This window comes from Solenopsis invicta, chromosome 8, assembly GCF_016802725.1.
Source record: "Solenopsis invicta isolate M01_SB chromosome 8, UNIL_Sinv_3.0, whole genome shotgun sequence".
In the NCBI taxonomy this organism is placed as follows: Eukaryota; Metazoa; Arthropoda; class Insecta; order Hymenoptera; family Formicidae; genus Solenopsis; species Solenopsis invicta.
Genome location: NC_052671.1, coordinates 10,846,256 through 10,918,344, shown reverse-complemented (window position 1 = coordinate 10,918,344; position 72,089 = coordinate 10,846,256). Strand labels below are relative to the sequence as shown.

General features: G+C 33.0%; 2 protein-coding genes across 9 annotated transcripts; both read right to left on the bottom strand.

Moving 5' to 3' along the window:
• Positions 1-21,266: 21,266 nt before the first annotated feature.
• Positions 21,267-58,576, bottom strand: LOC105195500 (prolactin-releasing peptide receptor-like). Of its 6 annotated transcripts, NM_001304611.1 has the most exon segments (6): positions 21,270-21,527; positions 22,719-22,860; positions 37,815-38,060; positions 42,928-44,023; positions 54,441-54,597; positions 54,674-54,947. In NM_001304611.1, coding segments are annotated over 2 exon segments (1,164 nt in total). In that variant the 5' UTR covers positions 43,861-44,023; positions 54,441-54,597; positions 54,674-54,947; the 3' UTR covers positions 21,270-21,527; positions 22,719-22,860; positions 37,815-37,829.
• Positions 58,577-61,436: 2,860 nt separating this feature from the next.
• Positions 61,437-66,791, bottom strand: LOC113004023 (autophagy-related protein 101). 3 transcript variants are annotated; one of them, XM_026135960.2, is made up of 2 exons: positions 66,558-66,791; positions 61,437-64,782 (listed from the first exon to the last, which is right to left on the bottom strand). In XM_026135960.2, exon 2 carries the CDS (start codon positions 64,772-64,774, stop codon positions 64,118-64,120), a length of 657 nt encoding a protein of 218 aa, XP_025991745.1. In that variant the 5' UTR covers positions 64,775-64,782; positions 66,558-66,791; the 3' UTR covers positions 61,437-64,117. The 3 variants fall into 3 exon arrangements, with proteins under 3 accessions (XP_025991745.1, XP_025991746.1, XP_039308425.1); XM_026135961.2 differs by lacking the exon at positions 66,558-66,791 and adding an exon at positions 66,045-66,478; XM_039452491.1 differs by lacking the exon at positions 66,558-66,791 and adding an exon at positions 66,051-66,243.
• Positions 66,792-72,089: the final 5,298 nt, after the last annotated feature.

The window sequence follows — 72,089 nt, the reverse complement described above, 5'->3', positions numbered from 1 at the left end:
TAAACGCCGATAGTCGCTCACGTCAATCACGTTGCTGACTGCAAATTTGGACGTCAATCTCGCGAGTTTTCTTGCGTGAAATATGTATATCGGCGAGTATATATGCAAATCGCGGACTTCATTCGTATGTCAGCCTCGCAAGTTTTTTTCTCACGAAAATACATACAAAGCGCTTCACGTGGGAGCAATCAGTACACGTATCTATGTAGTTAGTAACTGCAGCTGCCCTTTCGCGTGACAAAATCCTTCGGTAAAAGTTTCATTTAAAATTTCGCTCAAATTTGAGAAGAGCGCGTTTTCATTTGATATCTACCGTGGAACAATCACGTGATCGTAAATTAACAAATGACGAATGAAAATCATATCAATTCGAGATACAAATTCAATCGATTCGCGCGATACACGGCGGGATTGCGAGGAAAACACGGAACATATCCGTGTTTTATGCTGCGCAAACGAGTAACGGGCGCATGTAAAAAAAAAAAAAAATGAAAAATAGAGGCAAAGGAAAAAATTGTTAGACGAGCATCCGGCTTAAAATGGATACGGCTGTTGCATACAAAAGTGAAAGAGCATTTTAGATTTGCGAGTGCGCTTTTATCGCAACCAAAGCACCCCCCTCCGACCGCTTGTGTTACCCGTTGAACTCCTGACGCCCACCATGCACATGCGAAAATTACGTTTCGCTACAACGGCGTATCGGAAAATCGTAATAGTAAACGCCTTTTGATCTTCTGTCAACCCGTTTGACGTCGTCATATGTATCCGATCGAACGATGCACGAGATCTCATATCATTTACCAGAGGCGCCAAAAAGTTTTGTCTAATGTTATATATTGTTTTTATATCCTAAAAACAAGATTTGTCATTTTTCAAAGAAACGAAGAGACAAAAGATATAAAATATTTTTATACAATTTTATAAGAAAATCCAAGTAATATAATATAATTTTAAAAATGACAGATGTAAATCTTTTTCTAATCTAGACAATTATACATCTTCTTTATGTTTTGTGTGTATTTTTTTAAATAAAGTAGATTGTTATGTAATACGCGTATTAAACGTATAAATATGTGTATACAAAAATTATATAACGTAAGGATTGAAATTCGCAACATTATGATAATAATATTATGAAAATATGTAATTTTTAGATAACTTTAGGTATAGGGTAAACATGAAAGAGAGAGAGAGAGATCAACAGCATTATTTTAATCCCAACAGCCTTGGACAAGGGCAGCATTTTGATGAGGCATCGAGAATCATTCAATTGACATACTCTTTACACATGTGACTATGACACTTGTTTTCTGAACGGTGACATATATCCAAATGAAACGCAATGTCAAGACCCGCGTGCTATGTCGATCATCAGTGGAACGATGGACGTTGGGACATGGATAAAATCAGATATAGGTGATCTATAAACCAATTTGCATTATTACGCATGCATATACGTTTGTGGGAAACAAACATGATTTCTCTGCAGGCAGTGAGATTGCGGGTTTGTATTATCGCGACCGATAATGCGATGGCAAATCAAGAACAAATGCCAGAACATGCTGTAGTCTGACGCGAACAGCATGTTCGCCACTAATTAAAGACGATCGTGTGAACTGCTTCGCTTGCGATACGGTCGCGGCAAGGAAATAGCTCACATTTATTATAATTCTTAATGCAACCCGCGATCTGCATCAAAACGTATTCATCTAATACGATTATGTTAATCAAAATATTTTTTAAAAGCATTCTTTAGAGATCGATATGTTATTCTGGGGAAGCGATAAATCGCGGAAATTAATAAAGTACGGTACTCTGAAGATATGGAAAATATTTTTGCATTTCTAAATTACTTCTAAATTATTTTAAAAAGTTTGATAGAATCCGCGGCGGCGCACGGATTTAGAATCGAGCTTTTTTTAGTCAAAAATATCATCATTTAGAAAAAGTTTTTTCATTACGATGCTTGTATTGTAACATTGTACTATAATAAATCTTAAATGAAATTTTTGTTAAAGTAAACTTGCTTTAACTTAATTTTAAGCTGAAGCTTAACCTTTTCGTGTCTGACTTTTTTTAGGCATAATTCACTTTACGTTTCATTAAAAGTTTTTAGGCTCGCTGATAATGAATCTGTAAACAAAATTTTAAAATTCAAAATGGCGGATTTAACAGGTCGGACCAAAATCCAACAAAATTTAGCATTTTTTATTTACTACATGAAATTTGCCATTTTAAAATTAATTAGCGATTTTATTTTATATAGCTCTCACAATTATCTTTGAAATGAGTACAAAAGCACTCATTATCTTTTATAATTTAATTTTTTTTGTAAGTTACATGCATTTTTCACTTTCATTAGATTTGACAAGATATGCAAATCAAAAGATGAAACTCAAGGTTGTTAGATTTTTTAATGCAGAATCCTATCTTTTATCTTTAAAATGAACCCAAAAAGAAGTTGCTATACTTATTTTTGTACAAAATATGAATTTTTGAAGGATCAGGACCTACATACATATTCTATCAGACACGAAAGTCCTGGCGTCGAATTTAAATCCTTGCATTTCCAATATCGATGTAATTTAACTTTCCTGGAAGAGTACGTGCTGACTGGCAAAAAGTCAGTCATCGATTTGCAAATTGGGTATGTAATTTTGCTCATGTTTCATCGAGGTAATCAGTCGCTAATCCACCGGAAATTTAAAACTCTCCTAGAGTAATTACGGCTACCCGTATCAACGCGAGGTAATTCCGGCGCGTGCTTGAAATTCAAATATTCTCGTCACGATAAAACATTCATCAGGCGAGCTCACAGGGGCATGTACGTTCGCCAGGCATAATGATATCGACAGTATCGTCCCATCATAGATTACGGTCCCTCCCTCGGAAGCGCACTCGACACATAGTAGCTTTAACGTCAGTCGTCGCGCCACCCACATGATACATTATTCAAAAGAGACACAGCTCGCTTGCAAGACGAGACGTCGAAGAAAATTTGTAAGGAGGCCGGAAACTGCATCGGTGGAAGCTGGGAGCTGTGTCGTGGAAGAGGTCGGTCTCGTCTTCTCGTAAACGTCAATCGATTCCCATCTGCCGTGAGCAACAGTTTCTCGGAAGACGCGCGAAGAGCTAGTTTGACGCAAAGCTCTTCTCGATTTTATCCTCGTTGTCGCTTTAAACCAATATAACGCATATCCCCCGACACTTCCATGCTCGCTTTTGAATTTTACGAGCGCCGATAAAATTTTCTTTCTTAATCTTCTCCATATATCATGATCAGATTTTAATATAGCGACTATAAGGGCAAAGTTAATGAGCGACTGAGTTGGACTGAGACGGGACGAGGAAGATCTCTATCGATGTATTATCGTCGAGCTTAAAGCGCGATGTTCTGTTATACCGAAGCTTGATGAAGCTTGTTAAGATCGCATTACACATAAGTATTATAACGTAACTACGATATTCTAGCTTAATTCTCGTTATAATATTATGCATAATTCCTTCTGTGTTTTATTATATTATTTTAATTTAACTTTGCAGGAAAAAATTTTTTATATATAATTATATTATATAAAATATACCTATATATAAATATATCTAATTATATATATAATTACATATAAATGGATATATAATTATATATGAATATAATTATAAATATATAATTATATATAAAACATTTTTTTCGGGTTATATGTGTTAATATATAATTATATATAATTACGTAATTATATACATTTAAATATATATGGACATATGTGATATATAATTATTATATAATTATATATAAAGAATGTTTTCCCAAGTCGTAAGTTTATAACTTGTAGTTGTATTAGTTTTAATCTCCTTATATATAAAGAGATTAAAACTCCGTATTTTTTTACAGAGATTGTATCGCATTTTTTTCGTATCTGTCACTACAATGTCATTTTAAGTTCGCGTCTCTACCAAGTCTAAAGTTAATCAAACGGATTATTAAATGGCGAGAAAGTTGCGACGATAAACAGAGGCAACGTGGGCGAAAACTTTAACCAAGAAATTCAGTTCCGTTTTCGAGAACGTTATCTTTCTTGGTAAACGTTTGAGAAACGTTCTCCTTTCAACGGTACTGTGCATATCGATCATCGTGTAATCCGTCCTCGCCACTTTTCTTCGCCACCAGGTCAGATAGTAGACTCGTGAATACCGTCATCAATTCCGTAACTAACGTCCAACATTTCTACATCATCCATTTGGCAACTGGAATCGCACTCGTGGCAACCAAAGTCGTAAATAAATCGCCACCGTCGCTTATAGAAAATTGCAACGGTCGTGTGGCAATTCTCAGCACGGGAACATAAATCGTATCCGGAACGAAGCAACTGCCGATCGCGCACTCCATTACGAAAGAGATGTGAAAAGAGCCCGATAGATCGCGAATAAAAGAAGAGGACGATACCGCAGCGGTGATCTATTCACTGCCGTATGTTAAATGCCGCGTTGAATCTTATTCCAGTCCTGCTAAGAGAATCACCGAGATAAGGCCAAGCACGTGAATACACTCGATATAAATCAGATTAAGATGTTTGCGTGTTTTTCTTAAATTAAACGCTTTAACGATGGGGCTGTGAAAAAGGTCACAAAATGGTGTTTATAATGTATAACATCTACAATGTTCTTAATTGATTTAGAAACAATTCAATCGACGCGCAATATAATCTACAGAAAGTAATGTTTTTCTAGATTTGATAAATTTATTAATGCTTGAATTAAAAAATCCAATTGTGTGTTTGACTTTGTAAATAATATATATTTTTGTCTTAAAAAAAACATATTTTTGAAATAATTAAATATCTATTTAACATATACACAAAGTTAATAATATAAATTTATAAACTCTATTATTTCAGTGTAAATATTATATCACTTTGCCTAAATTGTAATTTTGTTGCATTAAACAAGTTTATTATTTCAGTAGTGAAACTATTATTTCGCTTATAATTTATATTCATGTTATATTTAAAACAATTTTTAACTCCCGTATAAAATTTGATGTATTACTTAGGAAATTAGTAATATACTCTGTTGCGGAGAAGGAATGGGATTGAGTTGTAAGTAGTAGAAACTCGCATTGCACGGCCTTACATTCGTCATTTGCTGAACGAGTTATTAACGGTTCCGCTAGCTACCTGGCGGTAGTGGGCCGCATGAGTGCAATGGTGACCTCGCGAGACAATCGCGGGATTGTTATTAAATATAATATAATCAAAGAAATTGTTATTTCATCGAAAAATTGTTTCAAACGAGCGTATATTTTCTGCCAAACAATATGGTTTAATGCAATAAAACTAAAAAATGTATATTCAATGAAATGTTTTATTTAAAATTATATTGTTATCTGCGAAACGAATGTAAGCCAAACAAATACAAATACTGAATGTAAAGAAACATTTTTCCCTTGGAGTAATATAAGAGACATCAGTTTGCAAATTTAAACTTTATTAAAAATTGATATCGGTACAGGATATTGTTATAGAATATCTAATTTCACAATATACAAATTTCACATACTTTTGGAATAAAAATTTAACAAAAAAATAACAAGAAAAAATATTGAGAGAAACTTGATTGTGACAGAATTGTCAACGATAGATTTAATCGGTCTTGACTGACGGATTTTCAGGAACGGTTGTCTCTCTCTCTTACGTTTCGTTAAATATTAGTCCCTCCTCGCGATTATTTTAAGCCAAGTGCAATCGATGTTACCTTTGTATGTGGACGGGGGTGGGGGCGGAGGATGGGAGGGATGCGTTCTAAAATCTATTAATAATACTTCACTGTTTGGATAATGTATGGCTTTATATGAAAGAAAATCGCGCGTAATCAAGGAAGGGAAAATTCTACAAACAAAAAAAATCTTGTATGATCAAGAGGATCAAGAGTTTTAACTAGAATCTTTATTGAAGCGTGCAACAAAACTGGCAGCGGATTATTATTATTATTTATGATTAACTCTTTTGCTTTTAGCTACGGATACTTGTCTCATTTATAACACACACACACACACACACACACACACACACACACACACACACACACACACACACACACACACCTACGCGCGCGCATACGTGTGAATTTCGTCAATACTGCTTTTTGTTAACACAGATTTTTTATAATAAATAAAGAGTAAATAAATCGTGTAATTCAAAATTGAAAAAAAACTATATAAGTTTGCAAATTAGTTTTTTTTTATTTATTTTTCTACCATTACTTCAGACATTGAAACTGAAAATAAAAATTTGCCGATGATCATCAAAATCGTTTTTAAACATCTGAAAATATCTGATAAAAATATCAAAATTCTTTCTTGGAACAAATACTCGCTCCTGAAATCACTAATGGAGATTTTGCTCGAATGGCACTCAATTCATTAACGTTAATAAAGTGACTTTAATGGATACTACGAAAGTAGCCTTAGTGAAGGCTGCAATCGCGCAGATTGATGATTCGTTATGCATGTGTGAATTATAATTAAATGCGATGTAATAATGTCTTTTGCAATCACGATGGATTTGATAGTTGACGTAAATTCGCGCAACTTGTGCAGTCTCTCCATCCCCGTATCATTATTATCGTCACTGTTTTATTAATGCTGTATTAATACACAGTAAATTATGGATCGTGGATATGCGCATCTATGTCGCATGTAATATCGCCTGCTGGGAAGTTGCTTTATTAACGTACAACACATATGTCAGAGAGAGAGAGGGGGGGGAGTGCGTGCTGTCATCAGCTTTTGGAATGCCACGTGGATACACGCGACCTTTAATAATAAAATAGCAACCGGGACAAGGTATGAAATTAACGGAGACGATCCGGTTAACCGCGAATTCGATGATCTATAATTTGCCGAGTGATCAAAATTGCGCGCATTAGTGAAATAACGCAAAGACCCGACTATTTACAGTGTAATTTCTTAAAAAAAAAAATTAAAAATAATTTAATGTAATTTCTTTCAAAAAAATTTAAATTTTTTGAATAAAAAGATTTGCAAAAAACTTATTACATATCTTGCTATAAATGTCTTTTATCAAACATATCAAAAGTTAATTACAAATTAATACGATAATTTGATTTCTGATTGAAACTTTCGAAAAAGACAGCTTTAAGATTAGCTTTTGGCAGTTCGGTTACAGCACAAATTGATGCAAAACAGGAAAGTACATACGTATATACATATTTTATTTTAAGAGAAAACGTAATCTTCGATAATAGAGTTGCAAGGCGGCTCTTTTGATGACGCTATTTTCGCGATCTTTGACCAGATACGCCGAGAGACGTGTAATACTCGATCACGCTATTTGCGATTTCCATCACGGCGCTTGATACTAAAATCCATTTGCAATTTCCATCTAAATATGAATATAATACAAATCTCTCTTTCTCTTTCATCAAGCATGGCGTCCGTTCAAGCGGAAAGAACGCGGCAAACACACCTGTCAATAGAGCGCGGAAAATTGAAATCGAAATACCGCCGAGGAGGCAAACCTACCAGATCGGAATTCCTACCGCTTGCTGAGCGCTCGATTTCAAATCGAAACAACCAGATATCGCGAGAGTCGTAAAACGCTAGTGCGTTTCCCCGTAGCTCGTTCAGCGGCGCGTTCCACGTATTCCGGGCACGTGCGATAGTCATACATCCGCTCAACTTAATCTCGCCAGTGCACTCCATATAAAACATTTTCTTTCTCAAAATCAGTTTAGAATCGCAGTTTCCTGTAACAAACGTACGTTTCTAAGTTCGTGGAATTTCGTTAATTTGCACTTGCCTGGAAAATTGAATATTTTGTGGAATATTAATGGCAGGGTCGCGCTGTGATTCAAGCAAACACAGATTAATAACCATTCTATCGTAAATTCAATCTCGGCAAAACCTTTAAGCCAGCGCATGCAAGGACCTGCATAAGTACAGCTTTCTATACGGTCAGCTATCCATGTAATATCGTTACTTATGTCCACTGAAAGTTACATGTAACTCCGTTAGTCTTTAACGTACGTTGTATTTTTTTATCAGAATGCAACGTTCCACGTGTCTTTTATTACGACATAAAAAGATGTGTAACAATGCGTTACACTTCTACTAATATGTAAAACTTAAATTATATCAGATATCACACATGACACGATTTAAAAAAATGGATTGATACGAACTGTAGAATCATAAAAGCCAAGATATAATTAGATTTAAATTAATGTTAATGTACAGCTGACAAAAGTCAAGTTAGACCTAAACGTGCCGTATTAATTTTGCTAGATTTTAATAAATTATTTAAATAACAACCGTTTTTTTTGCTCGTTCATAGTCTTTAATTATTCTGTGATTTATAACACAAGCGTGAAACTATTGTTGTGATAAAAAGATGTATTATCCGACATATTGCAATTTTAACATTTTTAACAGATGTTTGTTATAGCATCGTGATTATTAAATTACTTGTACTGATTTATATTAAATTGATAATTGATTTAATTAATTCAATTTAATATCGTGATATTATTATTCTTGTTTAACTTGTAAATACGTTTCGAAACCAAAAATTTATTCAGCGCAGTTTGATGAAGTTGAAAAGATATATAAAATCACAAGAAAAGATATATAAAATCATAAGAAATATTAAGACAAAAATCGAACTATGACGACTCATCTTTAATTAATTATGTTTATTTTTGATCAGAAATTATGACGATGTATTGACCTAAAATATTCTGTACTTTTTCTGTTTAATTTTTATAGCTTTTTAAAGTTTTTCGTAAACTTCTATATCAATTTAGATGATTTCCAAGCTATAACTTTATTCGGGATTTTGTTAGAAAAAGAAACATTTTATTAATTTAAATTTAATCATAAATAATAATAATAATAATTTGCTGCCAATTTTATTTTAAATAAAATGTACGCTTTTCATAATTGAGGAAAATTATTAATAAAATAATATTGTATCACGTAATAGCGAATGTATTAAACAGTACGAACAATTTTGAAGGTATTTACGTTAAGCCGTGTTTATAGCTTAATAGCAGATAAGCTTTGAAACCTTGTAATATCACGATTACAGGCTTTGTTATCCTCTTTTAATGTCATGTGCCGTATTACGGCTGATCGAACAGGATCACGACTTTATATCATATCGTGAAAAATGTACGTATCGATGAAGTGTCCGCTATGGGCGCATTTACCTGATGGAGCATTAGCATTAATCTAACTTGTCCGCTCGAGCATTCGCCAGCCGGTCCCATGAATTTATCACGCATCATTGAACACAGCTGGATGTTCGATCTCACTGACGAGATTAATTAGTAAACCAATAGCTAAAAAGCCGAAGGGATCGCTACATGAAAAAGTCTTGAGAGTCGAGAAATTAAATTTCTGTTCTTCATCAGAATAACTCATGGCAAACTCGACAATTTAACTAAGCCTTGTCAAAGCAATCTAATTTTTTAATCTTATCTAAAAATAATGGGCGGGTAATGGAATAATTATTTATTACCTTGGTCGAGGTAATAATTTTCAAAAGAATTTCTTTACTTAATTTTCAAAAGAATGTCGTAGTCTTCAGGATGAAAAAGGAGGGAAGATGCTCGTAAACATAAAAAATTATTAAATTGATTAGTAAAATTTAATTTGATGATACTTTATTTTTAGTTTTATTTATTAGCTGCGTTTTAAATGATCCGACAATCATGCGGCGAGCAGTTTGGGGAAAGTAAATTAGAGTTGCGACGATTATTCGATAACTATTCGATATCCTGCTCATAGGCAATATTAAAAAAAAAAAAAAATAACAACAATAATAATTTTAAAAGTAAAAATAGGTGGTAGAGATGCAACAAATAGTAATATTCGGCACTTAACAAATATCGAATATTCGACAGTCATGAACCAAATAGAATATTCGGCAAATATTTGACACAGATAAAAAACATGTAAATATCAAACAATATCGAGAAATAAAAAGAATATTGAAAAAAAAAGGATTATTGAAAAGAAGAAAAAGAATATTAAATATTGCCAAATATTCGGTGCAACTCGCTGAATATTCGTCGCAATTCTAATATAAATTTGTTTAAGAAATTATTATTGAACATTAAGATCCGTTTTTGACAGGTTAGCCACTTTCTTAATTTAAATGTGTTATGCACTTCCTAGCCATAATAGATTAATTATTTATTATTTAATTATTATTTAACTTTTAAAATCCTATAATTCAAATGTATATTCAATACACACAATATTATACCAAAATTATTCAAGTATATTTTAGATGAATCTCTTTTATTTCATGATTTTATTTCCTCAAAAACATCAAATAAGTGTAAAATTACATTTTTCAATGCTTTATGAAGCATTACATACAGCGCTTTTAATTTTGCACAATAATATAAAAAAATTTAATTTCTTCTAACGAAATGTCAAATATCATTGAAACCTTACAAATTTTTGAAATTTTTACAAATATTCTGTAATTATAATAATATTTAGTTTTATTATAAAAAAAGTACAGAATCTTATTAAAAATTCTCTGTGTAAAAAAGGAAAATAATACGCATTGAAAATTTTAAATAAATAAGTATATCGCAAAATTAGGAATTATAAATCGCAATTGAAACTAATACCCATGTTTGCTCTTTTGATTTGCAAAACAAATTCTGAACAAATGAAATGATTGTTCCAGTTGTACCAAATCCTGGAGGAAAGGAATGCTAGTCACGAACTCGCGATTGATCGGATAAAGCTTAATTAATGCAACCGTATCGTCGAAGCAAAGCTAGACTGCCGTCACGAACATCCTTCCATGTCGCCGGCGGCAGGAAGGCGCAGAAATGCGCACGGCCGATAAATTTACCCCGAGTAGTTGAGAGAATGCACTAATTTGCCGAGCTACTGCCGCGAAGGGAGGTCTATACGTAATTCTGTTAACTTGATAGCGCGTTCGCTACCCATTCGTGCAGTCGCTGAATGGAGTCCACTCTCCGAAGGGAGGTTTCGTGGATTACACAGAGATTGATAAAGCTAGTATCATGAATTAACAATGTGAACTTTTTTCGAATAGGCGAAACACCTGAGCAAAATTGCTCGAAGTTACTCCTATCGATTCTCCTACTCTACTAAATTTTTAATCTTAAAGTATTGCAGGTGCAGCGTGGTTTTTCTCTGTAGAATCTACATGTTTACACTTTCCGGATAACATAAATATTTTAAGCGACATTGAAGAAAAGATATGATTAAAAAATTTGTTACTATTTCCCTAAAAAGAATTTAGACAAGAAATCATTATGCAATAAATGCGTTAGAAATATGAAAGATTATCCATGTTGAATAATTGGCAGCGGTATAGATAAGCTTACTAGGAGCACTGCAAGCTTATGTTTACAAATATGTTTGATAAAAAAATGCAAACAGGAAAATATTTACGCGTCATAACGTGGTAACGTCAACAAAAGCAAACAGTCCGACAGAAAAACGGAGGTTTTTGCTCCAAGAAATAAATTCACGGTGAAATATTATATTATTTATGCAACCGTTTACACAAATATATATTTAATATTATAAAATTATCCACAATTGTATATTTAATAACAAATTTAAGAATTTTTCTTTAATCTGTAACAATTTAAGAAAACGCGATTGTAAGTAATTGCATTTGATCGTAAGCTCGTACAATCTATCGTAATCAAATTCGTCGAATTCCCAAGACTCTAAATCCTAAGCGGATAATCACCGGCGAGTTGTCCCGGAAACGTCGTCGTTAATCTAAGTAATGTCCTATTTCACATGCAACTGTTGACATACACGTTGTTGCGATCTGAGATATGTGAAACAGCAAGTAATCAAGAGAAACAAATCTAGTGGTTACCGTGTGCAAATTAGATATGATCGGAACATATACTTCATTGTAAGAAATACCACATGACAAAGTAAGAAACACCGCATGTTTGTAAAGTTCGACGTATTCTGTTTAAACGAATGCTGTTTTAGAACACTAGATATTTCTGGTATTCATGTTCGTTCGATACGATTGAAATCCTCCACACGCGAAGCGGCAATCAAGTTTTTGACTGTGATAAACTTTACGTGATTGCAGTGAGTGATATTATATCACGATCGATAGATGAAGCTTAATAAACTTAATTGTGATAATTGATATTTATTCTGCATTTTAGAGACTTAATTAAGTCTCTAATGAAAGATCTAATGAAGATCCAATAAAATATTTTAGTCACAAGACAGTACTCTCACGCATTTTATTTATCAGTTTATATAATTATTGATTATTGTTTTGAATTGCTTCTAAAATTAATTTTGTACGATAAAAAAAACGTACACTCAAAAAGAAGTGTTTAATTTTAAGATATCCAAATGTTTTATTTCTGTCTCCGTCTTTTAAATACTTAAAACCGTTTTAGGTTCAAACGATGTTTAGACCTAAATTTAAAATATTTAAAGCCTGTTAAAGATTTTAGTTTTAAATCTATACATCGTTTAAAACAAAATCATTTTTAAGCGTTTAAAAAACGGAGACAGACATACATTTTAATATCTAAAAATGTATTGATATAAATTTAATTAATATCTTAAAAAACATTTTAGTATCTTAAAATTGAACACTTCTTTTTTTGTCTGTATATATTATAATATAATTAAAAATGGTTGTTTGCATATCTATGAAATATATTTGTTGACAACGGCAAAGATATAAGCGGATCAGTTTACATTTTTAAAATAAACTTATTCATTATTAAAATAATTGAAGGAGGAGATACACGTTCACAAAATCCTAAAGAATCCGATTCGAGCTAAGTATATTTAATAAGGGAACGATGCTAAAAATAAAGTTACATTCCAGACGAGAACGTTCTCGAATAGATGTAACTAAGTAAAAAATTCATTTGAATACTTGAAATATTTATTTACGGTACGTAAATATTTATTTAAAAAAAAATGGTAGTTAAATTACGTTAGTGATTCTTGTACTGAACAAATATTTCTTTACATTTAGTAAGTATATTCATCGCAGGGATTTAAAACAAACGTTTATTAAAATTTAGTAATTTTTTCTCTCCGTGTGTTAACAAAATGCTTCCGCGCGGTAATACTTTTTATCCGACATTTAAATCACAGTTTCCAATTTTCACGCGTTTGTTTTCGGCAGTTTCCGCATCGATGTCACGTGCATTAATGCGATCCTGTTAATCCGATGAGCAGCACCGTCGAGAGTTCTTGAAACATTTTCGCTCTGTAAATATCAATGAACGCTAAAATGTTAACGAACAATTTCAAACGGAACATTAATTCGATATGAGCGCGAGAATTAATAATGAAAAGCACACTGAGTTTTCTTAGTCTCTGTTTAACGCATTACTCAAGCTGGGGATTAAGCTAATGACCATGTTATATGAACATGGAGATTATGCGCGATTTATAGGTACGCGGCTTACGGAAATTAAGCGAACACGCTTGTTGAGTAACCATGCCCGATATAATCTGAGACAGACCATTGCTCTGCAAATAGATAAATGATTATTCATGAAGAGAATAGTATAGTTGGCGTACTCGAGAAAACAGCTGTTTTCCAGAATAACAACGAAGTACCTCTTGTTTGTATTACATTTAGATTATGCTTGGGATTGATGTCGAGAAAATATGCTCTGAGAAACGCATATACAAATTGTCTTCAAATTCTGTAGCAAACTCCGCGATGCGTATCTCGGAAAAAGACTTTTTACCATTCTTTTACATTAGAAACTAAATTTAGCGATACGAGATGAAAATGTTTATGTACAGAGGAATCATAGGGAATCGATAAAAAGAAAAGAGGAGGAAAGACGAGAGGGAAGAGCACAGCTGACTTAATAGCGAACTACAGTTGGAATGAGAAGATAAAAAATTGCACGCGAAGGATTGATCATCGACACAAACGAAAATTTTCGGCGAAAATTTTCAATCCAATTCGAGCCCTTGATCCAAGCTAGGTCAAACCGGCTTTGAGAGATGACATAACGCGTTTGCGAGCGCTGACAGACGTCGCGCTTTGTAGCGCTCGCGAGAAGTGCGATAGATACGGGCGCCGAACGACAGATATGGTAGCGACGCCGGGAGTGAAAGACGAGAAAACAAGCACACATAAAGGGCAAAGCCTGTTGATAACGACAGCTCCTGTTTGCGCCCCAGCAAAGCAGTACAAAAGACCTATTCTGTAATTTATTTTAACGACTGTTCGATATCGTTACAATATCGTTGCGCAGATATTATGTATAATAAAAAAGTTATTATACGTGGTAAGCTTCACGAAAGTTCGATAACGATACCGAATTTTCGAGTTAAGAGTTATAGAATAGGTTTAAGATAGTTTTAATTAATGCCGCTCACGCGCTTTCCTTCAACCCCGGTCGAGGGGCACAGCTGTGTGGAATGTGCTCCAAATAAAAAAAGAAAATTCCAGAATACAAGTATAAAGTATTTTCTCCGTCTACACATACTTTATTTTTCCGTTATAATTTCCTACAATTATTGGAAATGTTTGAATAGATGAGTAGTGCATTAAAATGACGAATATTCGAATAAATTTTAATGTTTCAATTATATGACAAAATTAATAGTATAGTTAGTATATATATATATACTTGTGCAACAAGTTCAATTACACACGAAAAAGTTTCGCAACATACGGGACTCTATTTCTAAATAAATGTTTGGTGCGTTAAAATACATCACAATGTGTGAGGAGCGTTTGCCTGAAAAAAATAAAGGCAGGTTTGGACAGATAGTTGAAATAGAAGCACGCGTGAAAGCAACTGGGCCAATTTCTGCAGACACTCTAAATGCAAATCAGTTCTGTTATCTTCGCTGAACACGGGTTTTCGAGACCTCGAACTTCTTTTATAAAAGTCGTGACAGGAAAAAATAGTAATCCGTTTGTACACGCAACAGTGTGCACAGACAGCTCGCAATATAAATACCTAATAACTTGAAGGCGCTAATATTATTTCGCATTTAAAAAAATTGCAATTAATATTGCAATTAACATTTATTTGCAATGTCTGTATGCCGCGGCGATTCTGCCGCTTGCAGAAAATTTTATTGTCATTGATTGAAAACAAAGAAAAACGTTTAAAATTTTGGGTACAGATGACTAATAATTTTCGGAAACACTGAGAGAAAAAAGTTATTAAATTTTAATAAAAACATTCGTTTGAATACTCGCAATAAGAATACTTCTGAACTGTAAATAAAATATTTTTTTAATACAAGAATCACTAATTTTCATACTAATTTAACTATCATTAATTTAACTATCAGTAAATTTACTATCATTTTTTTATTGAATAAATATTTGGCGTAAATAAATATTTTATTGCAAGTATTTAAATAATTTTTTTCTCAGTGTACTTGTAACTAATCTGTTATGTCAAGTCCATAAAATAAACCTTCTGTTTCTTTATAGAATTCTTGTAAGGACGCTATTCTCGATAAACCGATCGTGCCTCTTTAATACTGTTTGAGCTGCAACGCTCTTGGCTCCGTAACCGTTGTACGCCATATTGATCGGCAAATATTTTGCATTGCTGATCAATTACAATATTCGTGTTGTGCATTATTTGTAAAATAAAATTATAGCCTTTATTTAAAAAAAAATCAACAATAAAAGTAGCGATTTCGATTGTTTTGTAGCTGCTATTCAGATGTTCAGGGATCAAACGTCGTACTATCGAATTGAAATCTTCATTTGCATTCTAAGTTTGCCAAATAGAGTATAACATTTCCACAGGATACATATGAAATATTTCAGCTGTATTCAGAGTCTAAAAGATCAACAGAGGAGACGCACCGCGCGTTTTATCTGCTTGATGGTTGGCAATGAAACTATGTTAATTCTTTTAATTTCGTTCTAAAACTCAAGGGACTCGATCTTAACAAGTTAAAATATTAAGTTTCGCAAAAAATTCAATTTTTTAACCCATTATATGATCTTCTCCCCTTAAACGGGAAGGTGTTAAAACCACGTGATCCTAAGCCTTGCAAGACTAAATCGGCCACTGTTGGTGACAAAGGGAAACCTGAATACCGAAAGTCTGTTTGTAATTCCTATTGTTGAACGAGAAAAACGTGGAAGATTTCGTGCATGAATTCTTGTAATACCTATTGTTGAACGAGAAAAACGTGGAAGCTCTCGTGTGTAAATTCTTGTGTTTGAAAAGTATCATATTTTTCTGAATGAAATCAGAACGCTTATCTAGGCCTTCAACAACTAACTCTAATGGTGCGTTTGCAAATAAAGAAACAACATCAAAGGAAGTGAGAATGAATTTGTTAAGAATTTTTAAATCTAATAACTTTTTGACTAAATGAAAGCTGTTCTTTATATAACTGTCAGGATGCGATAAACTATAATTTTATGTAAAAAAACGTTGCCTAATTATAAAGAGGACTTACAATAAAGGAAATTATGATGCGAAGCGGATTGTCCTTCTTATGTTTTAAGCAAACCATATGCATATGGAAGTATCGTATTAGAGACATTCAGTTTGTTATAGTTATACGTGACAGTGGAAACTGAGCTCACTTGTTTTCATCTCTTTACTAGATTACTAGTATTTTAAAATGAAAAATTATTTTGTTAACCGGATTTTGTTAGGCTCGTATAAGTGTTAATTGACCGAGCGCTTTTTTAATGTAATATTCATTCAAACTTGTAATTATTTTACTGAAGATGATCTAAATATAGAACCGAAACGTTTGCATTATCGACTTTATCGAATAATGACATATTTATACACACGACGAACAACCCGCGTCAGTTATTAATTGGTGTTACATTGGTTTATTTAATTTATAATGTTATGACTGAGTACGTACGAGTATAGCGTTTGTAATGAAGTAATTGTGCAGCGGTGTTATTGATTTTTATTGCACCAAACAACATCCACGTAATTAATCTGAATTGGTTTGTGTTTTACAATCGCACGCAGGGCTTGCGCGCGGAAGATAATCTTATCAACGACAAGCGATAATTCGTTAATTCGCGGCGAGATCTGACAAAGACACCGCGTAATAAAAGAAAAATTGTTACTGATTTTGTAAAATCTATAAATTTTTTATTGTATTCATTAATGTTTAGTCATTTGCATTGAATTATGCCTTTCATTTAACTACGCACAACTAGATTTTTTTCGAGCAATTGGTGAAATCGTTAAACGTTGTCGCAACATAGGACCATATTAAAATACGTTTAATTGCAATGTACATTTAAGCCAATAGTTCTTTGAATAACTAATAAAGTTATATCATTTGTATGCAAGGGATAAGGCACTTATCCCTTAGGAGAGTTCGCGCAAAGGAAATGTTAGGGAATTTATATTTTTTAATACTATTTCATTTATTTGCACGTCTATTTTACATTTTATCACACGAAGATGAAGTAGAAAATTGTGTGTGAACGTAAAATTATTCTTGCGCGAAACTCCATTTTTCCACGTCATTGCATTCGTACTGAACGGAGGTGTTCCCGAAGGATGTCATGTTCGATAAAACTTGAGAAAAGTCAGCCGGTAACGCCGGTGATAGATAGAAACTCTATTTGATACGTTTCTACTTTTTACGTAATAATAAGCGATAGTTGAATGTATCTATCGCAAGAGATCTTTCGATTCAGTACATTTTATGTAAAGTTTGCTAGGAAAAGTCGATTAGAAAAATTAATCAGAGTGACTTTATTCAATTTCGTGATATCTCATTATCAATTATGATGCAATCATGATAATTGTGATAGGAAATTAAATGCAACTTTGCGATGTCTTTGAGATTTTTAGTCGTTACAAAAGCAGCGTTTATTTTACAATTATTATAAAATGATATTTACAAAGTTTATAATTCAAAGGAAGGTAAATTGTAGTCTCGCATTAATCTCACAATTATTTTAAGTGATGAGAGAAACAATTATTTTTAATATACAGGACATGTATAACCCAAATACGCATAATTCAAATATATATGAGTTAAATGCAGCTTTGACTAAAAATAAATAGAATAGACACTTATATTTTTTTTAATTATTTGGAATTCTTTTACGTGTGTTATTTCTTATTGATTTATTGATATTATACGTAAATTTAAAAATTTCTTAAAATAAAGAGTCTTTGATAATTATCAATATAAAATAAAACAAGTAAAAGAATTCCAAAAAATTAAAATAAATCAAAATCTAAATAAATAAATAAAATACTTTTAGCCAAAACTGTATATGTATAAATCATATAATATATTAAACAGATAACTCCAATTTCTTGATATTAATTTGACATAAAATAATACTCATCTAATTATGATACATCCTTGACGATGAGCGTTATCTTTATTTTTAGTTCAGTACCAAGAAAAAAGGTTGATATCTTTTGCGAAATTGTTGAGTTATATTTCGCTGTGTTGATAAATTATTTGCGATTCTTGAAAGGCGCTAGTGCTCGTAATAACGTAATGACGAACGATCTCGCGAGATAGTTTCGCCAATTATAGCAAATTGAAGACTCGTGTAGATTTTCTTTGAAGAATTACAGTTATTTCTGAGTTTGATTTATTGCGCAAGATTGTCTTGCCGTACTGCAAAACAAATTATCGGAAATTTTGACGCACAACATGATGAGAAATGAAAGTTATAGAAAAAAATTGCTTGCAACAAGACAAACGACAGTTATAATTTTTTTATTATTACACAGAGCGCAAAACGTTTCTTTAGATTCAATATTTCTATTTATCCTGCTAACATTTGTTTCACAAAAGCAATATAACTTTTAAATAATAAAACATTCTTTTGTTATTAGTTATCGTTTATACTGAAAACATTTTTTGTTGAACACAATTTTTTTAATTCTGTTTCAAAACGTAGTTGATAATCATAGACTCATACTTGCAGTCTCGTTCGCGCATGTTATTTTACACAAACGCACGGTAGATGGACAATGAAAAGAAAGTGTGTCCACAAAAAGACCTTTCTATTTTACAAAAGACTTTTGCGTTGTATCGCTCGGTGCACACGGCGATACGCGACAAATGATGCTGCTAGTGTCATGTGTTTGCCAGCTTGTAGACAAATAAACAAACAAAAATTCCGAGCGTACCTGTAACGCCATTTGCAACGCCTGTATCACAGCATCAATTTACTATCGTTTTTCCGTTGAGCAAAAATCCCGTTCGCCTGCGAAGTGTTTGAGTTTGCTGCTAGACTAATTGCGAGAATACGAGCGTAACACTATATTATTCCGTATAACTGCTTTGAAACTGCAATAACGCAAATTATCTAATCTACTCTAATTATTCGAACGAATTATTGCTACGTACGTGTATTATTACTATTTTTTTTTTTTTTTTTAAATATTGACGAAGTTGCGATGCTATTCAAAATTTTAAAATTGAATGCGACAGCTTGTGAATAAAAATGTAGTTCTCATTTGTAAATATCAAACGTTACCGAATAAAATCTTTAATAATAGTTCCATTCATAAAATGAAATGAATATCTGCTGAAATAAAATACGAGAGATGATATTAAGTAAAATTCTAATATGATCCGAAAGCAGGAAATGCTCGTATAAGGAATTTAAATTACTATCACTTTAACAATTAAAATGTATAAGATAATTTATCGTGCACAAATCTCATCATCTTGGGATTATTTATAGATTCAGAATTGAAATATAATACAATAATAAATTGAATATTGGATTGATATTTATATAACAGATAAAGAAAAAAGTAGTACCATGTTTTGATCGAAACAGATCTTGATACTAATAATATTGTTATTTTCATCACATATTTTTATCTTAATTATTAAATACATTTTTCTGTTCTATTAATTGCATGCCGATTATGATTGTCGGATTTAAAACGGATTAATATCTTTTTTTGTATGTAATGTGAAAACACAAATCATCCGGAACTTTGTCAATTAATTTTCTAAAAATAAAAGCTAATACATATCTATCAAGTAATTAATATTGATATTAATGAATTAAGGAACGATTAGGAAACAAATTAAGGGACAATTGCTCCTGATTTTCATTAGTGTCTTATGTTAGATTACTATCTTGACCACGCTGTTACGAAAGTACGTGGCAACTAGTTAATAACTCACTCAGTTTACTTGAAACCCACAGAATCTTGTGAGACTCTAGATCTCTACTTAAAAGTTCCAGTGCCTGGAAGCGATAGACTTTATAACGAGAGCATAATATAGCGTATAATATAGGGCATAAAATATTTCTTCCTTTTTTTATTGGAAAGTAATAAATCGGGAACAACACAATACGCAATAATATTAACAAGATCATTTAAGTTATATACGACATTCGTTACTGCGCCGTTATTTTCTCGCTTATTAACCGGCGGTCGCGAGATCGCAGGAGTTTCAGAGCACGTCCCGTTGAAACGTTGCCAATCACGCAGTTCCATCGTCACTCTTCCTTCGACTAACGTACTGCTACTGATTGCATTCTTGTGGTCTCGCGATCTGCTCCGATCTATGCGGTTATCCTGACTCACCGAAATTCCTGTGCGCGGACTAGAGATCGAATCGTCACGCAGTGAAGTCACGGAGCAAGTTTAATAACTTTCGCGTTTCAATTGTAGTCGATTTTTATGAAAGGACAATAAACGTTGTTATAAAAGTTCACAAAAGCTCACGAGTCAGTGAGTTGTCGCTTGAATCCACCCGAGCTTATTCGTAACACTTATCAGTGTTCTCTGCGACAGTATCGAAGACGTGCACAAATATAAGTATTAACTTTTTTTTCAATTTTAATATGCAAGTTTCTAATTATATTGTAAATATTTCAACTACATACTTTAAATACGGTTACATGCTGAATAATTTAAAAATGATGTAAATTAATTTAGTCTGTTAAATACATCCAGAACCTAGAGTTCTTTATTTCAATAATAGGATTAGGACGAAGGTGCAGAAAGACATCTCATATGTCGTGGTAAGCGGATAAATGCTCGGTAGTGCCCACCATTAGTCGACGCATCTAGTGTATGACCCAGAATGTGACTCAAAGTCTGAGATGGATGTCATAATGCCTTCTGAGTTACTGACATCATCCTTTATTTTAGGTCAGGAAACGAAATCTGGAAACGAGGTCCATTTCCTTTGACCAGGGAACGAACTTCGTGCGAGATTAAAGAAACTGAAAAAGAATGACGAGGATTCGCTGAATAAAAAGAAACTGTTATTATTGAACATTTCCGTTTAATTTATTGTAATCAATGAGCCTTATAACACAAAGCTTATTGATAAAGTCAGGGAAGTAACGCATTACAAGTAACGACCCATGTAGAAATGTCAAAACGACTCAATATTGGAACAGAATTGTTTGCCATCGTGACGGTGCTGGCTGTTAGTCTTGTGTAAGTACAAATTCGACGCAGAAGTAATATTATGCCATGTTTGCCAATGATGATCCAGCACTGGAAACATGAACGGATCAGTACTGGAATCATATATTAAAATAGTATGAGGTATAACTTGACCAATATTAAATAAAATGAAAAAAATTTATATATATATATATATATTTTTTTTTTTTATTATTGATAGATTTTGAATCAGGGACTTCAAGATAATGAGCGCCGTACTTTATCCACTTTACGTCATTTTGACTTGATGCATATACTTTTTATTGTCTACACGTTGTATAATTAACGCAATTATATAGTAATTATAACTATACCTCGCTTGTAAAACTTAAAATACAATAAGTTATACGTAGCAATATTTATTGATATACTTTATTAATATCCAATATGAATTTATTATAAAAAAAGACGAATTTAACTTTGCGATTTAATTGTGTTGTTACGATACTGTCGGCATTATATGTAGTTCAATGCCTCTGCGTCGTAGCCAGAGCCAGCTTGACTTGTCGCGCATGTGCTAGCTCACATCTATGTTTTATAACGACCTGTCAATGGCCCAATTATTAATTAGTATTGAAACACACGAGATTGTTTGCTAACTCTTGGCTGCCAATACTAGATCAATGTTGGGCCAGTAAAACAATCTCGGCAAATTCTGAATGTATGTACGAAAGAAAAGAATAATAAAAGACGTAACAGCTCTCTAGATTACATTTTTTTACACCGGATGAGAAAATGGAAATCAATGTTTCATATTTCCGTAGGAAAAATCTTCGTTCATTGATAAATTTTATTTTCTAATCATGTTTCTTTCTTGAAAGAATTTCTCTTAAATATAGCAAAGAATTCATATAAATAATACTTCGCAAAACCCAGCCACGCTGCTGAGTAATTAAAAGATGATTTGGCAGAGAGAATTACGTCCCTAATTTATCGAAAAGTCAAGTCGGTCCATGACAAGTTAGAATTTCGAGCAAAAAAAATTTTAATTTTTACTAAATTCAGCAACGTCTTTATAGAAATTTAATACTGACAGTAATAAATATCCGAGCAATTTAAGTAATATATTATTCATTTTGAATAATATAAAAGTAGTGTTTTTTATACTTTTAACATTTGAAATAAGTAATTTATTACTTAAATTATTCGCCAATTTAATGCTGTCGCCCTTACATTTCTGTAAGGGCGAACACGTTGACGGGAGTTATCTGACGCGAGGGAGTGCGTAACGGGATGGTAGATATTTTTATACAAAAATCATATACGTCGTAGAACCTCCCGAGAGATCGCCTGGAGTCGGGATGTTGATCCTTGAGATGAGCACTCTCCTCGACTTTATTCGACAACGGCTCTCGTAGTGACAAGAATGGACGACGATGACAATGACAACAGGTCGCTAAATCTTTACTGAAAACAGACAGACGTAATGCAAGAGTTACTGCGAAAGATACTCCATAACGGTACTTTCAATAGATTCTATAAAGAATTTGTGTGTGGAATCGATTTCTGGATAGAAAAAATATTGAAACGCACCAGCGGTTTTCGCGTTCTAAACTGAGCAATTGAGAAAGAAGCGTGAACTATATAAACTTCGGAAGAAAAAAATAACAAATTAATATTCCTTATTTTTTTAAGATTTACAGATAGATATTTTAATCAAATTTACATATATAAATAATTTTTTCTTGAACTTCGTTATAGGGTCGCTGCACCAGTCGCTGAACAGTCGCCAATAAATGACTGTTTAGAAAAACTGTTAAAATAATGAGACTTTAAAATAATAAATTGCAAAAGTAATTAATATTGTTGAAATCTAATTTTCATGTAGATTTTATTAAAAGTAATTTTTTATTTGTGTTTTTTTTATTACATATTAAATGTAATTGTATTAAATTATTTTGTGTTTGTTCATTGACTGGTCCAATTTCTTATTTGTTCATTGACTGGTGCAGTGACCCTACATATGCAAAGATATTGAAATTCACATGACGTTGAAACTTGCTATAAATAATTTTATAAATGTAATTGAGATACATGATATGTAAATGCGCATACAAATATATTTGTACCAGTATTATATAATACTTATAAAAAGAAGATAAACATAAAGAATACTCAAGAATGAGTGACTTCTTTTCTTGTCAATATCTGGAAGTGTAATTTGAGTTTCTACGATTTACATTTCCTCGATGCAACGTGATTCCTATAGAGAGAAACTAATGCATATCGAAAAGCCAGATATTGCAATCTGTAATTCTGTTATAATATATTATATACAAGAATATGTTTCATTTTTCCCTTTTACGATATTATTATATTCTTTCTTTAATATAGTTCACGTAATTTGTTATTTTTCCAATTTTTAAAAATTGCATATATTATTTTAACTGTAACAATTCAAGTAACAATCCAACTTGTTAATTTTCCAGAGGATACCCAATTGCTGGGTATCTTCCAAAACGTAAAATTGAATCAAGTGTTTGCACACAAAACAGTAGTTCTAATGTGATTTCAACAAGTCCGTGTATAGTTGCAGTAGCAGAAGCCTTTTTTAGATAAGTTAATTTATGTCGGAATTCTCACAGGATAGCATTCTATTTATAATGTCATATGTCGTGTAATACGAAAAACTTGAAGAAAAAAATATATACACAATGTACATATACAACAAAATACCCGACCAATAAAATTACAAGTATTTCCATCATAAAATTTGAGATAAGTTATAGATCGTCAAAATGAGTTTTTAAGCGAGTTTAAATAATTCAGGAATCTTACTTCCAAAGTTTAATATTGCTAAAACATAAAAGATTTTCTAGTAAGGTATGCAGGAAATTCGTAAATTGTTCCAATTCTCTGAAATCAGATAGGAGTGAAACAGAACAAGAAATGAAATTTTAGTGACGGCGATATATGATTTTCATATATTATATCTTTGGTGAAGGTATATATTCAAACGTAAACTGCGCGTTGCGTGCGAAATATCAGGTATTATAAAATCAAATGGTGAACACGACAAGCGATGACAAGGGTCGATATCGTCGTCTCTAATTGAAAGAGGATCCATATGGTGCCATAATCCGCCCTCTGACATTTTATAAAATCGTGTCCGGTATCAGTGATCCGACACTACTTTACTGATAACTAAAAAGATTTCCGATGTCGTTATCTCTGTTTGCAAATTTTAATCTATCATTCCAGGGAACGCGATAAATTCTTAAAGAAAAGGACAATTTTAAAAATTGTTGGATATCATTCTGTTCCCATATTTAATGATTAATTTAGTCCCCGCGCCAGAGTAATTCGAATAAGAACGGCAATTCAGCCGTAAAGATGAATTAAGTTATCATATTCGGAAAATGATCGAATCTATTATTCTCTAATTTGCACAGTTTAGACTAACGTTTTAACTCTTGTTACGATCTCGTTAACATTATCGCTCATGCACATGTTACGCTACGTATTACAGCGAGATTTGCTCTGGCCCGAGATAAGAGATCAATCGATAGGTATCTGTGCGAGTGCAACTTTTACGATTTCAAATACAGCTCACGTACTTTAATTCAAGAGCGTTCAAACCACTGGACATCATTAATCCTTTCCGAAAGATTGGCGTATAGATAACAGTGTTGCACGATGCGGTGCAAACGTCGGGATTGTATTTGCTATAATTCCACAAGTGGCAAACGCAGCGCAAACATTTGATCTTGTATTTAATTCTATAATACTGTTTAATCCCACAATGAATTGTTGAGAGATCTAGATATCGTTATTGCTTCTAGAAGTTTCAAGTTTCTCAGATTAATGGAATCTTTTACGATACAGGTATAATAATGTACGGTTTAACGCTCAATATGTCGTAACAGAAAATTTCACATGATAAAATATAATATTATTGAGGTGAAAAAAAATAAAATTTATTACAGAAAGATAAATTGTCATCTGCAGTTCGCGAAAAATTAATGCAGTAATGCTTTCATTAATAATGAAAAGAGCATTCTTTAATACCATGTAAAAATTTCCAGCGGAAAATGAGAACCATCGATTGAAAAAACTTTATTATATTAACTTTGTACGAAAAACACGCAATTTTTTCTAAACTGTTCAAAATTTTTCATTTTAAAGATAAATTGTCATCTACAGTCCGCGAAGAATTAATACAGTAATGCTTTCATTAATAATGAAAAGAGTATTTTTTTTCATTACCATGTATAAATTTCCATCGGAAAATGAAAACTATCGGTTGAAGAAATTTTATTATATTAACTTTGTACAAAAAAGACAGTTTTTTTCCAACCTGTTCAAAATTTTTCATTTTAAAGCCAAATTGTCATCTACAATCCCCGAAGAATTAATACGGTAATGCTTCCATTAATAATGAAAGAAGCATTCTTTAATATCATGTAAAAATTTCCATCGAAAAATGAAAACTACGATTAAAGAAATTCTATTATATTAACTTTGCAACACGAAACACACACAATTTTTTTCCAACCTGTTCAAAATTTTTCGTTTTAAAGATAAATTGTTATTCACAGTCCGCAAAGAATTACTATATATAGTAATGCTTTCATTTATAATGAAAAGAGCATTCTTTAATAGCATGTAAAAATTTCCATCGAAAAATGGAAACTACGATTGAAGAAATTCTATTGTATTAACTTTGCACGAAACACACACAGTTTTTTCCAACCTCTTCCAAATTTTTTGTTTTAATGATTCCAACATAATTTTCTACATAATGAACAAGTCTAAACTTTATTAAAGCTAAGTATGTAAAATACATGAAACTTCAAATTTTACTTTGAAAATTTGTATGCTAAAGTTACACAACTTTACTGCATAATGTAAAATCTAAAAGTAAGAACTTGTAGAAGAGAGAAAAGAAGATAAAAACGTACCGACAGATATATATATAATTTATTTAATAATAATAATTTTTCAAACTGTTAACTCTCTTTTGTATTGAGCATCATCTTGTATCTAGTAGTAACACAGTTGATATAATCCGACGTTGCGTGAAATGAATTGTATCAGAAAAGAGCCAGCCGTCCCAACTTACTTATTTTTATTACGAAAAAGCTTTTGTTCTTAGCGAAGTTTTCTCCGGAGGTTTCAACCAATCAGTCCACATGATGACCGTGAAACTCCTCGCAAAACTCGATTCAACTTAAAGACTTCATCGACCAATTTTTCGATCCGAAGTGACTTTCCCTCACTGGAAACCGCGTCGACCTAATTTCGTCGCTAAAAGAAATCTCCGGCAGGACGGAATGGCTTTATATCCTCCTCGAGTTACTACCGACTCATAAGGAAATTAATAGTGGCACTCTCTTAGAAATTGATGCATTCCGGGTTTCAGCACGCATTTGGAAGTACGACCTTCGCAAGAAGAATAGTCTATCTAATGGCCGACTCGCTCTGTTTCTATGTCCGGGCACGTAAACGCAATTCACGGCCGCATCATTGTCCCAGAATGCGGTACACGTGGCTCGTTAAGCTTAATTCTTACTCGAAGACGTGCCGATGTTCCTATCAAAGTGATGAAAGCAGCGTGATGGAGAACTCGGTGACTGCAGTCTTCCTGAATCATTTTCTTTTTATTCGAAGAGTTTTCTCCGTTGCCTCTTCAAAGCGGAAAAAAAAATGCGAAAGAAAAAGTTGTGATTCGTGTTACGAATATTAAATTTATCATATTCGTCAAAATTCTCTGAATTTCTTCAGTTCTTTTTTTAAATTCGTAAGAGCACTTGTAGTGATGGAGCACATTCGCGTGCATATTAAATGGATTGTCACGATTTGCGATGCGGATCGTGCCGTTCACAAATGAGATAATTCATCGCGCAATGGCGATGTACACATATACCAACGTAGACGATGAATTTCCGTAAAAGCGGTTTTCGCGTTACGGTGTTAACAGACTCTCAGTCGCCAACTGCTGTTGATCACTTAACCGATGAATATCCGTACGTTTCTGCAAATGCCTCGTACCTACCGTTTCTATCCATAAATATATGACACAGTTGTTTGCAACTACAAATTTGCGGCAAATTCTCGTCTACGCCGTCGAAAATAGGGAACAGTTTGAGATTTCGACACGAGCGTTTTCGGAAACAATTTCGTCGTCGCGCGTAGAAATTAGAAATAATCTGCTATCGTCTATCCGCGTATCTCTAGCGAAACAACGTGAGACAAGAAGCAAGTACGGGCGGTGCTCCTCGCGACGCGACAGTTTGTATAAATTTGCCACGCGCAACGACGTAATGGCGCAATTCCAGTATCGACGGCACGTGGAATGGCATCGAGAATTCTCCGACCCTACCCGCGAACGCGATATACATCAATGCGACAATACATCCATAAAGTGTAATGTGCCGAAACAGTGATAAATTTTACACGCCTAAAATGTGACTTGTACAAGAGTATAGCTGCGCGTAGCCGTACAATGCAGCGGTCCAAGCGCAAAAACGGAATACTCGCGAATAAGCTTAAGATTTAGATGTAGGTTAAAAAAAACCATTGAGGAGAAAAATTTTTTACGGTGCAGAATAAATTCGCCTTGTCAGTTGCAAGGAATGAAAATGTATTCCGTCATATATATAATACATATAACTATATATATATACCTTCTCTTTCCATTTAAGAAAAATTGCACGGAATCTGAGACGTCTTGTACATACATTATATAACATCTTTAACAACGCAAAATATCGTATGAATGTTCTAAAATATTCATAGTATCATACGTATATTCGTACAATAACGTGATATTTGTATGACATTACATAATGTTAGGGATAGAAGTTCCGTCAAAATTTTGAAACGCTATTTTTGATTAAATTTAGCATATTGACTGTTGCACGGTGGGAAAACTGGGTCGCGGCGTTTCGTTGGGAAACTCCGCGTCGAAGAGAGTATTAATTCTAGTGCCTCTTGTCTCACCAGGCGTTTATTACTTTCGTCATTTCTGCGTCGCTGTAAAACGCGGGGAAGTCGTTACATTTTTGTTACGCTGAATTAAAACGACCAGCTGCATTCGCGCCGGTAGTTTTCAATCGGTAAAACGATGAGAACGACACTACTCATTGTACTGGAGACCTTTAGCTTTAACATTGCAGAATGGTCGTAAGTTTACTGTATTCTCGGGTCCGATTAATTTTCGCAAATAGCGTTTGTGAAATATTGCAAAGCAGCGCAGCATACCCGCGAGACACAATTTGTACTTAGCTAAGAGGAGAATAGAAATATTTGCAAGAAAATAAGAAACAACAGCAAATAGTTAAAACTAATTTTTAATAATAAGCTTAATTATTTTTAACTGTAATTGTTTATTCCGGTGCAAAGGCGGAGTTTCTTCAGAGGAAGTGTACCAATTAATCAAGAAGCAAATACATATAATAAAAAAATATAAAACAAAATTTATTTCATTAAGAAAATTAGGAAAATTTTATGTAACTAAGGTTGTTCTCATTTTAACAAGCAGAGCATTAATAAAATTGTAAAGCGATGTAAATTCTAACGAGAATATTATTTATATAAACCTGTGCCCTTTGACCTGAAAGATTTTCTTCTCAAAGAGATAATTATCTCTTATTAATGACAAATAACTTAATACTAATGGAAAACGCTATAATTAAGAAACATCAATCATCAAAGTTTAAAGAACTGCCATTCATTATTTGAAATGGTTGCGAGAAAGTAATTTACGTGTCACCGAAGACTTTTTAAAATAACTGAGATGCGTTAAATCCATAATTCGATTAATTAAACATTAAACTTTCTATAGGCAACGTGCAAAAAATGTTATAACGAGCTTACTGAAATCCATATCGAATAAAGTTTCAAACGTATTTCACTTTTCAGCATATTCCACTTAAGAACTGAAACAGTAAGAGACCAAAAAGTTTACTCGTGCTATAATTTTGTAAAAATAATCTCAGAAAAATTTGTAAAATTTCTTATAACTTTTCCCATTGTATATTTCTCGTGCAACTGATTCGCAATGAGTTGTACGTTTCTTCGTTCGCTTAATCACAGTATACCTCGTATCGCATAAAGGAAAAAGCACGAATTGCCTTTCAATTGCCTCGAATTGCTTCTCACGCGCTAGTTAAAATGAAATCATGTAATGACGCTTGGAGTTTCGTCCATCAGTTTAAAAGCGAGAGTTGGAAAAACACGTGTTCGAAATAGTTAAGAGGGAATGAGAACATTAAATCTGTGCATGAAGCAAACGTTATGGAGCATTTGCAATACGAGTATCTACAATTTTACATCCTGTTACTGACGTGTATGTACATGTAAACTACATATAGATATATAAAGCGAGAAACGTAAATGTGCAACATATCATGTTGTAATATCGTCTGCAAAATTAACTATACTAATTGCGATGCCGTATACGTAGGAAAGACAAAAAAAAGCACAAAACTAGAACCCACAAATATATTTCGAACATCAATAAAGAAAGTCCCTTTCAACCGTTTCAAGTCATCTCTTATGAAAGATTTATAAATTTGATAGAAAGACGTGCAAATCTTGAGTAATGAAACGTTTTTTGTAAGTAAGAAAACTTCAGAGATGATTTGAAAACATTTAAGTTTAAATAACAAAGTAATACGGAGCTTTTTTCCAGTACATATCTCTTCCTATCGTATCAATTTACTCTTAAATAATTCTTGATAAAATAAGTTTTCGATAGACGTATATATCGGAGTCACCCTAAACGTAATTTACTTAGGTATTTATTGTACACAATTTCATTAATGCCGACAGAATTTATGAAATGCGTCATCTCGAGGCAGGCATCCACATAAAATACGTCACATTTCAATAAACCAGAAAATTTAGATCGCTTGTAATTTAACGGCTGTAGGGAGAGATTGGCCACGCTTGCGCTATTTTTAATCTTTAATTTCTTAATCTGTTATCTAACAAAATTGCTTTTTCGTTCTATCTTTTTTTTTCGATATCTGCTCATTTCTGCTTATGAAATAAAAATTGTTTTGCTTCATTGTTACTCTTTTTAGCTCTGTCCGCCTTTGTTTAACCGCACGCGGTTTGGCAAATTAATTTTTCAGTATTATAATTCAATCGAAATAGGTAGAAATGGTTGGTAAAAAAGGAACGGGAGAATATCATGTTGATTTAAAATTTGTCAGAACAGTTTTCATAAATTTTATTGAATAAAATGCCACTTTTGAAAAGCACCGACTAATTCATCATGTCTGCTCTACACAAAATATGACTACTTGATTATTTACAGCTTTTTATGAAAAATTGTCATACATTAAAAGTACAAAATCGAGCTTAAGTATATACGTGGAAAAATCGTTATGTATAAAAAAAAAGTATCGAAATTCTGAAATAAGTCTTTTGATATTTTTATGCAAATAAATTAAAACTCTTAATTCTAAAATAGAGTTAAACAATACAAACATGTCACATTAAATTTATACAATGTACATATATTTGCAGAATTTTGGCACTTTCAGAAAACATATTTACTTTTGGAAAATATATTTTTTGAGAATACATATTTATGAAGTTATGTGCTCATATAATTAATTTCTCTTTTCTTACAACCTGAGTAACTCACGTCCGATCGATTTTTATTCATGGAAGTTTCTTGAAATCTCAGAAAGTTCTCTAATCCTTAACCCTCCGTAAAAAAAGTTTGTGATGGAAAAGAACGCTGTGCGTTGGTGTGATTAAGGCCTTCGAATTCCCTGCGAATAACATCGAGTTGATTTCTGTATCAAGAACCAATGACCCATGGGAGACAACGTTGCTATTCCTATTAAGTTGGACCCTACCATCACCGCACATCAACCGCACATAATATTGTTCGAATATTCTTGAACATTCAGCATTTTAGTACATTGTTTAAAAAATCAAAGACAATACATTTTTTAATTCAAACATTAGTTTGGTTAAACTATTCTAATGCATAAATTTCTTTGGGTATAAGAAAATTTGTTAAGCGTAATGCTAAAGAAACACTTCTCTCTGTGTACTAACGGTAACGCATATTGATTCATTAATTATCCAATAATGAAGCAAACATCTCGAAATATGGTTTCCCAACATTAAGTAATTCCCTAATTATTTTGTTATTACACATCAACACTTAATATGTTTAATCATTTATATATGTATATATATTAATTTGCGATCTCTATTAGTTTAGTTAATTGTACAATAATTATTTTTTAATTTAGTTGTTTTCGATTCTGTTGCTTTTATTGTAAAGGATGTTTTTATCAACGACAAGATGTGGATGATTACAAGAGTGTTTCAGTGTTTCCTATTACGCAATGTAATCCGCAAACGCGGTTATACCTATGTAATCAGTAATTTTGATCAAGCATTCTAATTAGCAAGATTATAACATTTCCATCAAGGACGAAATCGCATCGATGCAACATTTGTTGTTACATTGATTTGGCGATTGGTCGACACTGACAGCTTTTAACGAGCTGTATTTTAACGTAGAGAAACGAGTCCGTTCACGCAATTCAAGCATTTCACCGGTTCGATGCGTTTCAGGAAATTGGTTTCATTACCGGCTCTTTTTAACAAAAACAAAACCGAGTTTTGGCGAATATGTATTGTTAGAACTCTTTTTTCACTAATAATTAAATTTGCACCCATAACTGCGCGCTGAAGTAAAGCCTCTGGGAGGAAAAAATCGTTTGTTCGTTAACGCAACGATGCAATTTTCATCGACTGATTTGCAAAACGCCACACGATATTTAGGTGACGTTTGTGAAATAAAATTTATTATAAATTCGCATAAGAGAAGTTTTTATATACGAATATTTTTTTAAGCGAGTATATATGTATATGAAATAAATTATTTGAAGATTAAATTTTAAAGGAAGAATGATTTTTTTAAATGGTACTTTAAAGAATTATGAAGAATTACAGAGCAAAACAAAATTTGTCATTTTATAAGAGGATCAAGAATCTTCACTTGCAACAGTTTTTATCAAGAAAATAAAACGTATCCTTTTCAGCTTTGTCTTTTAAAAACGATTTAATTGTGCTTCTTAGTACAAAAAGCTCATTAACATTCATTTTCATTGAATTCAATAGAAATGGAAGTTCATTTACAGACTTTACAAACTTTTCATTACCAGTCTCATTATTCTTGAAGAATGGCGCTTTTATCGAACACTTATTGTTTAATGAAATTATACTAGTAAAAAGTCCATCATTATGTTGTAATCATCTTGTATTCAAAAGAGATCCGTAAATCTCTTTAAGAAAAACTTCGATAATACGCAGACTGGCTTCATTACGAAGTTCTTGCATCTCTCTCGAGTTGGCTGTTCGATAACGAAAATTTGTTGGAACAGATCGAATGGCTCGAGTTGAAGCATCGACATGAATCGACAAAGTGATATGACATTTACACTCTTTATACACACGTTTGACGTATGAAAAAGCATCTGCTTCACGAGAAGAACAATAATCGACACGATAAGTAACAATTGATCTAGACCGTCTTTTGTATATGATAAAATTAAAGACGAGATAGGCTTACGGTCAGCAGGATCTTGACACTGAAATGTTGTAATATTTTTTGTGATTTTGTACATAATTTCCGATTCTTTTGGACCGTGCGCCGTTACTTTCGATTTCAAACACAGCTCATAGATTGAATTAGAATAAATAGTATCAAAGAGTTAAATTGACAAGTCAATTTTACTGACATAGCATTTTTTAAGATCCCCCATCACACAAAAAGTGAAAAATCTATTACGAAAAATATGACCTCAGTCAGAGTTTGAACCTGGATCTCCCTACATTCTGTACGAGTGATTGTCACGACTTGACGTGACAGTTCCATTTTTCTTACGCGAGACATCGGTTTTCCGCTTATTTATAGAATATCGGAAAAATTTTACGTAAAAGCATTTCATAAAATTTTTGATTAAAAGTTTTATCGCCTGGATAAAAAAATATCAAACAATAATATATTGATAAGGGAAATGATAGTCGTTTGAATCTGAAACAATGATTTAATTAAAGTAAACTCAGCAACTGACCATCTAGACACATTCTGGCATACATTCTTTCAACTGAATTACTGATTTCTTTCTATAGTTTGCAGATGGAGAAATACATCATATATAAAGCACTGCTCTATATCAAAGGATGTCGATATTCTTTTAAGTAATTGCTTACGATATCCATTTAAACACGCCACGACCTTGTAAAACATGATTAATTCTTTCGCTTTTTTCTTCAGGCAGTTTGTCAGTTAGAAACTATTAATAAATAAAAGTACACCGAGTATTAAGTCCTCTTAATAACTTTACACTTTAATCTGTTACTTTGCCTGATAAGTTTAATTATTATTTGTACTTATTTCATTTTATTATCTTTAAAATCAAATAACAAATACCTTTTCTATAATATAAAACAAAAAGGTCGCCAATACTACTTTGTTGTTGGAATGTGTTTTATCATGTAAATACGTCTAATCTCGGAGTCATAAATTATAATTTTAATCGTCCCCTTTTTTCTTATTTTATCATTTACATTTTCAAAACGCGTTTGTTAGTATATGTATATGTATATAAAAGGCTGTATAAGAGAACGTACTATATAATCATCTTAAACAATCTAATCAGTTCTATAGCAACTTGACCGTCAGCTATCGATCTGTTTAATATTCAAGAGCATAAGTTGTATTCTAATTGAACATTGCTTCTGGTCGTAGAATATTCATGTGCAGCATATGCGATTGTTATTATATCGTTGTATAAGTTCTTTAGATTAAATTTAATCTATCCCATCACTAGAAAAAATTACAGAAAGAAGACGTTTTGTTACATTACCTTTATAATCGACTTGTAAAATTGCGTTTATTGCTACTTTATTATTGATCTCACGTCAATATATTTATAAACAAAATTATAACTTATTGACTATCACTTTCTTAGTAATAAATTAATATTATTCCTATTGTGAGATATATTAACTTTTATAACAAAAAGAGCGATATTTTGCAATAAAAATATTTGAAAGGACAACTTATTCGACCAATAATGTAATAACATAAATGAAGGATCTTAATGGTTATTAACAGCTAAATCTTAGCTGTTGATATTTATTGCATGATTTTATATACCTTTTCAAGTATATACACTAAACTGCGCACTAAATAAATTTTAATTACACACACACACGCACACGCGCGCGCGCGCACATACACGTAGGGTGTCTATAAAGTCTGTTCCCGCTAATTATATTTCAGAAATAGTTTAAAACTATGAAAAACCACGAAATATTTAAGGAAAATTTTTAAAAAGTTAGAATAGAACCCTTTGAAATGATCGGATATGTATTTTGTGATTTTAGAACTATACATTTTGAAATAAAATTTGAAAATATAAAGAATAGGAACAGACTTTACAAACATTATATATTTAGATTAATTACTTTATATTTTTTATACACGAAAAAAAACCTTTCAATTAAAAATCTTTTAATCTTTTAATTAAAAAAAGTATTGTAAAATTTAAAAGCAATTGTTAAAATATTTTCCAAAATATTTCACGATTAATTCCCATTTAGAAGTTTAAAATAATCGGAATTAATTGTAAGTGACGATGATTTTTAAAGGCGACAATTTTCTCTGTGCAAATATTTAAAAAAATACGTAAAATTTCAGTTTATTTTTCAAACGCAAATAATAAACGTGGAAATTTAATTCACGATTGAGAAATTTACGAAATTTTATATTGGCTTAAGCAAACATAAAATCTACTAAATTATATAATATATATTTCAAATTCGTTAATTATGTTTCTAATTTATATCATCTATCATGTATCTTTTTAGTACAATTATTATTATTTGTACGATTAATTCAATTTTCCATATAAACGTAAATTCGTAGATAAAAGTTATCAAGCGTTTTTTTTAGACGCTTTTAGGTTTTTTACCGTCCAAATCGAACTCAAGTACAATATCTAGCTCAATACGCCTACAGAGTAAACTATCGAAGAGACGCGGCGCTGTATAATGAAATATTACGTAAGCCAGTTTGCTATAAAATCATATCGCCTATAAAAGGACGATTTAATATCGCCGTTTAAAGCTTTACCCATTCGATATTTAACTTGCACTCGGCTTTTAAATAAGAACAAGCAAAGCCTTACGTGGGTGTACTGTATCGGAAGTACTTCAAGATTTAATACATGGAAGTTTCCCTGCATGACCCGGTCTCTCCTTCTCGCGAACTTTCGACACATAACGCAACATTTTCGGCTCTGCGGAGGCTGTTCGCGTCGGAGTTACCGAATTTCCTCCCGTTCTCTCCTGTTTTACGATCGGAAAATCGTATTCGGCCTACATCATGCCATGTATTGTTTCGTCAATGCTAAAATATCTCACAGTACGAAATTTGCTACAAAGCTTTTTATTCCCTTTCACCTTTATGTCGTATTTCCCCAGCGGCGGAAAAGCGATTGGTGACAAGATAAGATATTGATATATGTATAGTAATGAGAAAAGACCTAATATAACGCAGACTACGGGCGCTAAAAATAAGAATCTCAAAATTCTTCTTTTCGAAATATCTTATCGAGGAAAGAAACGTGTTGTGAATATCATTATTTAAGTTTATCACATTATTTAAATTTAGAATAACTGAGGTCAAAAGGAAGATTTTTAAACCGTTTATCAGTTTACGAAAATTATACACTTACGATTAAATATAATCGTACGTAAAAAAAGACTTGAACATGAATTAATGCAGATAATTGATAACTAAATGAATTTATCAAATTTTAGTTACATTTTTGAGTTTTAATTATTCTTTTCTGATTTATATATATATTTTTTTGATACCTCCATTTTATAAAAATCCGTCAGTTTTTATAATCTAGAGACGTATTAAAACATTTAAAACTTTACGGAGAATTAGAATTCAAGGTAGAATTTCATTTGTAATTTCATATTATGTCATATATTTATACATATATATTTTGATATTATGTATTCATCTTTTTAGTTTCTTTCAAACGTTTTTCGTACTGCAATCGTACACCTTAGAGTACATAAACGAAATTCCGTCGAACAATTTACAAATCGTCTAAAGTGACTTTACGCAAGAATAGAATATTTACTCACAGGTGTAATCAATCGATCTTGTTCTAATCGAAGTTTACTACTTACACAATCTGTATAACCAGACTTGTATAAACAGATACGGGATATCTATAGCAAATTTCTGTCCTATTTTCTGTTTCGCCCGCGTTGTGACTAAACGGAGAATGAAGCCTTAGCTAATCGCGTTACGTAAGTCGATCTATCTGTTTGGAGCAAGCGTGCTTTACCGCCGCACCAGCGGAAAGTATTATACAAAAGGACGACTGTACAACTGCTACTAGACCGTGGGTGGCGGAATTCTCAACAATTGCGGCGTGTCAAGTACCAAAAAAATTTTTCTGCGCTGAGAAAAAGCGTGGGCTCCAGCATTCCGCGAATCTCCGATATTTCGCTCTGCTTTCTAAACCGTAACTCGACCGGAGATGGAAATCGCGCATGATCATTCGAACGGGTTCTCCTCACTCTCGTAGACCTCGTAAAGCTCGGGATTCCTTTCCTCAGTATGCCCGCCGTATACACCTGTACGCGCGCATGTGTGTGCATGACGTTAGCTAGTTGGCATTTGTCGTTCCGCCCACAGAATCCCATAAAGTACACGCACGAAAGAAATGGAAAAAGCGACAGAGATGAACGTCCTTGCGAAATCAAAGCATCTCGCCGAGTGATATTGAAAAATCGAGTTTCTTTGGATAGCGAGGGTTCAAAGGGCCAAAAGTTCTGTGACGTATAGAATGAAGAAATTTCATTTCTTCAACGGCAAACAGCGGAACGAAATTAAAACGATCGATTTTGCTGCGTCCGAAAAAGTGGCGGCGAAAACTGCAGGTGCACCGGAATCGCGGGCGACGTAAAGATGTTACATGTCTATGTATATGACGAGGTGTGAAAATATCTGATTTGCGCTTTTATTCATTTTCATATATTTTTTGATACACTGGACGTGAACACGCGCGTACGGAATTAATTATAAGAAGATAACTTTCATTATCGCTGCACAAAAGAACAGTGAGTTTTGACCTAAACGCCGGAGAGAACGGAACGAAATTGAACAAAGAATAAAGTTGACCAGAAACACGCACAAGAACACCGTCACCGACTTGACAGTGAATGATCAAGTTACTCTCCTACCGCATCTCCATTGTGATAGCTGATATTTACGTCGTCTAACGTGTCCAGAAGATTTACGTAACAAAAAACTACGTTTTGTAAGGGAAGGAGCGTAAGTATTTGCTTACCTTTTGCGCCTTCCCTTACAAAGTGTCGTCAGAATCCTTCGAGCACGAGGGCTGATTCAGCTGATTTTTCGCGTTCGTAGTCCTCTCTAGCATGATCATCTCACATCCATCGAGATTCTGCGCTTTCGTACTGGCTAGTAAGGTCTCTTGCATGGTATTATTACCATTATCTATCTTGTCGCCTCTGCAAGTCTCATTGGTCCTTGGAATGTTGCCGTTAGCACTTCTTAGAAAACACGGAAGGATCTAAAATGAAAATGAAAAATGACGATGTGAATTTTTCAACGAATATTTTCTGTTGATGACTTCAGCTGACAGTACAAGAAATTTCAGCATGTAACAAATCCATTATGCACGTATGAATATTGTTATCCATTAAAACGTATGACTTTTTATTGCTGAGACTTGTATCGAGTTGAATTTAGGCTAATTTAAGCACTATTTTAATAAACAACTTTATATACGTTCATGCATATTTGTATTTATTCATTTAAGATGTTGTTATCTTCATTCTTGTGGAAGCTATAAATTTTTCAAGGTTTGACACATGTACGTGTACCAAGCACGAAAGGGTTAATGATGTCACATGCTGCAACTGTCCAATTAGAACGTGAAGTGGGCGATAAAACATCTGACGTCATTAAACGACCACCTAAAGTTCAAATCCATTTCAGTTAACAGGCTGTCATCACTGTAATATTGCAGTCGAAAACACTATTACAGTTTCAAATAAAAAAATCGTGACGTAATGGATCGGAACCTGGTCAATACCAACGTGGCCAATCAGAACTTGCGCAATCACCTACGCTCGAGCATGTATTTTGCAACGCAAAGCGAGGGCTATTTTGCATCGCCCCTCTGCTTACGTACAGGACGAAACGAGGTCTATAATTGTACCATTCCACATGGGTTTTCGACTTCCACGCGAAGAGAGATTCATCCCACGCGGATAAATTTCCAACACTCGCACGAATCGATTTCTGATTAAATGGAAACTAAAATTTGATAAGATATTTTTTTGGTGTTGATGGTACAGAGAAAGGGCAGAGATCTCACGCATTCACTTAAATATGCAAATAATGTAACATTTACACTAGATAAAATTCAAAGTAGGGGAAAGGTTGGTAAGATAACGAATTGTTAATTTTTCCAAGTTAATAAAAAATAAAGAACCGGTGCTTAATTTATTTGAGACTTTAGATGATAATAAATAATCTGTGGTAGTTTGATTTCAATCTGTCTATAAGAATAGATAATATAATAAGAAATGTGTTTTCGAAGCACCCGTATGCAATTCTTTAGTGTTTATTCATAAAGAATAATTATAGTAAATATTTTCACTTTCTCTATAAAATCACAATATTTTACAGCTAAAAACGTATACAATAATGTATTCATATTTTTCAATTTTCGTGTTGCAACATTTTATATTTCATAAACAAATAAAGACGAAAGTTGTGCATAGCCAAGGTAATGCATTTGTGCATTGATTTTTTTCGGTTTTAATAGCATTCTGACTATACATAACGCAATTTTAATCGCAATATGTTTCGTAATGTATATCACAATTTTAATAACTTTATTTTTGCAGATTACACAAATATTTTTCGTTTTATTTACGTTTTTCCTTTACTACGTTGTAATATCAAAATAATATAAGATTATATTATAATAAATCTTTTTTATACACATGAGAGTACATTTTTAACTTTATTTGACTATTTTTTACCTTACTCGGTATTAAAAGTCATCTTACTCGCATATGGGGGCGAGATGACGAAATTGACATGTCCTAAAAAAATTGTAATTTAAAAAAATTCTAATTTATTTTTACTGATAATAAACAAGATTTTAGTGAATTAAAAAAAAATAGATTGTCATTTTTACATTATCACAGAAATTAGCAAAAATCGACAAATCTTAAAGTCGTCATTTTACTCCCTTCTCCCCTATGTAAACACATTTATATTGTCAACATTTTTGTTAATAACATGTTAACAAGCAACAAAATGGTTGAAATGATTTAATTGTTGGAACAATGACCTTGAATTTATGTTCAGATAAAACTGATCGGAGCTAGGTCCAATCTGGAGCTAAGTTATTGTCAATATTTACCGCGCGCCTAATGTTACAATAGAAAACAGCAAGACGTCGAGAGATGTTATTTTCTTTGCATTTCTATTTCTATTTCTAGAAAAAAATAAAAAAGAAAAGAAGTGCAATAAAAAGGGGATATAAAGATGGAGGACATAAATATAAAAAAGGAGAAGAAATAATAGATACAAAGTACGATGCAAAATCCAACACATATTTTCCAATAGAACATCAAGAAACGAGAAAATACACACACACACACACACACACATCGAGAGAAAGAGAGAGAGACAGACAGACAGACAGACAAACAGCATGTAAAGTATAAAGTAACACATTCTTATTACAGCTAAATGTTGTTTTTATTCTGTGAATACGCAAAATAGGAAAAAAACTTTTTGTACGAAAAATAAAGAGCGCGAGTACTTCTTGTTTCGTCAAATGACCATTATACTCGAAACAGTTCTATGTATCTACATCTTTGAATAAATTAAAATCAATGTATAAATTGCATTCAATAAGAAAAATACATTGATATGTTTATGCGTATCCTGTTTATATGAGACTGTTTTATTGGTATACATTTTGATATCTAAAACACGTTCTGTTATCATGAATAGACTCGGAAGAAATTATAGATTTGCTGCAAATTAATTTAAGTGCAATAGATTTCCAGTCGCCTCTTTCTCCTCATGCAGAAGTTGAGAACATAACACATTAGAGTTTCGCTCCTTCAATAGTTTCGAACAGTTCTATCCCAATTACTTAAAGTGCATCTTTGTACGATTCGCCTTAGAAATTGCATACAGCTAATTGTAAATGCATTGGGCGATGTAGTTGTACATATTACCCATACTAAAAAGATATCTATAGGTATGTATCAAGTACACAGTATAAATATTTTACCAAAGAGATATGCTTCCACAATATCTTTCCAAATTGTCAAAATATTACATACTAATTTTGGATTGATTTTTTTACTTAATATTTATATTACTTTCTAACGCACACACAACACACACACATACACACAAAACACACATATTTAATTTGTGTTAAATTGATACAAAAATTTGAATAGACCTTTTTGGGACATGCGACATGTATTAAATTTAACATGAACTTTCCAATCGTATAGCTTTCTTATTTAAATAAAAATTTTTTAATGTTTGAAAACAATACTTTTACAATAAACTTCAATATTGCTTGTTTTATAGAAGCACTGACCAGCTTCCTTGTATAAAATAAACATTTAGAAAGCTTTAAAAATAACGCTTTTACAATAATCTCTTTAATATTACCTTTTCATAGAAGTTTTATCTAGCTACCTTGCCTAAATAGAAGTCCAAAAAGCTTGAGAACAATGCGCTTTGTGAATACATTTTCAAGAAATAGGTTGCATCAAAAACTTTGAGAGATTCAGATTTTTACTGCAGAAGTTCTGCAAGTGTACGGTTTAGCAACTGTACGAAAGTAGATTTTATGTCAAGTATTGTACATCTCCTCTCTGATCGTAATAAAAATGATCCGCTTGCTCGTATACACAAGATGTGACAATAAAATGACTTTCTTAGTGTGCGTATCTCCTTCCTCTAAAGTAGTACCTCAGATCCAGCATTTCTAGTTCCAACATGCTTTGCACTTGCTACAGTAATACCAGTTAGGATCCTTTTTTACTACAGCACGTGGAAGGAATGGTTGACAGCACCCGTTTTACTATTCTGTCTGCTTCGAGCTGCTGAATTGGCAGTGACTATTTGCTAATTTTTTTTCTGGAACTATCTAATTCTATCTTGAGAATTATTCTTTTCTCTTTTCGATAACTATAAGTATATAATTTCAAATCTCGAGATTTTCGAATTACCGACTTGACAGTTTTAGTTTTTATATTTACTTTATACTTGTAAAAATTATAATAATAACTGTATAAATTTTATTAAAAATTTGTAGAAAAATAGACGATCCACAATACGTGGCGCATCGTATTGCCAAGAGATGCACAGAAAGTTGCAACATGATTTATGGTATAAAACTATAACGCAAAAGTGTGTGTACGATTAGTTTTTACTCTTCGACGATAAAAAGTCGTTAAAAGATGAGCTGCTTCGTCTGCCGTTGACAAGTAGAAACTTTAACCCCGTTCAACAGTTATGTACGATAGCAAATAATCGACTGGCTGTTCAATTAATTACAGACAAATTTAATCAAGAAACAGTTTGTATCATCATGATAATTTAAGTAAACAACAAATCTGTTCTTGATTTGTGCAACACAGTCAGGCGGACAGAAAGTCAGAAAGTGTGAAGAAATGAAATCTGTGAGTATTTTCGTGTTATAATATCATTTCCGTAAATCAAATGCACATTCCATTCAATTTATCCAATTTACAACAAATCTGGTTGACTTATTGCATTATTGTTTCCTAAAATGTGCTTCTTCTTCTGTCTTACGTCTAGCTGTACACTGAGAAGCAAAAAGGTTAAAACACTTTTTTTTTTTTAGTTTCGGAATGCAGTCTGATCATCGAGCGATTTGTTCTTACTCATGGATCTAATCAGTTACGTACATCCGCTCTATGAGCAAGGCTAAGTTCCAAAACTCATAAAAAAAAAGTGTTGCAACCAAACCTTTTTGCTTCTCATTATCAGTGTACATACATCAAGAGCAGACTAGACTGTACTGATCCTCATTAAAGGTTCTATACTGAAAAAAGAAGAGCAAGCATCTAGGCAGGAAGGATTAGCATAATCCTTTGAGTCTAGCCTAACCTAATAGACTCGAGCACACACTGTAGACCCTTGCGTATAGGATACATATGTTACACTCACACACAAACACACATTACTGATTCTGTTTTCTACGAGCCAATTTTAATATCTAATGCCTTATATTAATTAATCGAACTGTCTGTTACGTGAACAGTCCTTTTTACTATCTTCAGATGCTTCGAAAAGTCTAGTTATGTCTCAACTTTCGTACTATGGTATTCAAAGGAATGACAGTTTAAACATGTACGTACCTGTTGAAATTCCTTTCGAAAATTTTCATTAAGCCAGGCGTAGAGGAATGGATTGTAACACGTGCTGCTCATTGCAATGCAATGTGATATAAAGAAGTAGAAGCGAAAGTAGGGCCAATCATAGTAAACAGTTGTGTAGAAGTCGGCAATGATGAGAGCGATGTTCAACGGCAACCAGCATACACCGAATACTGAAACCATGGCAATCAGCATCCGATTTGTCCGGCGTTTTCTCTCGCGCTCCTCTTCTTCACGCTTGTTAGACTTGTTACCGGGTTTAGCGCGCACTCGATCGTTCAGTTTGATTGACACACATATATAGCAAAAGGCGATCACAAAAAACGGCACGACGTACTGCATTACCGACGTAAACGCACTGAAAATTTGGCGAAACGACTCGCTGGGCCAATTCTCCGCGCACCAGAAGACGTGTGATTCGTCTTCAATTTGGCGCATGTAGAGGCCAAATGGTAAAGTAATTAGTAACGAGATCAACCAAATACCCATAATGATCACTAAGCATGTCCTGATCATCATACGCGCTTGAAATGGATAGATGATCACCAGGAACCGGTCGACTGCTATGCTTGTCAATGTGAGCGTACTAATATACACGCTGACGGCCTGAGAGTAAGGTACCAAATGACAAAGAGTTTTACCAAAAACCCAACCGCCTAGAAAAGTATACAAAGGAGTAAAGGGCACAGCTAACAAACAGAGCAGCATGTCACTGAGCGCGAGATTCGCGATAAAGAGATTGGTAACTGTCTGCATCCGATGGTTTCGCCCGACGACGAAGATCACCAACATATTACCAAATAGTCCCAAGAAGAAAATAACACTGTAGATCACATAGAACACTAGCTGCACAGCCAGATTCGACATCATATCTTGCGGCAAGTTATTTACTGTAGTTTGGTTATCTCTCTCCATTTTCTTGATTTCCCTTGAAAGAAAGAAGTAAGAAAACTTCTCTAGTCCTTGATCTCTACCTCGTCGGTAATGAGATTCAGGCAATTAATCGGAAGAGATTCCGAAACAAAGCGTTCGCCAGCAACGTTGACCCGTGAACCGTGAATTGAAGGATCACCCCACTCTGTAAATTTGAAAAAAATTGATTTTTGTATTTTCTTAAAGTTTCATGTTTTAAGAAAATTTTAAACCAAATCCAAAATTGTAGACATACTTGTAGATATTAAAATTATTAAATTAATTAGCAATTTAATTTATGGCATTACAATACATTTCTTGTTCTATTTAAGTTTACAGTTGCGTTTTTAAAGTCTGATAAACATGCGGCAGTTCGGAGAAACTTGTAAATGTATACAAATTCAGCTAGAAAATTATTATTGATCACTAAGATTCGCTTTCGGTTAGCCGTTTTTCTCAATTTCAATGTGTTGATACACTTCCTGGTCATAATAGGTCATTGTGTAATTCTTTTGTCTGAATTTTTCCAACTTTTACATTTATACCCTATAGACAACGAATTACACGAATAAAAAAGAAAATGAAAAAGTGGTTATGTACGTTATACGTGAGGGATCGATTCCAGCCACCTGTTGAAGAATCAATCGAGCCAGAGATTGGACTGCAGCAATTTTTGCCGGTGTGCGAGGGAACAATGATAATTCATCAAGCAGAAATTTTTGAAGAGTGCAAAAGTTTTTAGAATTTATTACTTTATTCTGAGAAATACGCGGTAAAATATAAATGATAATTTCATACACATACGTACAGAAATTGAGCATGAAAGATCGTGGCGCGTTGTTAATTATAAATAGATTATTACATGCATGTATTCCTCTCATGCTCGATCTTGCTCGCAAGGTGCTCGATGCCTTTGACTGGCCATATTGCTTCTTCCGTCTTTTTAAGCGATTCTATACATTGCATTTTATTATTTTATACATTAATACGTGCGAAATCGATTTCGACCACCTGTTGAACAGCAAGATCGGAGATAAATTCAATTAGAGGATAAAATTTAAGATTCTTTGGGCAATTAATTGATACATATAGTACGTCAGAACGATTATAATCATTAAATAGGCCAAATGTTAAAGTCCCCCACACAGCACAAAGCTGCGCTTAAGTTCCAAAATAGATTGCTGAGCTCCTAGTTTTCAAAATTCGACGAAATAAGCTCCCAGGGAGTTCAGATTGCTGAGCTTTCAGGGAGTTTCCAAAATTCGACGAGATAAGCTCCCTGGGAGTTCAGGCTGCTAAGCTCCCTTAAATGAAGGTCTCAGGGAGCTTAAATGAAGCTTACAGCTCTCAAAAGCAGACGTAGGAGCTCCCAGGGAACTTCGTGTGAGTTCTTTTGAAGCTTAAAATAAAGCTTAAAATGATTTGATAGTTCTCCAAAAGCTCTCCAGGAGTTCCCCGTACTATGTTGGCCGGCTGAAGCTTTTATTTCTTTTCTTTAAAGTCGCTTTTTCTAGACAACTCTATGCCATTATGTATTCTATTATTTTATGCAGAGAACCAGTCTGGACTAACGATGATGCTATTATGGACCAGAAATTAACCCCATTCACTATGATTCAAGAATTGCAATACGAATGAATAATGCTTATGGGACCATTTTATATAACGTAGCTTTTAAGCAAAAATTACTTTCATCGGATTATTGATCAAAATAAAGAACGAGCAGAATGAGGCAGTGTTAGAAGAGCGCGCTATTAGTGCTATTTTGTCATTCTATTTTTATAAGTAAACGTAAAAATAAGGATAAAATGACGCATTAACGCTGATAGCACGCTCTGCAAACGCAGCTTGAGTGTTTTTGAAGTTATACATTTTTCCAAAAATGGCGTAGGTAATGCTAAAGGAAGGAGGTGATGTGTGTCGAATCCCTGGGATACAGGCCCTATGGCGCCTTTTAGAAACTTTGCAGAAATTATACCACAGATTACAATTTTATATTTTATATTTTTAATAATTGAAAATTATTAAAAAATATATATCTCTAATAAATCTATAATTAAAATTTGACTTTAGTAATTAAATTCATATATTTATAGTTTAAATACTGCTTTTGAAAACCTATTATTTAATTCTAATCCTCTTTGAAAAATTCTGCCGCAGTTTACAATTTTTATTTTATATTTTTTAATAATTGAAAATTATTAAAAAATATAAAATAAATTTATAAGTGAAATTTGACTTTGATAATTAAAAAAATTATATGTTTGTGATTCAAATATTGTATATTTTAAAAATAGAAATTATTTCTACATAACAGTTGACTTAACAAATTTTATATTTTTTAGATTACTCTCTCAGAAAAGATTTTTAGTTACAAAACTAAAAGTATTCTTCTCTGATACACATAATCTTATTGCAATCTTATTCAATATAAAAATAAAGCAATATTAAGATGAGGTCAGTGAATTTAATAAGATATTATTTTGCGACAAAAATAATATATAAATTTCAACTTATATATTTCTACATTTAAAATAAAAATTTGCTCGTAAGACAAACGCAATGCATTATAATCAACGCATTTGAAGATTCAATAGCCTTTGTTTACGCGTACAATATAAATTCTTATGAATCTAATGGATCATTAATGGCTATGAGTTGAGATATTTTTATTATTTACAAAGTGAGCTGCCCCTTTGGGTGCGTTCCACTTAATACTCGCAACGCTCTTGGAATCTTGTTGTTTATCAAATATTAAACGAGGAAAAAATACGCTTGTGAGTGTTGCGAGCGTTGGAACGTGCTTGTTATGAACTTTCATGATATTTCGTCAAAAATAACATTCTTGAAATTTTCCTCAGATTCACGCTCTATTATTATTAAATCTATTATTATCATTATTATTATTAAATCAAGAATGTTACGAGATTCACCATAGATTTCCATTATCCAATCGAAATTTGTGTGAGAAAATTAAATTTATAAGATAGTCTCAAGATTATTTTATTCTAGATTTAAGAATTTTTCTATTTAAGAATATATATAGAAGAGAAGAGGATATTATGGCTACAGTCGACAATATGGCTATTATTTCCGTTTTTGGGTTGACGTATTCTAACAATTGCTTATGGAGTTTAGTAGCCCGTCGTTTTTTAGTGATGCTAATATGCCAAAACATAATAACTGACAATTGTTATAAGACATTTTTCGTATGTAACTTTTAATTACATACATTTCCTCATTATTCGTAAACTTGAGTGTATTATCACACAAAGGTACATACACTCGAGTGTTTCTTTTTTGTTATTTAACTTTTTATTCGGCCGTATACATTTCGAGTTATACAAAGTTAAAACAATAACATGGAATTTTGTTAATATGGTTTTTTAAGCAAAATTTTTATATTATTTTATAAGCGAAATATTTCTTTGATAAATCGATTGTCATTCTGAAGAGCGGTGTTTAGAAACGTTAGAGACATTATTTTATGCTTGCTGTTTAATGTTAAACAGTGATAAAATGATATTTTTCATGAAATTTCTAATGGTATTTCTAAAGCTTCTGAACGCAAAAAAATTCTAAATCAAGAAAATTCTAAACAATGAAAAATTTAAAATATATAATTTTGTAACAAAGTATTATGTTTCTTTTAAACTAAACTAATTTTTTAAAATTATTTTTATGAGTAGTTATATTACAACCACTTTTTTTCTTCCACCGATTATTCAGTGCATTAAATTTTTATAAATCACGTCCTAAATGATAAATATTTTATTACTATGAGTTTAGAATCTATTAAACAATACTCGACGAATGTAATCGTTCAATTTTCAATAGAAAATATTAATTATAAACAAAGTTATTCAATAAATGAAAATGAGTGCCATACTACCTTCTTCTCCTCTAATATTTTTTTCCTAATAATAATTATGATTGTCTCTTTATTAATCTTATTATGATACGTAATAAGATTGAATAGAAAAGTAATAATATAAATTTAGAAGTCTTTTCTGTCGATGTAGAATGGGTTAACCGCTTAATTTCTCATGAAACTCATCATCTATTAACATCAACAACGTTGTTGTTATCGAGCGCGATGGACATTTAGACGACAAGAGGTTCTGATAGATAAGAGAGTTATAGGCTCAGATAAGCAGATTAGCTAAAGTTTCGCGCCGCGGTATCCTCGCAAGGCCAACTGTTTGAAAGCTTCGTTTACGCTCGAAGCATATGCAAGCGTTGTGTCTCTTACCCGACTTCCACCAAGATAATCTTTCAAACACAATCTAATTTAAGTTTGATTATCTGACAGCTTAAGGACAAATAAGCAGCACTATGTTTTTATTAATCGCTAACTCATATCAAATATTTAGTTTCTTCCTTGTATCGCGGCAATTAACAATTAATCAACTTTTAAATTCTACTTCACATGTTTTCTCGTTAAAATCATCGCCAAATTAAATATTATTGTTTTATATTTTTACAATAAGACTATATTCCAAGTAGAATTCACATTGAAACCGAAAGTGACAAATGGAATACTGTAGCAAATAAATAACAGTGAATTTAAAGGTAACACACTAAAAAAATTTTAACAAATATAATTATTAAATATAATATTAAATTTGAATTTGAAATAAACTTTTAAATAAACTTTTTGAACAAATGTTATTTTTTTATTTCAATCCTCCAGTTTACTGCAATTAAAAAAAGAAGCTTTAAACATTATTTATTTGAATTAAATTGAATTATAGTAAATTAAATTAAAGTAAATTAAAATTGAAAAATAACTTCTTATTGAAAAATTTGTTTGAATTAATTTTAGGTTTAATACATTACATTACAGTAATAATTGAAGAAATCTAGTAAATAAATTTTTTAATTATTAAATCCGGATATTTGATTTGTAAAATAACAATTTTTAGTAAATATATGTTTAAATTTACTTTTCCAAAATTACGAAAATAAATTAAATTGCTCGTATGAAATAAAAACTTTTTAAAACAATTTATTTATAAATTTATGAAACATATATTTGAATAGAAATAATATATTCCATAAAAACAAAAAAAATTTTTTATTTATAGTAACAGAGAGTTCACTACTTATATCATAAATAAATAATATGTGGCACATCTCTCGGTTAAAAAAACAACGTAGCACATTTACAGGAGGTTCATAATTCAAATCTATGCAAACAAGAGTGTTTTAAAAAATTGTATATACAACATTAAATCAATTTAAATAATCTAATTACAAATAAAATAATCATACACTAACGCCTTTGGATACAACTTCTATAATCTTTAATAAATAATTCTCAGATTTTTAATAGATATTTTTTTAGTTTTATAGACACATTTATTATTTATAAAAAAAAAACTATAATGTAATATATGTTTACTGTATTGTTAAAAAACATGCTTTTTACGAGTGATAAATAATTTACTTTATAGAAAAATTATTTTTTTTATTTAAATTTGTATTATTAAAAGAACACTAATGTATAACAAATAAAATTTATATTTCAATATACATTAACTGTATTGCATACAATAGTTTTTAGTAAATAATTTACTTAAGAATAAGAACATTATGTCCTTTAAATAAATAAATACAATTCCGTATTTAAAAAAATAATTGATACAAACACATGGTATACTAAAATTAAGGAAAATTTCTTTTCTTTTTTATTAAATTATTATTTTCATAAAGAATCTTTGATATCATATATTTTGTTTATTTTAAATATGTTACTTTATATTCCGCCTATTAATGCATAATATTAGATACATAAAACATACAAAAAACTTTAAACAATATAATTTCTTGTAAATTATTACATTCTCTAAATTAGTGAAAAAATGTAAAATAACAATTCAAAATTTCACAAAATCCGCAATATAAAATTTTGACTCTCCCTTTGTCAATACACCTTGTTTATTAATCCCTTGTCGCAAATTTTGGTAGCAGACCGATTTTTTTGAAACTTTGTATTCCGAAATTTTTCGAGTCAATTACGAATCAGAAATAGAAATGTTTAAATTCAAAATGGCCGAGTCAAGATGACCTATTATTAAATATTTTACAATATAATCCATCATTGAAGTTGTTTAATAGTACACCAGTAATTTTTTCTTGTTCTTGTAGTTTTTTTTCATGAAGAATGGTATGTCATAGAGATTCTCGAGAGTCTCGAGATTCGTCTTGCCTAAGCTTATCGTTTTCGGCTCGCAGACTGATAAAAAACACAAATCTCACAATGTATAGAAGCTCGTCGAGTCGTGACAAGTCGTGAAAACAGTGGCTCGTTATAATTCGCAACTCGTCGTTTCCAGACTGTCGGTAGATTAGTCGCGAGTCAAAGGGCTCACAGCTTGACTGAATCATACAATCCCTGACAAAAATGTAGAGTAAAGCAAGCGTAAAACATAAATTGGAACATCGGAACATAAAGAAAGCGTGTGAAAAGAGCGATGAAAAGCGTAATTGAACTCTTTATAAAACGTATAAATGAAACATTACAGCGTAAGACGCTTGTATGACGCTCGTATAACACTTTAAGAAGCTTTCTATTTTCACCAGGGATAAAGACTGCTGTGTGTCTCGAAAACGATTTTCATCCGATCTTGAGCCGCTGTCTCGTGACGCGTGACTCGCCACGGTTTATGGTTCATAATTCATCTTGGCTCACCTAAATTTGTCTAATTTTACGATACATGGCTCGTAAAGATTCGCTGTAACTTGTGTTCCACGATGCGTAGAAGTCTTGACGAGCCATGCCGAGTCTTGCACCGTGGAACTTCGGCTCGAAAGATTTTCAAACTATTTATTTGGATTTATAGAATGAAAATATTGATTTTTTTCCATAATTTTCCATACATTTTTATAAAATTATTAATTTATAATAACAAAACAATGTAGCAAAAATATCTAACAAAATTTTTTTAAATACTTTAAAGTGTCTTAAATAAGTGCTTAAATTATCGTTTTGATAATAATTTAGTAGAAAATTATTTCTTTTATAAATAATACGAGTTTTGACTACTTATTTATAGTAACTATGCAAATAAAGATTTACGGTTATCTACTTTTTTACACTTGCTTATGTAATAGAGACTCTACTAAGATAAAAAAACCGATATTTAACGTCAAGATATTCATCGTAATAATTAATGAAAATGGGTTTAAGCGACCTATCATGCCGCGAAAGGTTAATTTGCAAGATGACAGCGAATAAATGTTTAATTAAGGAAGAAGGTTCTGTACGGACAGACGAGCAAGAATAGATTAAATGAAATGAATAAAATGAATAAATCTTATAAATATAACCATTCTCTTTTAATATAAAATGTTAAACATTGTTAAAAAGTTAAAAAAAAAACAATATTTATATAAAAACTATTTGAGAAGACAAATTTTGTTAAGAAATATAGAAAAGTATAGAAAATATACAAATATAGAAAAGTATTACATGTAATTATTTGTGTATTCATTGTATGCAATAAAGTGGTGAAAGCGATCAATTCTGCGCATTGAACTTGTAAAATTATTTATTAACCCTGATGGAAATCTCATAGGTAAACAAAAAAGGGAGATACCTTTGGGGAAAACTGGGACTTCTACCTATGAGTATCTAATCGTGGGTATGTACTCATAGATATTTATGGGTATCTCATGGGTATCTACTCATAAATATAGAGCGTAAAAAATGTAGGAATTGTAAGAGAAAGAAATAAACAAAATTTAACAAAAATAAATAAAATTTAAATATTAATTATATAACAAATATATCAACATTTAAATATCAACACAATTCATATATTTATGAAGACTACATAAATGAAATGTTTTACATGCCATTTTTATTGTTGGCGACAATATTTATTAATATTGTTTATATGCCAGATTTATAGAAACGTTCTTCCGCTCCAGATCAATCTTTTCTTGTAGATCTAAAAAAAATATAAAAAATATTTACCAAAATAAATAACACAACCTACTTGTTAAATAGGCAGATATTAGATCTTACATTAGTAAGCAATCTTAATATATCTGACATATATTTCTTTTGTCTGTCAAACAAATTTTCCGTACCTTGTATTTCATTCTATTAAGTCTTGCTGGAAGCGATTCTTTTGGTAATTTCTCCCAACTACTTAGAACAATATTCAATGTGTAAGAAAAAAAAGAGACACGCACGACTTATAGACAGATATTTATTTAACATAGAAAGATACTCAACGGTATGAGAAAATGCCTATGCAATATATGGGTATATACCCCATGAATATATGGTATACACATCTAAAATGAGAATTTTATTAACTACCCAGGCAAGGAGATTTTTATTAAAAAATTTATATCTAGAAACTATTTCTTTCTAATGTAATTTCTTTTGTATACGTAACAGCGTCCTATATTGGTTATACATTTCAATATATAGTGCTGTATTACAATTTAGAAACTTCCGAACGTCACTTTCTGTTCTTATAAAAACTTACATTTTTTAATGCAATTTTCTATATATTGCTAACAAGTTATCTTTTTTTTTTCAATCTTTGTACTAAAATGTGTCCATGTTTTTTGATTGTTTTCTACGAATTGTTTACCACATTTCAGTCTTTGTGTAATGAATTTCAGATAATCCGTAATAATTTTAATAATGATTAGATACAAAATTTTTTCTATTATCTTTTTTATATAATTGCCAAAATTCGATAATTTTCTCATTACACTTTATAGTGTGTACGACTTGAATAATCAAGAAGTCACTTAACGATGAGTGTCTAGACTAACAATGAATAAATTCTAACACGTTTGTGCAAACATATAGAAAAGTCTTGTGCAATCAAAAGTAAGTCGCGAGTCTCTAATAAACTCCAATCTATTGACAGTCTGCGGAAACAACGAGTCACAAATCATGATTTATCGCCAGCGATAGTAAGTTCCTATTTTCACGGTGCGGGATGATCTACCATAGCTCGACGAGACTTTCCACGCTGTAGAATCGCGGTTTAGCTTGTTTTTTTATCAATTTATGAACTGAACTTATAACGTGTAGGCAAGTCACAAACTATGGCAAGCTACGCTTCGTGGAACCTCGACTTAATCATATTAATTTTTAATCTAACGCTATACTACCGCTCATTTGCTGCAACAACATAATTTAAAAAACAAAGTTTTGCAAAAAGTGAGTTTGAATGTTTTAAATCATTAAAATTTTAAATCATAAAATCGTTTATTTTCAAAATGTTAAATATTGAAAAAAAAATTATATATAGCGTACAGGCATGACTTGCTTACATAGAAAAATATATTTAATGTTTGTATAGTATCATTAGAAAAAATATATATTATCAGTCAATAATCATTTTTATGAGTTAAGAAAAGTAAATATTAGATAAAAGAAAGAGAAATAGATAGAAACAATATCTTCAAACAAAAAATTAAAGTTTTTTAATATTGTTATTACCAAAACAACCATATTGTATTCTTTAAATGATTATTATAATATTAAAGTAAAAATATAATATTTTTCTAAGATTTAAGATTTATCTCATTCTTTAAAGAAAATTACATTATATGTTTAACCAAGATTATCGTCGTTGTTTCATATGTAAGCAAGAATATAATTTCTTACTTATACATGAAACACAATGATTATTAAATAGAGTACATTAGTTTTAATTTGGTACTAATGTTTTTCCGTGTAACATAAATAAATGGTGAAAATAATGAATAGATTGGATTGAATAAAAGACTGTTAGTGGAGTTGTGCACACAGCCGTAATGTTTAAAATCGAGAATTTAATTGGTACTTCTGTACGTATACGCAGAAAAGTATCAATTCTACAAATAAGGAAAAGCGATTACTCGATATACTTTCTTCTTAGTAACGATTATCTTCAGTGTTTTTAATTTTTCAGGAAAATAAAATCGAGGAAAAAAAATTAGTTTTTCTCCATTTTTTTTTAAAGACGGAAAAAATGTTATAAAGTACAAGTATTCCTCTTACTTGACTACCTCGACTTTCGAATTTCAGATTTGTTATCCGGCGGGTAGCATGCTACTAAAAATAAATTATAATACAGATAATTCACTCATGATCTAAAGTTGATTTAGATGAAATATTGATTTTATGATATCAAATATTATATCAAAAGTTATATTTTTAAAAAGTGCTGCAGTAGTACAGGATTGGATATTCGTTTGTGCGATTTAGTTGTTAGTCAAGGAGTGAATTTGTCGAACGACCCGTTAGAAGTACTTTCGTATTTTCTAAATGAACTTGTGTTTTACCCTTCTGCAGTTGTTATTTAATCCTGCAGTACTTAACAATAATTTAAATTTTAAAACGATAATCTAATATTCTTAATATTCTTTCAAAAAACTGCTGCATTATTATAAAAAAGATACTCGGAAAGAATTTGATCGAAACTCTGTTCTCTTTTCCAAATTTTTCCAACTTGCACATCAATATCCTAAAGACTTAGACGACATCACACTAAAATAAAAACGAAAAAAGAAGACATAAAAAGAAGAGAGTACGTGCAGCAATAGCATGAAAAGCAATCACCTACGTTATAAGTGAGAGATCGATTTCAGCCACCTGTTGAAGAGTCAGCAGAGTCGGAGATTGGACTGTAGCAATTTCTGCCGGTGTGCGATGAGACAACGATGATAGTCCACCAAGACAATGCAGAATAAGTTCATGAGATCTACTACTTCGATTAATATCTTTAAAAAAAAAAAAATCTAAGAAACAAAGAAACACACACGGTAAAATATAAACACTAATTTAACACATACACACATACGTGAAAATGAGCGCGAAAAATCGCGGCACTTTTCGAACGTGAGTGAAGAGCACGTGTTGCTATCACGCTTGATCTATCTCGTGAGATGCGTTGTTCCGTTGCGTGACGATTTTTCGCGAATCGTCAAGATCTCAAGATCACGATCGAAATACGACGATCTGTCGTACTCACTGTTAAACTCAATCGTCGTCAACGTAACGATCAGTATGGCTCCGCGTCGCGGAGCCAGCTTCTCTGACCTATGTCAGCGACGGAAGCAGACTGAGGACTGAGACGCGAGAGAAAATCGGCTTCGACTCTTTGAGGGAGACCGAGGGCAAATTCGCGCGCAGGCGTATCACGTATGATTGTGATATGCGCCTACCTACACACCTACATACGAAGATATTTATGATGAGGTGATCGATGGTATCGATACTTAATTTTTACCTTGGAACAGTCACCTGGAGAGGGTGATATTTACACCGCTACCCATCCCAATCCTCCCACCCTCGCAAGAAAATAAGACTGAGTCACAATAGTTTTCTTCATTGATGAAGAATAGAGATGAAAGAAACGGGATGTACATCTGATACCTACGTTATTTTTCTTCGATGTTATTTAATATTTCTTCATATTTATAATTTCAATTTCCAAGCAAAAATGACTTTTTGTTATGCGATGCTAGTTGATAATGTCTTTTCGAAATTAGTGTAAGAACAAATCTAAGTCTACGCCTGCGCGCAATGCATATCAAGTCTCATTGTGCATCTTTGAAAACTTTAGAGAGAGAAAAACCTTTGTCTCAAAAAACATTTCTGCGGTGACTTACCTAAAAACTACCTGCTGGAAAAATCTAGTTTTAATTGCTTTTAATTGAAGATTTATAGAGCAAGTAATATTCTGCCTCAACTTTCTCTACTCTTCTGAAATCTCTTATGGATAATAATTTATAATAATTTTATAATTTTAATTATTATACTACATTTTGATTGTGTTTGCACTTATCTTTGTACAGAATTCTTTTGAATAAATACAAAAACTGAATTCTAAAACAAGAACACAGCGTTAAATGTCGATATATAGCCGAGTAAAAAAACTTTACAAGACCAAAGTAAAAAACTGTTCTTTTTTACTAAGTTTTTTATTCAACTTTCTAGTTTTTTTATAGAGATGTAAATAACTGAAAATAGATTTTGTCTCTCATATAAAATCACGATTCCGATAATTTTGTGAATTTATAACGAAAAAGTTCAACAGGATCTTTTAAAGAGTTTAGTCATAAATTTATTTTTTCTAGATTTCATTTCTTTTAACTAGTGATCCACTTCTTTTTCTTAATTTTTTTTCGTTGTGCAATAAGAAATATCATATTTATGTTTATTTTATTATATAAAACTCGAGCCAAAGATGTAAAGATTAAGAATTTATAGTAAAACTTAATAAGAAAATTAGTTTATTATTACTTTTTTATATATGAAGGAAAATTAATTCAATTTGCCTCAATCTATCGTAATAATATTTTATACATCAATTTAAATGAAGGAAGAGCCATATAGTCATAATAAAATTTTGATGCTAAAATAATATTATTCCATATGTGATTTTACATACAGTTTATTTTCAAACTATGGGCCGTTACTGTCGGTTCCAAATATAATTCTTGAAACAAATTAGAAAAGTAATATCACAAAATTAAATTACATGGAAAGACAAAAAAATATACTTGGCGCAAGACGCTACCCTTGATTAAAAATTAATTTAATATTACCGATGTTGATTAACTCTAAAATTCCCGATACTGCGGAGAAAGTAAAAAGAACACTTGGTATGAATTTTCATAATCTTTAGCTTACGTGTATTGCGCGCCGCATCCATTTCCTAACTGATATCGGAATGTAATATATACGTAATATAATATATTAAAAAGGATATTGATCAGTTTTATCAAACGAACGCGTCTTGCACACATACGTGCATACAATTTATGAAACACAGATTTCTACTTACTGCATTGAGATCTCACGTGAAATATACGTATTATGAAACATATCAATTTTCAATTTTAGACACTTTGAGTTTATCAAAAATATCTCATATTCGCCTTGTTACGTAAGTATATTTTTTAATAGAAATGACAGTGACATAATTTTTTTAAAAGTATGACTCTTTAGTTTTAAAACGCCGCAGTGTAAAGTCTTTAAAAGTTTTGGTTGCAAAGATATAATTTAAAAAATAAGTGGATTTTTAGACACCCAAAAATACCTCATATTTTCCTTGTTATATAATTATACTTTTTAAAAGGAATGACAATACTATAATTTTTTTTTAAAGTATGACTCATTAGCTTTTAAACACCGTGTTTGAAAATCCTTAAAAGTTTTTTGTTGCGGAAATATGATTTTTTAAAGGAAAAGTAAAGTTTTAAACAATTTTTAATTTTTGCTTAATGGTTTTTCTTTTATAACTTAACAATAAATCATGTTTCGGCAATGCCAATTATGCAGTCACATTTCTGAGATTCTGAACTTTCATGTGAAAAAAAGATCGATTGGAACCAAAGTTATAACTTTTCAACGTTGAAAAAGTCTCTTAGACCCAAAAATGTGTTTAGGTATTTTACGGGATTGGTGTGTTTAAGGGTTAAGATAAAAGTCGATAATATAATGTACAATTTTTTTTCTTTTTGGCAAAAAATAGATTAGAACCGTATACATTAGCATGTGTATGTTAATTGTGTAAAAGAAATTCTGTAAAAGCAATATGAAGTATAATTTATTTAATAAAATGATTAAAACTATTATCATGATTAGCAATCAGCAAGATTACAAACAGATTTGAGCAATAATTTAAAAAATTAAAAGTTATTTAACAAAGTTACAAAATTAATAACTTTTAACTCAATTAATTTTTAATTAGTTAATTTTTAATTTTAAGTAGTTATTTTTAAAACACAAAATTTAACTTAATAACTTTCTCTTTTAAATTAAAAATTTATCTATATGAAAAAAAATTTTTTTTAAGAAATATATTCCCATATAGAAAATATTTCTTTATTATTTTATATAAACTTTATTTACAAAGTATTAAAGTTGATGATTTATATTGTAATTATTTGGTTATTTATAGTAATCTTACACAATTACAACATTCCAATTTAATAAATAATCCATATCAACTTTTATACAAGTTAATTTAATTCTAATACAACTTTTAATTGAGTTAGTTGTTTATTCTTTTTTTATTCATGTAACTTTTAACGTAACTAAATTAATTTTAGCAATTGATTAGTTCAGAACTCTTGAAATTCAAACACAATTAAATCAGAAGTAAGCCAATGAGAGTCAGCGCAATAAAAGTGCGCAATCACACGTATTAGTATACAATCATTTATTCATTTTTATTACAATCGGACGTTTTGACTCACTTTGAAGTCATCTTCAGCGTATCAATATAAATAAAAATCAAACTGTACAGCCGTCATCAGTCACCGAAAACGAGAAGCAGTCAAATCACCAACGGTTTGCCAAATCCGTCGTGGCATCTTTACTTGTGACCGTGTCGCAGACAGTGACATTTATCTATGTAACTGCCATATGTTTTGTTTTAGATAGCGTATAATTATTTAAATTATTTTCCTGACTCACTCATTTGAACTGATAAAGACTAATGAAGTCTTGGATAAATATTGGGGGTCGTAGGAAATAAATTTCTCCTGTCAAAGTATACACTCAAGCGTTTATCGTTCAAAAATAAAGCGTGATCACTGTCTCAAGTAAGAATGTATACTGATTAGATCGAATTGATCGGATTATAACGTCTTACTTAAATGCCAACACGGAAAGTCAAGTGGTCAAGTATATGCAAATAATAAATAAACGTATATACGAAGTGAGTCGAAACGTTCGATTGCAATAGAAATGAATAAATGATTATGTTAATACGTGTGATTGCGCACTTTTACCCGTGCTAACTCTTATTGGCCTATTTCTGATTTATGTGTTTAAATTAGTTTTATTATCCATTAACTTTAAGTTAAATTAGTTAAATTAGTTAAGTTACTAACTTATTCAATCTTAAATAAAAGCACACTTGCTCGATATTCATCAATTTATTTACAAATGTAATAGGCACCGATTGAACAACATGAAAAACGCAAAGGGAATAATGATAAAATAAACATTTAATAATTGATTGTTTCAACAACGTTATTAGAAACAGAAATATTTATTATAAAATATTTAAAAAACGTTGTGCACGTAGGATTATAATTTTATAAATGTATTTTTATTTATGATAGAACTGTGCAAATAAAAATTTTCGAAAATTTGATAAATTGCAAGATAAAATGCATGATAAATTGTAAAAAAGTATGCAAAACAATAATTCTATTTTTTTGAAGTTTTCAATCTGTCCCTCCTTAAAAAAGTACAACTCTACCAATCGTACACGTAACGTACATTGATTGATGCACGATAATTGACTACACAGAATTATAGTATCTATTCTTTCTTTGTTTCCTTTTTGTCTTATTTAATGAGATGATAGAGAAACGTTTCAGCTTTATTTGCAATGCTTGCAAACATAAATCGTATCTAAAGATATATTGTATTTACTGATATCACCATATCATATAAATAAATTCTTTCTATTTTCCATTTGAAATGGTGACTGAAGAAACGAGATGGAAACGAAGATTCTGCATAATGCACTTAATAACTATTAATTCAAGCGTCCAGTAAAATTATATAGAAGCATAAATACAATTTTTTTCGCTTATTTTTGATTTTGTGTCGTCGTTTTGATTTGCACGTTGGTTTTAAATCGCAACGACGTAAGTACGGGATTAAAACTCATTCCCGCGTAGAATCACTATATTTCGCGATTTATGGCAATTTATAACGATCTATTCATGTCATGTGAAGTCCAGGGGGTCGATCATAAAACTTTTTCCCTAGGGCAGAAACGTGAAAAGTGAAAATCTTTACCATTAAAGTTAATAGAGAAATTTTTCACTTTTCACGTTTTCGCCCTAGGAAAAAAGTTCCATGATCGATCTCTAGAGCCATATCAACGCAATAGCTAAAAATACTTGAGATTCCCATGAATCCAGTAGTGTTCTCCAAAATCTAATAAAATCGAAATAAATACCCTTCGCACGAAAATCCACATAGTTCAGTTTCGAGGCGAGAGGGGGATAAAGAGCGACAAAACCGCGAGAAGATAAAATAGTTTCCCCTTAGTTTTGCATCTTATTGCAGCAAGTTTCTTTGACTCTCGGATATGTTCCGAATGGTGCGTGGATTCCGACTGCAAGATATGCCAACTATTTCACATTTATTCGAGACGACAGTGAAATACGGAGTTTCACGAAGAAACGCTGATCGAATGTCGGAAACATCGGGAATAAAAAAATCAACAAAAAATCATATGTCGGTATTTCATGCAACAATAATCCACGATTAATAATCAGAAATCCGCGATATTTAAGTTACATTAATGTTATTAATTAATTATCTACCGAAAACTCGTTGAAGCATAGCATGCGGAACGATACAGTTGTATGTACGTCTTATCATTGAGTTAACTACTTGGACCTTGCGTCGATAACTAATACGAAAAAAAGTATATTTTTGAAATAAATCGACCATTTTTCTAATTTCTTCTAAAAGAAATAATACTAAGTACGATATTTTTATACTATTGATAAGGGAATACTGAAGGTATATTATAATAATACCATTAAACAGATATTTGTAATATGTGTGAAAATAGAAGAAAGTCGCTAATACCGAGTTTTCTAAAACTACATTCCATTATTTTTCGAAAACTAAACGTTATATTGGAATAATACTGATAAAAACATGATCTGCTCAGATAATTAAAAAAAGAAAAATCCATATAATTCATATAGTTTATATTCATGGTTTTTTTAAATAAAGAGTAAAACCAAATTTGGCCCACTTTTTGGACCTTCTGGATCTTCAAAAAACGAGAATAAAATTTAAACAATTTTTTACCAAAACATTCGTAGAACATTTTCACAATATTTCACGGATATTAAAATAATATAATACAAATATTATATAGAAACAAACATATAACATTAATACAATGCATCCATAATATTGAAATAATATTAAGAATATTGATCAGTATTCTCGGAATATTATTTTAATATTATTTTAATTTTTAATAATATTTGTATAATCTAGAAATAACGCTCGTAGGAAAATAACACAAAAACATACATTAATTATTTAAATTAAAATGTATTAGGAGAAAAATCGAATACTATATAAGTCAATGTCCACATTTTAAGAACATAAAAAAAACTCGAAAATGAGAAATAACAGCTTAATCATTGTCATTTCTCAGGTTTCTCTTTGATTTGAGTTTACGCTAATTATTATTCAAATCCCTCTCAGCCCCCTTCCCAAAATATATAATTTTAGCACAGATTCGAACCACACATTCATTTTCCAATTCGTCGATTTTATCGACAATGTTGTAAAACAAATGTGACTTAATTAAAGCAGAGAGGTCTGAGAGCGGCCACGGACGCAATTTAGCTATGACGTTAATTTGGAGCGCCTCTACGTCCATAAAATGTAGATATTGAACCAATATCTATGAAACACGTAGATAATAATAACGATTTTGTGGTTCTCTTCCGTACTATGACTAGTAGCAAGTCTCAATCAGCAGATGTTTTTCATTACACTACAAAGATGAGATTAAATAAATGGGTGACTCGGGTGTTTTCATAAAAAAATACTATTATAAAATACAGTAATTTATTAAGAATTAATCATTTATCGTCAGCGTACTCATCATGATAAATTAAAACTTGCAGATATTTCATCTTTCTCACTATACACTACACATTTTGTCACATTTGTCTCGCTGCTTATAATATACAGGTCTCGGTTTTATCTATTTTGCTATTTATATTTATATATATATATATATTATTTATATATATTTATAATTTTTTATTTATAACAGCATGTGTGGCAATTTGACAAACTCGCAAAACTTTACACACGCACACGTGGCCATTCGTTCGCTCTTTCGTTCCTTCTTTCTCTATTTTTCTCTCTCTCTCTCTCTCTCTGTCTCTCTCTCTTTGTGTTTTTTCTATATGCCATATTTATATTATATATATATACGCACATGTACGCACGCTTCTCTTTGTCATGTCATATCGCGACTTCACACCGTGATTCTTTTTTACCTTTTACAATATATGTATAGTGCACGTCATATAATTGTAAAAAGTAAAAGCCAGATAGTGCAAGGGAAAGAGCTGTGGTCGAGTTTCTACACGGAATCGCAGAGAGAGAGCGGCGGACTATCGACGACCACTGTGGATTCCTTTCATTTTTTTCTTCTAATCAATAGACAAAAAAAACACTCTCAAGAGGATAGATCCAATCGACGTAAGCTCAAGTCGCGAAACATTCAGCTATAAGTCGCAATTATATATTAAACTACTTAAAAAACATCGGCAGAGAAAAAAAAGCAATAGGGACGATACATGATTAATCATTAAATTAACAGTATGCTTCTCGTCTATGGTTAATTCATAAGGTATGTGCACTACTAATGCGTCGTGATATCTTTGTTGATTGGTCATAGGCAAGGCCAAGGAGCGGATCCCGGAACGCGTGGAGACCCTCTCGGCACGACATGATTTGATTTACGGCAATATTCCTCGGATGCTATTTACATTGTATAATATAATGTGTGATCGCGGTGTGGGTCACCACCGACCGAGTCGTTCCGAACATCCGCCGTTGCACCTTCCGTTTAGCTTGAAAATCCTAAAACGACACGACGTTAACGGCACACATTTGTCACTTGTATGAGAAATAGAACAAAATCACCTCGAATCCGAGAAGGATCACAGATTTATCTTCTGTCGCGCGAGAGAGACTGTTCCACATTTTACGAGATAAGAGATGTTTCGAGCTCAATAAATAATACGCTATCATCTGGTACATATTTCAGTCTCCTAGCACATTAATTTCCCTATCAAAAATTCGATACGAAGGCACGAAACGTCTGGGAAAATGTAATCGTGACAGCGAATTTTCGTGCGGTTCTTTCGTATCACTCGGTGCGCTTCGATATTGCGGGCTTAATAATTATTAATTTACAATTTGATTATTATAACTTAAAATCAATGAAAAAAAAGAGTAATGTGTAAATAACCGCATTTGCTAATCTGCATACATGTAACGTCTGGTATAACGTCACGTATCATCACTCGTGAAAATAAATAACAATCGCTTTCATGCATACACCATAATTATAATAAACGCTCTGCTCTTCTGCACATTTAACGCTAAATGTGACCCGGTCACTAAGCAACTTCCATATTACTAAATTTAGTATTGGACACAATCGGATATTCAGCATTAAATTTATGATGAAAATAATTGCAGCTTTGTATGCAAACGCACGTGTATACACGTCGTGTGCATTTAACACGTTATATATATATATGTACATATGCAGAATAATCCAAGCGTTCTGTGATCGTCAAAGAGTTTAGGTTAATTATATAGACTTTCAATATTAGTGACTGAAAAACAGAGCGTACAATAGCGCCGAATACAGCCGTCGTGTAGTCGGAGGAATTTATCAAGAAGTAGGTTACGAGTTATCTTTAAGTTCAGTGTTCTCAAAGACACTACTAGACATTAAAGAATCTGAAGACATTTTGCTCTTCAACTATAGACTCGAAATCTGTGTATTTTTATTCTAAATCAAATTATCGTTACTATGTGACGCGCAAAAATTCTTCGTCTATTAAAGGAAATTATCGATCGAATATCTATTCTACAATATACACAGCATTTGAAAAGGATGAAAAGCGAAAGAGGAACATAATGTCATTTTACCACAACAATTATCTGTGGAGATTTAAGTGGTGAAAGTTAGGAGATAAAACATTGTATAAAACGTGACTAACGTGATCCTGCTAAAATTATGCGATGGACATTCATAGTAAAGTACAAAAGAAGCAAGTGTCACAGTGTTGTTCATTTGTACTATAAAGACATTAGAGACACAGAGCAGCGGAAGTCCCTGCGATATACACGAAGTATTGTTTTCGTTATAAGAGACACTACGGAACTTACAAAATCCAGCAGAATCTACCACATAGGCAAAGTACTCCGAGTACCTTTAGTAGCTTCCACTGGTAGCGAGTGGTCGAAGACTTGGGACCATTCTGTTTCCTTCATAACGCAAATTTAGTATTTTCCTCGGAACTTATAACAACTACGGAGGCAGATTAAAGTCACTGTGGATACAAAAATCTGAAAGTCGCTTAGTGCAGTGCAGAAACTTGTGTGGATGAAAGAGGAAAAGTAAAATTTGCGTATCGATGACTTTAGCAAGCTATATACGAATGCACTAACGTGAAAAGTTTACACTATAAGTTATAACGACTAAATGGATAGCGTCTCTCTAATCAATTTCTTCATGGTGTTGCCCATCGTGGTGGTCGACGGACTAGAGGTCGTGAAGGACAATTTGAAGAGATACGGCTGTATGTCTGGATACGAGGTATCGAAGATCAGATCCAGCTCGGCCTGACTCGGCACTTTCGGGATGTAATCGTGCCGATTCATGACCTCAGTGATGTAGAGGATCTTGTCGGTTAGCAGATCACCGACCTTCTCCCGACATATCTGTCGTTCGTGCTCGGTAGCCAGTTTAATGAGTTCAAGACGCACGGTCCACACTTCCCATGGTATGCACTCCGGTTGGAACGGCCAGCGACTCTTTTTCCTCTGGAAGAATTCTAAGGATATCTGGCCGGAGCCCGGACTATCGGTGGAGCGCAATGCTTCCGAAAAACCCGATATCTCGCGCTTCAATGTTTGATCGAGATGCACCGACGAGCAGCAAACATAAGTGAAGTCAATGAAATCGCAGTCCACATCCTGGTATCCTACAGTGCCCACCGAGTAGCTGCCCTCTTGTTTGTACTTGAATTTGCCGAGGCTTCGATGAAATAACACGCTATGAAATATGCTTGCCACTGCCTCGTCCACCTGACGTCCTTCCATGCTCAATTCAAAGAGTTGCGTTCTGGCGTTCATGGTGATACCTGTGAAACACATAATCTCTTAATATACTCTCTAACACGTGTTTGATAAATAAATAAAATAATTAACATATAAGAAATAAGAGGCAAAAACTTAAAAATCAACATGTCTAATAAGAAATTGTGAAAAGAAGAATTTACAGAAGTAAATTATGTTAAATCAAAGTATGTCATCATCAAATATTTTATAAAGCCTATATCAGACTATGAATTGAAAATTGAAGAATAGAATTTTATCAATTTAATAATTTTAATCAGTTCTATTCTAATTCAGTTTCTAATCTCCAATTCATACAATCCTCAATTTAACCCTAGAATGTAGTAATTTCGTTCCCTGAATTATAAGTCTAGCTATAATATTGGTCAGCTAAAGGTCCAATTCAGCCATATTAAAATTTATAATTAGAGTATTTGTGTTAATAAAGATTATAAATATTTATGAATAAAATGTATGAACATTTTTTTGTGTAACATTCCTAGCAAACAAAAATCAAATGAATTCATTTTAATTCATCCGAGTTCGCATTGTAGAGTTCTGGAGTATCTTTGGATTTAAATAAATTGAAATACAAAATGTGAATTCATTAAAAATGATGAAATACAAATTTGCATGGATTTATGCCATTATATTATTTTTAGATTAAAATTAATTAAAATACAAAATGAGAATTATAATGCTGAATTAGGATGTATTTATATTATTTTTCAATTGAGATGGATTCAAAAAATCTAAAACGCAAATTTGAAAATGTTGAAATGAATTTATTTCTACCTATGTCGATTTGTTTTCCTGGGTTAAGATTGATCTATTTCTTTAGATGTAAAATTTATGTATCAATACCAACACTATATATTATTCAACACTTATCATTCTAGGATGTCAATCTGTAATCGTAGTCTAACAGGTTTAATAAGATTTGTTGTTTATAGTTGAACTAGTATACATTCGTTGCATTAAAAATAAAACAAATATATATTTGAAGATATATATATTTAGGAAAAATGAGATAAAAAGTCTTAATGCAGTCCAACGGAATGATAAAAAACAGGGCTATGCAAACAATAAAATGATCCCAAGGATAATCACACAATAATAAATCTACAGATTAGAAGATAAGCTATGAAAGATATAACAATATATAGGGAAATATTGCACAAGAATGAATAAAGGAATACAAAAAAAAATGATTCCTGATAACCTAAAATCAAATTGAGCAAATAACAAAAAGAAATAAAAGAAAAATTAATAACAAAAGATTAATTACTCTTACAAAAGACCGAGACACGTGTTGTCACGAATTCGTCGTCATTTAAAGAACACAATGGCAGTCTTCGTCACCGGAACTGAGCCAACACAATCGTGCTAAGCTGCATTGCGATACATACTGCCAGTATGTACATACTAAAAAATCTATAGTTTACGTTACGTATGCTATAGATTTTCAGTACTGACAGTGAATTTCGGAACGCAGCCCTAACAGCAAGCGCGGCCTAACCTCGAATTTGCGCGAAATGCAGCGAGAACGGAAGTGAATGGAAGTGCACGCGCGACACGCTGTGACATGCACGTGGATGGTAGCTCCGAAAACAACTCGAGATAGAAAAGAAATACAATGACGAGACGATCTTTCGGTCGATTGTACGTTAACGCTTTTTACGTAACGGCAGCGACGAGATCTCGGTAGTAGGCCTCAGGACGAAAGGACGATCAAGAGAGCGAACGAAGGAGGGGAGGGGTGGGGGGAAGAAGAGGTCGTGCTACCAGGAGGATGACGCACTTGCCGCCGAGGGCGCGAATCAGCTTCGCCGCTCCTCTTCCTCGAGGCACCCTCCCGAGATCGCTCCGCCTCGCCGTCGTTCTCGTCCCCGTCCTCGCCGTCCTGGTGCCGTGCGATGGTGGACGCAACTAGGTTAATTTCTCGCGCTGACTCGATGATCTCTGCCGTCGCGGGTCCCGCTACCCTCTTCCATTGAATGCTCCGTCTTCGCGCGTTCCGTTTTTCTCTCGACGCACCACCACCACGACCAACAATAACAACAGCTGTACGACCACCACTACCGCTGTCGCCGCCGTCACCACCACCACCGCCGCCGCCGCCGTCGCCACTGCCGCCTCTGTCACCACCGCCGCCTCTGTCACCACCGCCGTCGCCGTCGCTGCCGACACCAGCACTGTCACCAACGTCGTCGCCTCCGTCGTCGTCGCCGCCACCACCACCACCACCACCACCGCCGCCGCCGCTGCCACCACCGTTAATCGTCGTCGTCGTCGTCGTTGTCGACGTCGTCGTCTGGTCACGTTACGCGATTTACTCGTTACTCCGACCCGCTCACTCGTCGAACATCTCCCATCGTCCTCGACGACCAGCAGTCCCGACGACGAGGAGCCAGGCGTCGCGCCGCACCACGCCACGCGCTCGTCCTCGCTCAGCAGCAGCCGCGGCAGCAGCAGGCAGTGGCCCGCTCCACACGGGTTTGTGGGTAAACAACAGCTGTGCTCAAGGCACACGCCATCTTGATGCCGCGCGACGGGGCCAACACGATTCGCGCTTCGGCACCTGGCCCCGCGAGGGCTCCACGCACTCCGTTTCGTAGCGTGTCGTCTCTTTCTCTTTTCTTCTTCTCTTCTCTTGTATACGCGCGCGACGACGACGCTGGGAACTGCTGGGAACACGGGATGGCCGACGAGAGACGGAAGTGAGAAACTTTCTCTCTCTCTCTCTTTGGCGGAGAAGGACGATCGTCGCGTTAGATGGATTTACCGCGAGTTACGATCCGTGTCAACTGCGTGACGATCTTTCTGCCTACCGCGGGACCACCGCTAACGCTACATCGTGAAATCCTGCGTCGTATACCGCGTACAAAAACGACACTGGGTGGATCGATCGACGTCTCGCTGCGTCTCGCGTCAGGGCTGAACACTCTGAGACTGACTGGACTGACTGGGCCCCCCACTCCGCTCGGTTTGGCTCTCCGCTTCGCTCCGCTCCGCTCTGCTCCGATGCGCTCGTTGCTAATCTGACCTGACGGTGCGCGCTGGTGCGCGCAACGGATGGTGGCTGCGTGCAACGCCTCGTGGCGAGAGATCGGCGGCGTCACACACGTGCGCAGTTGCGATCGGCAAGAGGCGCGAAACGACCTCGCTTCCTGGAAATTCCGTGGCGATATGCCTCGAAATATCGATGGTACGTTCCGTTCACGCACGATACACGTGATACGTATCGTTTATCCTTGTTTAACATTTGATCAATAACGGAGACAAATCATGCATCATGCGCGTCATGCGTGAATCAGAATCCACCCCAACACTCTTTGGAATTCATCGCGTTCTCAAACCGTCTCTCAGTTCACCATTTTTTGTCTCTCGAAACGTTTATTCCCGATGTCGCGTTGTATGGATAACCAGAAGACTCGTCTGTACAGGACGATTTTTAACAATGTACAACCCAGATAGAACACAAAGTTACAAGAACGTCATTAATGAATTATAAGTGACAAATAATTAAGTACGTCATATATACGACTTTATTATTTGTCACTTATAATTCTTATAAATCAATAAATCATCTAGAATATAAAGATATAAAGATATAAAGTAGCAGGTAGTAAAAGATAACGTTACACTAATACATACAAAGTTCTTGAAATCATAAGTTAGAACGTTTCGAGATTACACAGAGCTTTCATGAGCTAAACATAATAATTATTACATCTACATAATATTGCAAATAAAGAAACAATATAAACAAGATTTAAGATTATGGCTATTAAATAATTATTAAATGGCAAAAACGTGTCGTAGAATGGGCAGCAAGTTGTGAGGTCTTACTTGATATATTTCTGATTACTTTTAAACCAAAACAGTCCGATTGCGTTAAAATCAACATTTTTTTATAAACAAAGAGATTCCGTAATAATAACATTAACGCTGAACAAAAAATTTTAAATGTCTACCTATGTTTTGAAATGAGTAATAATAAATGATACTATTGAGTTGAAAAATCTATGGACGTTATTCATAGTCGATTCTTATATTTAAGATCGTCTTAAGTATCATCTTAAGATGTCATCAACTAATTAGAGAGCCGTATTAGCATCTTAAGACGTTACTTAAGACAGTCTTGAAATAAGAATCAATTATAAATATCAGCCTATGTATGTTTTGATGTAACCATCTTAACGTTATCAAGCGGTGTTTATGTTAATAACCACAAAATTTAATCTTATTTATATTATTTGTTTTGTTTACAATATTATCTAGTATTAATTATTAAGTTTAGCTGACGAAAGTTCCGTGTAATTTTAAAATGTTCTAACTTATGATTTTAAGAATTTTATTTTATTTTATTACCTGTTTTTTGTGCTCGTTCTTGGTCTTTATAACTTTATATTCTAGGTTGTTTTGCAGTTTACACAAATGAGCTTGACATTTATTTATTATAATAAATGTTACTCGTATGACATTATTATGTCATCGAGTAGCAAATGAACAGGGTTGGGTAAGTTAATATTTTTAATTAAATTAAGTTAATTAAAAATTATAAAATTAATTTACATTAAAAATTACGTGAACAGAAAACTAACTAAATTAAAAGTTGCGCCAATATTAAATTACGTTACATTATTAAAAGTTAATTTTGAAAAACATTACTCATATTAAATATTGCAAATTCGTAAGTTTTTTAAATTAGATTATTACAAACAATTATAATATGGATTACTAAACAAATTTAATATTTTATTTGTAAATTAAGTTTATATGAAATAACAAAAAAATATCTCTTTTTTATGTGGAAATTGTTATACTCGTGGAGGGATTGTACAAAATAATATTAAGGTACGTCGGGATCAAGTCAGTGTCTTAAGGATTAGAACCCGCAAAGGATGCTCGACGGTGACTGGATAGTGATTTAGACTTGAAGTTACAACTTTATATTTATTTTACACACACTGTTGCGTTGCTTTACACTAATCTTGTTCTGACAGTTGAACGTTCGAATCTTCTCATTGTCAGGGCGTAATGTTGCAAGTGTCGCGTTACGACTCGGTAAGTGAATCTTACACGGACGTAACGCGTCTTTCGCTTGGTCTGATCGAATTCCGATCCATCATTAGGCCGCGAAATATACATTGCTTAATGATGGGGTATTAACCGTTGACGTTACCATATATGGTCATTGCAATTTTGGCGTGACCATACATGGTTAGTGCAAAGTTCGGTTCGATCGCTCGCGCGACGGCCGATTTTAATAGCTTGCATTTCCGGAGCAACAGTGGCGTAATTGTTGCTACGCGAAAATGTCTGTAGCTGAGGTGACAATAAAATGTATTTTTTCGTTTATAATTTTTTTCTTTTACGCAGATAAATTTTTAAGGGAGGAGAAAATTATAAATTAAAGTTTACGTGTTTTAAAAATAACTAGTTAAAATTAAAAATTAAATTAATATGAATTAACTAAATTAAATTAAAAGTTATTAATTTTTTAAATTTATTATTTAACTTTTAAATTTTTAACTATACCAACCCTGCAAATAAGTGATTTTTTTATATTATTATGACACTTGTCATTTATTTAGGTAGAACATACAGGTGTTTCCAACTAAATACTTGGATTTATATAAATATCACGAGCTGTCTTTATTGGATTTGTAACGATCCGCTCTCACATTGTTTCAAGCGGGCAGGTTTTAATTGTAAGTACATTCGCTCTGAGACGCCGCAACCGCTTTGCGCTATTACAATGCGCATACGTATATACGCGTACCTAGCGCCTTGACATGAACATGTTCCGAATGCGAGCTTTGAAAAGCGCGCCGTTATCGAACTAATCTCGAGCGGCGGGGACGATTCACGAAAAGACCCGACAGTCTAGCCGAACATACCCGACGTCTCGAGATTCGGGTATAAAAGACCGAGATTTCGAGCAAAGATCGCTGTTTGCCAGCGACAAGTCGACCATCCAGTTCCAACGACTTGTCTCCTGGAGCCTATACCTAGAACGGTTTAGGGGTTGAGTGTTCTCAGTCTCTGTCGAGCGTTCTCGATAGCCGTTCAACCTCCCGCAATTTCCTGAGCTGACATCCAACGAGGTGGAGCGTTCTCCGTCTCCGTTGAGTGTTCTCAACGCGTCAGCCTGATTCCAGATCCGAAAATTCTATCCTAGCGTTATTGCCGAAGAAAAAGGGAGGGGGTAGAGCGTTCTCGGCACGGCAAACGAACGTTCCCGTCGTTTCATCCAGTATTCGTGCGAAATCTTATCGCGTAAAGAAGGAATTTCTGTACGAAAGTATGTACTCGAGGTACAAACTATGCGTAGGCCGCGAAGACGTCCGCCGTCCGATCGAATTACTCCGCAGCGTCGAGGAGTATAACCATATTAACGAACAATGTAGCAACCGGCAAGCGGCGCCGGAATCATTCGCACGCCGTACCGCTACCGCATACGATCAACAAAAACATTGCCGTAAAACACAGGACGTCCCCAAAAGGACATCGCGATCCGCCAAGAAACGCCGCCGAGACCGGCGAAGATACCGTGCCCTGCTCACGCGCGCAATAGTATACACACCTCGACCGTACCTCCGCGTTGCGATTGGTCATGAAAGATTCGAAGCATTATTAGACTCCGGCTCCGATATCTCGTTGATTAATGCCGATACCGCTCGCCGCCTGCAGAACCAGAATTTCCCTGTGCAATTGACATCGAGTTACGTCCAGATGATTGACGGAACAGAGATCCCGATGCAAGGATTCATGATCCTACCCGTGAACCTCCTGGAGCGTACGATCCATCACAAATTCAAAATCTTGGCGGAACTCAATGACGAAATGCTAATCGGCGTGGATCTACTGACGCGAGCCCGCATTACCATACCGCCACCGCCGATCCAGAACGTTCCCGACAGCATTTGGCTTCCGTCACCACCTCATGAAACGACGACTACAGAAATGATAACGGAGACAACTCAATCCCAGAAGGACGAGCCGATGCAGAATGAAGCTATGCGCGCGGATCACACGGAGTCTACAATCAACACCGAGCCAGATGCGGCGACCAGAGAAATGATAACGGGGATAAGTCAATCCCAGAAAGACGAGCCGACGCAGAATGAAAGTATGCGCGCGGATCACACAAAGTCTACGGTCGACACCGAGACAGATGCGGCCGAGGTAATCGCTCCGCCGATACCACCGCCAGTATCGATAGAAGTGGAGCCAGGGATCTTCGAGCCAGGGATCTTCGTGGATGTCCCCTACTTTTCGATCCACGTGAGCCGAGAATATAAGGCTAGGATCGGCCTCAGAAGAT

Excerpts from the sequence above, each read along its gene's own strand:
- LOC113004023 (XM_026135960.2), bottom strand. The coding sequence starts at position 64,774 with ATGAACGCCAGAACGCAACTCTTTGAATTGAGCATGGAAGGACGTCAG.
- LOC105195500 (XM_026135948.2), bottom strand. The coding sequence starts at position 43,860 with ATGGAGAGAGATAACCAAACTACAGTAAATAACTTGCCGCAAGATATG. Across the intron at positions 38,061-42,927 it reads TTCGAAAGGAATTTCAACAG|ATCCTTCCGTGTTTTCTAAG; the intron begins GTACGTACATGT and ends TTTTCATTTTAG.